Here is a 72,089-nt window from a genome sequence, read left to right as displayed (position 1 = left end):
ATACAGCTCCATCTGTGGTTTTAATTGAACAATTGGAGCTTCAACGCAATCATTTTCTGTTGTGCCGTGTCTTAGGTAACCCATAGCTTTCTGGGAGTTCTTTGTGGTACATTAAATGTTTATTTGTAAAAAAAAAACAAACAAAAAAAAAACTGTTTAAAAATCATATAAAAAGAGCTAAAATAAAATAACCCCAAACCATTAAAATTTGCCTTTAAAGGGATTAGCTTGTCCATTCCAATAAATTATTTTCTTTAATTAAAAAAATAACATTAACAAAATATGTTGAATGAGTTCAAGGGGCATACATTCAAGGTCCAAAATTATTTGTTGATTAGTTTAAGATTGTCCTTGGTAAATAGTCCTTCAACTCTCTAGTATACTATTTTTACATTGCCTTGTACAATGATAAGTTATCAAAAGTTGAGGGCAGTTCAAGCTGAAGTATTTTATTTTTTGGGTATAAATACTGGCTGCTACCACCGTCAACTCATCTGGCGTGGATTGCACCATGAAGTTCCTCCTGATCTGTATGCTCCTCGGAGCTGTTGGTGAGTTCTCCAATTTACTACTCTCTGAACATTAGTTCTTCCTCATGTCCAACATCTCAAAGTATTTTTTTTAAAGTTGCACTGCTCCCAGACATTATATAAGTGTGTCCTTTTTTTCTCACATGTTTTAAACTGTCTTGAGTAATATGTCAAGTCACTTTGTTTTTTTGTTAAAAGTCAACTCCATCAATTATTTTTTTTACATAGATCAGGGAAAGGTTAAAACTCATTTACATACATTTACATGTTACATTTTTTAATCTAATTTTAGATGATGGCTCCCTCTTTATGTCCAATAAAAACCGTAACTGTATAGGCATTGAGAGGAAATTACTTTAAAAAACACAATTAAAGGCAAAAAATCTTTTTTCATCATTCCAGTGTATCTAAAGCAAAAACTTGTTTTAGTGTTGGATAGAGTTATTTTTCTCTCTATCCCTTTGGGAGATATTCCACCACTTCCTATACCAAGAACGCAGCAGAAAGTGAGGAGGAGTGAAGGACATTCCCCACTTAGCCAGTTGTCCCTGGAAGTTTTTTAATTGCTCTCTGGATCCCATTTGAGGAGATTGCTCTCACTTCTTATTCCAAAGATACCTGTATAGGCATTTAGAGGAAATGACTCCAATAACAGACTGGGGTTCATTCACTAAAACTGGAGAGTGCAACATCTGGTGCAGCTTCCAGGTTTTATTAAAAGCTTAACCTCCCTGGCGGTATCATTATTTCAGATTTTTGATGCTCAAAGCGGTACAGTTATTTTGCATGGAAATTTGGCGTTTCATATTGTTGGCCTGTAATTCTTAGGAATAACACACTTAAATCTGTCCAAACAAGAGTCTAGTAGACATCCCGGGTATGATAAAGTTTGAAACACGAAATCATAAATTATAATATAATAAATAATTATCACAAATAATAATATAATAATAATAAAAATTATTCAATAATGTAATCAAATCAAAAACACTGAAATTTGCTCAGTTGCAGAATTGTCGCTTGTCATTACTTTCAGTGTCTGATAACGAATTTCCCCACAAATCACTATCGCTCAATTCAGCAAGTGATTCTAATTTATTATCGCTGTTTTCAAGCTGGTTTAAAACTGCTTTTGATGTAAAGGGAAGGTTTTGGTTGCTATGGACAATCTCAAGTTTCCAGGCAGAAAGAACAGTATTTATAATATAAAACTGCATGCAGGACACTGGACAGACCACTAGGGACAAAAGGGATGTGAAATTATTTCATACAGTAATGAGTTCTGTAAGATTACAGTGTACTGTATGTATTGTATGTGTTTCACTTTTTGAATTTCGCAACGGGAACGGAGCGTGGCGTTGTGATACTTCGAGCGGAGGACGGCTCGCTCACAGTGCGGGGAGACATCGCAGGATCCTGCGGACAAGGTAAGTAACTGTACCTGGAACCTGCAATGCGATCCCAAGTGTGGCTCGGGGTTATCGCTTTTGGTACTGACCTGGTAATCCACCCTGAGCCACACTTGGGAATACCATCAGGGAGGTTAGTTGAATAAGCTGATGTTAGAAGATGATTGGCTACCATGCACAGCTGCACCAGAGTTTGCACTCTCCAGTTTTAGTAAACCAGAGGTCTTGTGTCCTGTAAGACCCCTTTCACACTGAAGAGCTTTTCAAAGCACCTGAAAAAAGCACCTGAAAAGCTCACGAAAACCTTTAAAATCAATGAATGCTTTCACACTGGGGCAGTGTGCTGGCAGGGCAGTGAAAAAATGCCCCTCTCCATTGAAATGAATGGAAAGCTCTTCAAAAGTGCCTGAAAAGCTCTTCAAAAGCGCTCAGTGTTTTACTGGCGGTTTAGAAGTGCCTCAGTGTGAAAGGGGATTTTTTTAATAATTTCTCAAAAGCTCTAGAATAAAGATACAAAAAAAACAATGAAAACATAAAGAGATTCTAAATGTTTCCACTCTACCCAAATTTTTAATTTCAACTAGATGCCTTAATAAACATAGCCTTAAGCCTCGTACACACGTTCGGATTTTCCGACGGGAATTATGTGATGACAGGCTATCGGTGGAAAATCTGACCATTTGTACGCTCCATCGGACAATTGTTGTTGGATTTTCCGCGGACAAATGTTGGATCGCAGGTTTATAAATTTTCAGCGGACAAATGTCTGTTGTCGGATTTTCTGAGCGTGTGTACACAAGTCCGTCGGACAAAAGTCCAAAGTACAAACACGCATGCTCGGCAGCAAGGACGAGCCAGAAGCGGTCGGTCTTGTAAACTAGCGTTCGTAATGGAGAATTAACATTCGTACAATTCTCTTCTTCTTTAATGGGATAATAATGAAGCTGCTTTGCTGCTGATACCGATGGAGTTATTGCAAACAAATTTTCAAAGGCTTTTTTTTTTTCTAGTGATATCAAGAATAATATTATTATGCTTTTTTTTTTTATTTGGACAAGTTACCACAACACCATTATCCCGTAGTTTTTAAGATCAAAGATACAGCTATGTTGGTGTCCCGTGTCAATTTTACTTTGTATTTTTTTAAATGTAACAGCCTACTCCCAAACTGTCATTTGAAGTAAAACACAGAGCCAAGTATTATTCTCCACAATTTTTTTATTGTGCGTTAAAAAATAAAACAAATACAATTAGACATGCTATCTGCCAATATAACTTAACCAAAAAGTGTATTCTAAGCATCCAAAAATATAGCTCAACATACTAATCAACAATGCCAAGAGTTGGTGAAAGCAGGGGTCCGTCATCCGGAGATAATTCCGAAAAACATCCGGAATATTCTCCTGGAGCTCCCGCAGCAAAGGCATATGACATAATTGGTCACAATTAACAAAGCAACCAATTTTTGGTCCTAGAAATCCTCCTCCTCCTGTTCCTGCACTGGACTTGGTTCAAAAGCCAATAATAAATAACACGTTATATCCTCCGATTCTGCCACATGGCTGGTTGACAAACGGCCGTTCAGAAACGAACTGGAAAGCATGAAATGAAAAGTGCGAAATGAAAAGCGCGAAATGAAAAGTGTGAATTGAAAATCGCGAAATGAAAAGCGTGAAATGAAAAGAGCGAATAAATACCCACCAAGCTTCTACTAACACGAAATTAGTAGAAGGAGCCTAAACCAGGTAGTACGTCACTACATTCGTATTTGTTGGGCAACAATTCCTTGGCGTTTGTATGCAAGACAAGTTTGGGCCAACGCCCTTCGGACAATAGTCCACAGTTTTGTTGCCAACAATCGGATCATGTGTAGGATGCTTTAGAGTTATTTAAAGTGTACTTGAAGCAAAAACTTTTTTATGTATTAAATAATTTTTTTTAGTTTTGGGTAGCATATGAATGACATTTTATTTTTCTCTGTGTCTAATTTGGGAAATTTTTCCACCACTTCCTGTACCACAAATGCAACAGGAGATTAGGGTAAATGACTTCCCAGTGTTGGTTACTGTTGTCACAGAACAAATAGAGAATCTCCCCATCTGAAGCACAGACAGCAATAAAACATAACCACTTCAGTTCCGGAATGTTTACCCCCCTTCATGACCAGGCCATTTTTTGTGATACGGCACTGCGTTACTTTAACTGACAATTGCACGTTGTGCGACGCTGTGCTATAAACAAAAAAAGGCTGACAATTTTGAACAAAAAAACAATATTTTTTACTTTCTGCTATAAAACATACCCAATAAAAAAATGTAAAAAATCTAATTTCTTTATCAATGAAGGCCAATATGTATTCTGCTACATGTTTTTGGTAAAAAAAATCCCAATAAGCGTATATTGATTGGTTTGCGCAAAAGTTATAGCGTCTAGAAACTATGGGATATATCTTTGGAATTTGTATTTATTTATTTGTTTTACCAGTAATGGTGGCGATCAGCCACTTATAGCGGGACTACAATATTGCGGTGGACAAATTGCACACTCACTGACACTTTTTGGGGTCCAGTGACACGAATACAGTGATCAGTGCCAGTGGCGTCACTAGGGTTGGTGTCACCTGGTGCCGAAAAAATTGGTGTCACCCCCCCTCCACCAACTACCTCAGTACAGACCCCCCTCCACTAACTACAGACCCCACTCCATCAATATAGCCCCCCTCCCTCAGTACAGACCCCCTTCCATCAATATAGACCCCCCACTAAGTACAGACTCCCCGCCCTCAGTACAGACCCCCTCCATCAGTACAGACTCCCGCTCAGTGCAGACCCCCTTTCCTCAGTATAGACCCCACACTAAGTACTGACCCCCTCCCTCAGTACAGAAACCCTCCCTCAGTGCAGAGTCTGCAGACCCCCCTCCATCAGTATCAACCTCCCACCTCAGTGCAGACCGCCCCATCAGTACATACACCCCCCTCAGTGCTGACCCCCATCAGTATAGAATCCCCACTCAGTGCAGAGCCCCCATTAGTATAGAATCCCCCCAGTGCAGAGCCCCCATTAGTATAGAATCCCCCCAGTACAGAGCCCCCATTAGTATAGAATCCCCCTCAGTGCAGAGCGCCCCATTAGTATAGAATCCCCACTCAGTGCAGAGCCCCCATTAGTATAGAATCCCCCCAGTGCAGAGCCCCCATTAGTATAGAATCCCCCCAGTACAGAGCCCCCATTAGTATAGAATCCCCCTCAGTGCAGAGCGCCCCATTAGTATAGAATCCCCCTCAGTGCAGAGCCCCCATTAGTATAGAATCCCCCCAGTGCAGAGCCCCCATTAGTATAGAATCCCCCCAGTGCAGAGCCCCCATTAGTATAGAATCCCCCCAGTGCAGAGCCCCCATTAATATAGAATCCCCCTCAGTGCAGAGCCCCCATTAGTATAGAATCCCCCCAGTGCAGAGCCCCCATTAGTATAGAATCCCCCTCAGTGCAAAGCCCCCCATTAGTATAGAATCCCCCTCAGTGCAGAGCCCCCCATTAGTATAGAATCCCCCCAGTGCAGAGCCCCCATTAGTATAGAATCCCCCCAGTGCAGAGCCCCCATTAGTATAGAATCCCCCCAGTGCAGAGCCCCCATTAGTATAGAATCCCCCTCAGTGCAGAGCCCCCCATTAGTATAGAATCCCCCTCAGTGCAGAGCCCCCCATTAATATAGAATCCCCCTCAGTGCAGAGTCCCCCATTAGTATAGAATCCCCCCAGTGCAGAGCCCCCATTAGTATAGAATCCCCCCAGTGCAGAGTCCCCATTAGTATAGAATCCCCCCAGTGCAGAGCCCCCATTAGTATAGAATCCCCCTCAGTGCAGAGCCCCCATTAGTATAGAATCCCCCTCAGTGCAGAGCCCCCCATTAGTATAGAATACCCCTCAGTGCAGAGCCCCCCATTAGTATAGAATCCCCCCAGTGCAGAGCCCCCATTAGTATAGAATCCCCCTCAGTGCAGATCCCCCATTAGTATAGAATCCCCCCAGTGCAGAGCCCCCATTAGTATAGAATCCCCCCAGTGCAGAGCCCCCATTAGTATAGAATCTCCCTCAGTGCAGAGCCCCCCATTAGTATAGAATCCCCCTCAGTGCAGAGTCCCCCATTAGTATAGAATCCCCCCAGTGCAGAGCCCCCATTAGTATAGAATCCCCCCAGTGCAGAGTCCCCATTAGTATAGAATCCCCCCAGTGCAGAGCCCCCATTAGTATAGAATCCCCCTCAGTGCAGAGCCCCCATTAGTATAGAATCCCCCTCAGTGCAGAGCCCCCCATTAGTATAGAATACCCCTCAGTGCAGAGCCCCCCATTAGTATAGAATCCCCCCAGTGCAGAGCCCCCATTAGTATAGAATCCCCCTCAGTGCAGATCCCCCATTAGTATAGAATCCCCCCAGTGCAGAGCCCCCATTAGTATAGAATCCCCCCAGTGCAGAGCCCCCATTAGTATAGAATCTCCCTCAGTGCAGAGCCCCCCATTAGTATAGAATCCCTCTCAGTGCAGAGCCCCCCATTAGTATAGAATCCCCCCAGTGCAGAGCCCCCATTAGTATAGAATCCCCCCGGTGCAGAGCCCCCATTAATATAGAATCCCCCTCAGTGCAGAGCCCCCCATTAGTATAGAATCCCCCCTCAGTGCAGAGCCCCCCATTAGTATAGAATCCCCCTCAGTGCAGAGCCCCCCATTAGTATAGAATCCCCCTCAGTGCAGAGCCCCCATTAGTATAGAATCCCCCCTCAGTGCAGAGCCCCCATTAGTATAGAATCCCCCCAGTGCAGTGCCCCCATTAGTATAGAATCCCCGCAGTGCAGAGCCCCCCATTAGTATAGAATCCCCCCTCAGTGCAGAGCCCCCCATTAGTATAGAATCCCCCTCAGTGCAGAGCCCCCCATTAGTATAGAATCCCCCTCAGTGCAGAGCCCCCCATTAGTATAGAATCCCCCCTCAGTGCAGAGCCCCCCATTAGTATAGAATCCCCCCAGTGCAGAGCCCCCATTAGTATAGAATCCCCCCAGTGCAGTGCCCCCATTAGTATAGAATCCCCGCAGTGCAGACCCCCCATTAGTATAGACACCCCCTGCACATGTCCACCCACATACTGTATACATGAAGTTTACAGACCTCAGAACAGCGCGGATGATACACACAGTCGTGTGTGTCCCTCGGGCTCCTCCTCCTCCTGTGTGACTGTAAACAGAGAGGAGGGGGAGGCGGCTTCAGACCGCTGTGCTGAGGGACACAGCACAAGTCCCATGGTGCAGATCAGGGCAGCGGGCAGTGTTAGCGGTGCGTGCCGCTACCTACGGGTGTCACCCCTCTGGCGGGTGTCACCCGGGTGCGGCCCGCACCCCCTGCACCCACCTAACAACACCACTGATCAGTGCTAAAAAAATATGCACTGACAGTGTACTAATGACACTGGTATGGAAGGGGTTAACATCAGGGGCTATCAAATGGTTAACTTTGTTCCTAGGGAGTGCTTTCTAACTGTGTGGGGAGGTGCTTGTACAGTGGGAAGGCAGAGATCCAGCAGAAACACAGGATCTCTACCTTCCCTTATCACAGAATGGTGATCTGCCTTGTTTACATCACTCTTCTGCCTTTGTCTCGAATAATCAGCGTTTCCTGGCTGATTGGCTCCCACTGTGTACAATCACAATGGGAGTGGGTTGCCAGCAGTGCGTATGCGTGCCCCAGACCAAGAAGTGCAGAATCACGTACAGGTACGTGATTCTGCGCAGAGGAGCTGCTGCCCCATAGTAAATGTATGTGGGTCAGTCGGCAAGAGGTAAACAGAGGTTCAAACCCTTCCCACTCCATTCAAAACTTAAGAAATACACTAATGACAAACACTGCAAGGAGAAAAGTGCAGTACACAAATCAACCAATAAGAATCCATCTTTTGCCAGTTTGGCTCTAGCAAAGTGGATTCCATTAGTTGCTATATGTTGCTGCACTTTGTATTTAGCACTTACATGCTTGCTTTGCTTATTGAAAAAAGACAATTGGAATATGAAGTAAATTTCATAATGTACTCAATATGTTTGACCTCTCCTCTTTTCTACAGCTGCCCTTGATGATGATGATAAGATTGTTGGGGGATACACCTGTGGTTCACATTCTCAACCCTGGCAGGTATCTCTGAACTCTGGATATCACTTCTGTGGTGGCTCCCTGCTTAACAGCCTGTGGGTGGTCTCTGCCGCTCATTGCTACAAGGCGTAAGTTACCTCTCCTAAATATATAATGGCAATCTATAGTGTGTTTTTAGTGAGAACATAGCTAATGTATAGAACAGGTGTACTTCATTGGCTTCATATGCACGTTATTACAAGATGTAAGTTACTCAAATTAGGTATTTATAACACTCTTGGCAAAAAAAAAAAAAAAAAATAGTTTTCTTTTGGCAATTAAGCTTGAGGAACACACTGTTATCTGTCTTTTCATAACTCCCCAGAACTTGGCTGATAATACACTATATTAGTCAAAAATTGTCTGATACCTGACCACAGCACCTGCCTATATGTCAGTGATTGTATCATTCAGACATGACACCAAATGTATGTGAATACCCCTCCAATTAATTGAGTTCAGGTGAATGAAGGATATAGTTAATAGTACAGCATAGAAAAACATTTTAGACAATTGTGCATTTCCAACTTGTGGTAACAATTTGGTGAAGACCTTTTCCCGTTCCAGCATCACTGTGCCCCTGTGTACAAAGCCAGCTCCAGAATATGGTTTAATGAGTTTGGCGTGGAGGAATTGGAGTGGCCTCAGCTCTACTGAACAACTCAAATTCAGTTTAATTCAAATTCGGATAATAAGCCAGGGATTGTCCAACATCAGGACCTGATCTCACAAATGCTCTGGCAAATTGGGAGAGGGGTGGGGGCATAATTCCATATTACTGTTCAGGACGACAAATGGGTGATGCAATGACATCATCTTGAGTTTTGCCATTTTTCTTAGGTACACATTATCGTTTACATTTCAAACTGGGCACAATCCACTTTAATGCCCTTACAGCATTAAAAACATTGGTTCACTTAAGCGGTTTATTCTCAGTACTAAAACTTAACACATGTGTCTAGCCTGCAGGGCCGGTGGAAGAATTTTTGTCTACTTAGGTGAAGGTTCATTTTGGAGCCCCCACAAACCGTCCTCTTACCACCCCCTCCCCCCACAATGCAAACCCCCACCCCACATGGCACAAGAGGTGGGCAGAGACTGCGGGCCTAGCACAAGAGGTGGGCAGAGAGTGTGGGCATGGCACAAGAGGTGGGCAGAGACTGTGGGCATTGCATAAGAGAGAGACGGTCAGAGACTGCATACAAGGCACAAGAGATGGGCAGAGGCTGCGGGCATGGCACAAGAGCTGGGCAGAGACTGTGGGCATGGCACAAGAGAGAGAAAGTCAGAGACTGCAGACATGGCACAAGAGATGGACAGAGACTGTGGGCATGGCACCTAGGGGGCGCTTTGAGAGGAGAGAGGGCTTGTGCTGGGGTGGTGGTGTTCAGACTTAACATCCTTCTTCCCCCAGCACAAGTCCTCTCTCCTCTCAAAATGCCCCCAATCCTCTTAGCCCCCCCCCCCAAATCACTGCCAGTATTTATTTCCAGCTTGTCTCCCTCACCTTCCTACTGTGTTCCCTCTCCCTCCCCCCCTCATCTGTATTTTGTGTAATAATCACAGACCTCAGATCAGCACAGAGCATGCTCGGCAATGTCTCTCCTCCTCCTGTCTGTGTACAGGAATACATCACAGCCGAGGAGACTCTGTGAAAGGCAAGCGGTGGGCAGAGAGAGAGGCCGGGTGCCATGCAGAGCAGAGATCACGGTGTGTGGGACACTAAACACCCTGCATAAGCAGCGGGACTGGTGACACTGGTGCCCACACGAGCGCTCCTGCTGGGCAAGTGACTGGAGACAAGTGCCAGAACTTGTTCTGACACTTGCCTCTGCTCCAGGAATCGCCGGGAATTCAGGACCAATCCAGGATTAGGTATGAATTTACCGCCCCCGCCACCCTGGCGCCCTCAGGCGGCTGCCTGAACTGCCTTATGGTGGCGCCGGCCTTGCGAGCCTGTCTAGTTCTGGCTGCACAACAGAATTCCTTTTTCGCAGGGAAATAGATCATGTGTTAAGATTCCCTTGCAGTAAACATAGTTTTAACTTGCCATCACACAAAATCTCACTATAAAGCAACATGGCTTTACTAAGATTTTCGAGATATGAGTGAGACCATCATGAAGGTAGCTCTCTCCTACTGTATATGGAGAACAATTACAGCATTGTCATAACAGCTCTTGAGCTTTCTAATTTCTCAGGTACACACAGTTACCCTTTCCTAGCCAGATTGGCTTTGTGATTTCATCTCTCATGGTGGAAACAAACTTGAGTGTCTGTTTAACTATAATATACAATGTTAAAAGTTATCCCTTAATATGCTTCAAAGAATAGCATACGATTGATTTTCTAACTTTTTACATATCACTGAAATAGGAGCATGTACCAACCACTAGTAGTACATGTTCCATACTAAGCAAACCTACACTGCTGCTTAATTGAAAAAAAAATTACTGGCTTCTAGCCAGAATTCCTTTGTTTGAGATACAAATGTAAACTGATTATATTGAATTTGTCTCTATACAGGAGCATGCAGGTCAGACTCGGAGAGCACAACATCGCTGTCTCTGAGGGTACTGAGCAGTTCATCAACTCTGCCAAGGTCATCAGACATGCCAGCTACAACTCCAGAACCACTGACAATGACATCATGTTGGTCAAGCTGGCCTCTCCTGCCACCCTCAACTCCTACGTCAAGACCGTGCCTCTGCCCAGTGGCTGCGCTGGCGCTGGAACCAGTTGCGTGATCTCCGGATGGGGCAACACTCTGAGCAGTGGAAGTAAGTAGAAAGAAAACAACTTTGAAATATACAGTGCCTTCAAAAAGTATTAATACTGCTTGAAATTTTCCACATTTTGTCATGTTACAACCAAAAACGTATATGTATTTTATTGGGATTTTATGTGATAGACCAACACAAAGTGGCACATAATTGTGAAGTGGAAGGAAAATGATAAATGGTTCCAATCCACAGTTCAGGTGGGAGAATCTGTCCACAGGACAGCTATTAGTCAAGCACTCCACAAATCTGGTCTTTATGGAAGAGTGGCAAGAAGAAAGTCATTGTTGAAAGAAAGCCATAAGAAGTCCTGCTTGCAGTTCGCGAGAAGCCATGTGGGGGACACAGCAAACATGTGGAAGAAGGTGCTCTGGTCAGATGAGACCAAAACTGAACTTTTTGGCCTAAAAGCAAAACGCTATGTGTGGCAGAAAACTAACACTGCACATAACCCTGAACACACCATCCCCACCGTGAAACATCGTGGTGGCAGCATCATGTTGTGGAGATGCTTTTCTTCAGCAGGGGCAGAGAAGCTGGTCAGAGTTGATGGGAAGATGGATGGAGCCAAATACAGAGCAATGTTAGAAGAAAACCTGTTAGAGTCTGAAAAAGACTTGAGACTGGGGTGGAGGTTCACCTTCCAGCAGGACAACAACCCTAAACATACAACCAGAGCTACAATGGAATGGTTTAGATCTAAGCATATTCATGTGTTAAAACGGCCCAGTCAAAGTCCAGACATAAATCCAAATGAGAATCTGTGCAAGACTTGAAAATTGCTGTTCACAGACAATCTCCATTCAATCTGACAGAGCTTGAGCTATTTTGCAAAGAAGAATGGGCAAAAATGTCACTCTCTAGATGTGCAAAGCTGGTAGAGACATCCCCAAAAAGACTTACAGCTGTAATTGTAGTGAAAGGTGGTTTTTCAAAGTATTGACTCAGGGGGCTGAATACAAATGCATGCCAGACTTTTCACATATTTATTTTTAAAGCATTTTTGTGTTAGTCTATCACATAAAATCCCAATAAAATACATTTATGTTTTAGGTTGTAACATGACAAAATGTGGAAAGTTTCAAGGGGTATGAATACTTTTTCAAGGCACTGCAGTATCATCTTGCAGGCAATCTTGAAATGCATGTCAATAATAAGATTAGAGTTTTGTTTGAAGACTCTTTAAATCATCCTCCTATGTTCTCGAAAAGCTGCCATGGGCTTTGCTGTTGGGGTATAAAGTGATAGTTGGTGTTGGTCCTCCTACTATAGTTATTATAGTTAATATAGTAATGGTAAAATTGGTTTTAAGTAGTCTAATATTTTGCCAGATATAATCATTGTTTTGTATATGTCTGATGCCAATAAATCAAGGCAAAGATTTTTTTTTGCATTGTTCATTTAATGATATTCTGTGTCTTCATCTCTTGTACGTTTTTTTTTTTTAAGACGCCTGGTCTAGATTTGAAGCAGAACTTTACCCATGACAACGCAATGATAAACAATGTTCTTTAACAAGGACACATTAATATTAATGCCATCAAAATTAGTGTATACCATAAACTGCCTCCAGCTTCTTCCCCTGTTTCTTCTTTTTGGAGGCTGCCATTTTGCGGAAGCCCAGGGCCCTAGGATAGCACTAAATATTTAGGCTGTCAGTAGATTGGCATCTAGTGGCTCTGATTTTTGGCACAAATGCCAAAAATGGAGAGCAACTGAGCATGTGTAGAGCAGGGTAAGACCGTGTTTTACTGGATTTTAAACAGTATAGCACTTATTTTTAATGTTTTACATAGCTATACCTGCAATGGGGGCCAGACTGAAGTGATCTAGCAAGACTTCATTTTCTGACTAACGTTCCACTTTAATACAATTAATTCCAGATTAGTAATACTAATATATTTCTCAGCATTAACATAACATAAACAATACACTTTCAAAATGTATATATAATTTTCAGCATGTGAGCCAATGTAAGAACACATTTTTTCTCAGTAGAAAAAAATAAGGGGGTTTATAAAGATTTGCGTTCTGCAGGTTTTTTTTTTTTTTTAACTTTATGAACATGTCTTTTTTTCAGCCTAAGGCCCCTTTCACACTGAGGGGTTTGCAGGCGGTATTGCGCTAAAAATACCGCCTGCAAACCGCCCCTAAACAGCCTCCGCTGTTTGTTCAGTGTGAAAGCCCGAGGGCTTTCACACTGAAGCGGTGCGCTGGCAGGACGGTGAAAAAAGTCCTGCAAACCGCTTCTTTGGAGCGGTGAAGGAGCGGTGTATTCACCGCTCCTAAACCGCTCCTGCCCATTGAAATCAATGGGACAGCGCGGCTATACCGCGCCAATACCGCGGCTATAGCCATGCTGTACGAGGGATTTTAACCCTTTTTCGGCCGCCAGCGGGGGTTAAAACCGCACCGCTAGCGGCCGAATACCGCTGCAAGAACGACGGTACAGCAGCGCTAAAAATAGCGCTGTTGTACCGCCGACGCCCCCACCGTCCCAGTGTGAAAGGGGCCTAAGTATGGAACTATACTTAGTTTCTAAATCACTGCATCTCCAATAGATTGTACACACAATTGCTTAAAAGTTTTAAGATTACCTGAAAGTGTTTATCACCTCCTTGTTATTTCATAGCGTTCAATTTACTTATTTTACTCCATTTGGTAGTGCTGATTGTTATTCCGCAGCACATTACAGAAGTTGGAACCATTCATATTAGAAATCATTTAGTAAATGTTGTTTTATTTTATTTGTAGCCAGCATGCCTAACCTCCTTCAGTGTGTGAACGCTCCCATCCTGACCACCGCCCAGTGCAGCAATGCCTACCCCGGTCAGATCACCTCCAACATGATCTGTGTTGGCTACCTGGAAGGTGGCAGAGATTCATGCCAGGTAATATACCCTTTCTTTTATTTTACCATTAGGACAAAACATTATTACTGGATATATTTATTGATGAAAATAAACCTTTGTGTGCTAAGAGTGAAATGCATACAAACAGACTAAACTGTTAAAGTGGAACCAAACTCTCTCAATCAACAGTAATTATTTTTATTCCCTATGCTGCTAGTATTAGTAAATCAATAGGAAGTTGTAATAAATGTACTTGCTTTGCACACCCTCCTGCCTGCCTAAGCTAAGGGAAGTGGAAGTAAATCAACCGCCCTTACTCAAGATGGCCACAACTAGAAATGCTGGAGGGGTGTTCTAACTAAACTAAATAAAGCATGGAGACATGGATGAATGGGTGAGCTTGCTGTGAATATTAAAAATAAATTTTAATAGCGTTTTGAGTTTGTGATGATCAGATACAGTTTAGTTCCATTTTAAAAATGGCGTTTTTTTTAATGTATTGGTGCTTTAGCCATATATCAAACTGCTCTGTGCCATGGCTATGTGTCTGAGCACTAGTCCAGATCTCCAGCATAATTCTGGTCTGACACACCCCCAGCAGGGTCACAACTAATGTGCTCCAATCAACAATGTTCATGCTCCCTGAGCTTCATTGTTGATTGGAACACCATGTACGGTGTGTGTTGGTCCACTGGAGACCACTACGCTATGTGCAAGAGAAGCATTGTTGATTGGAGCACCATGTATGAGGTGTGTTGGTGCTCTGGAGACCACTACGCTATGTATGAGAGCAGCAGTCTGTATCTCCAACATACTGCTGGCACTGGGTAGTTTGAAATATGGCTAACATATGGTTAACATATTTCTCATTTGTCATTTTCTTTTTGTGTCAGAGCTCTAGTCCAGATCTCCAGCATACAGTAGTATGCTGGAGTATGACACACCCCCAGCAGGGTCACAACTAGTGTGCTCCAATCAACAATGTTCATGCTCCCTGAGCAGCATTGCTGATTGGAGCACCATGTATCGGGAGTGTCCACTGGAGACCACTACGCCATGTGTAAGAGAAGCATTGTTGATTGGAACACCATGTATGGGTGTGTTGGTCCACTGGAGACCATTACACTATGTGTTTGAATTATGGCTAACATAAGTTTGATCAAGTGTCCCATAGGGCTATATTCCCACAATTATTATAATTTATCTTCTACCTGTGTATATTTTCTCATTATTTTTCAACTCTTTGTTTTCTTCAGTTTTTTTAAGTAATTCTTAACCATAATATTCCTTTGCTTTCCATATGTTTCTATCAAACAGCCACATTTCAGTCATGTCCTCAGGTTCTAATAATTCTTTCTTCTTCTCAGGGTGACTCTGGTGGCCCCGTGGTGTGTAACGGACAGCTTCAGGGTATTGTCTCCTGGGGATATGGCTGTGCCCTGGCTAACTACCCCGGTGTCTACACCAGGGTCTGTAACTACAACTCCTGGATTGCCAGCACCCAGGCCGCCAACTAAATATTCTTATTTAGTCTATTTGTCTTACACTTTCTATTACTTTTTACAACTTTGTATTAAAAGGTTTGTGAATAAAGAAAGAGTACCCTAAAAGTATTGATTATTGTGTGGATTCAACAAAACCTAAAAAAAAAAAAAAAAATAGAAAAGCCATATATGTGAATGAAAAACACAAAATGCTATTAATTTCAAAAAATATTTATTCTTAAAATGGTTCCCAGCCAAAATGATTTATTGATACGGGATAAAAAAAAAAAAAAAACGTGAATACAATACGCAGCATTGCATAAAGATATTACACATAGGGATTTAGCTGATTTTAACAGATATTATAAGGCTGTGTTGGTGTTACGGATAGCAGATTGGACACTTGTGCCGCGTACACACGACCGCACATTGATCGGACATTCCGACAACAAAATCCATGGATTTTTTCCGACAGATGTTGGCTCAAACTTGTCTTGCATACACACGGTCACACAAAATGCTATTAATTTAAAAAAATATTTATTCTTAAAAAGGTTCCCAGCCAAAATGATTTATTGATCATATTGATCGTAGCAATGAGTAAAGATATAACACATAGGGATTTAACTGCACCTGATTTTAACAGATATTATAATGCAGCGTACACACGATCAGACATTCCGACAACAAAACCGTGGATTTTTTTCTGACGGATGTTGGCTCAAGCTTGTCTTGCATACACACGGTCGCACAAATGTTGTCGGAAATTCCGAACATCAAGAACGTGATGACGTACAACACGTACGACGAGCCGAGAAAAATGAAGTTCATTAGCCAGTGCGGCTCTTCTGCTTGATTCCGAGCATGCGTTGAACTTTGTGTGTCAGAATTGTGTACTCACGATCGGAATTTCCGACAACGGATTTTGTTGTTGGAAAATTTGAGATCCAGATCTCAAATTTTGTGTGACGGAAATTCCGATGGAAAATGTCCGATGGAGCCTACACACGGTCGTAATTTCCAACAAAGAGCTCCCATCGAACATTTTCCATGGGAAAATCCGACCATGAGTACGGGGCATTAGGTCAAGTGAAAAGATTGGGTAAAGATTTAAAACACATTAAGCAAAGTGCCACTAAGTAAAGTAATATGGGTTCCACAACAATATCACATGTTTTCTAAGGACACAAGTGTTTTAACGTTCAGGCCCCTTTCACACTGGGGCAGGGGCGGCGTCGGCAGTAAAACGGCACTATTTTTAGTGTCGCTTTACCTTCGTTTTAGCGGCGGTATTCGGCTTGCTAGCGGCCGAGAAAGGGTTAAATCCACCGCAAAGCGCTGCTGCAGCAGCGCTTTGCCGGCGGTATAGCCACGCTGATTTTAATGGGCAGGAGCGGTCCTTCACTGCTCCAAAGATGCTGCTAGCAGGACTTTTTTTCCCATCCTGTCAGCGCACCACTCCAGTGTGAAAGCCCTCGGGGCTTTCACATTGGAGACACAGGAGCGGCTCTTTCAGGGAGCTTTGCAGGCGCCCCAGTGTGAAAGGGGTCTTAATGTATTTAAGATTTGGGATTTGGGGGGCGTGGCCAAGACCGGCATGTGAGAAGAAGTGTGTCTCACAGCTCCTCTCCAGCACAGCTCACCGATCCTCTCCCAGCAGCGATCCAGAGCTAAAAAACGGCTATCCAGCTGGCTACCGACCCACTTACCCTCCTGGATCAACCACCGGCTTTGTGCACCCGGGGGAAAGCAAAAAAAAAGGAGGAAGAAATGACCTCCGAAATCCAAGATGGCGCCGCCGCGGCCCTGGCACAGCGCACACCGCGAGGCACTGAGAAGTCCAGAGAGGCAGCTAATAAGAAGACCCAGAAGTTACAGGGTAAGGAGTACCCAAGGGACATGCTATACTATACTCAAAAGCTGGGGGGGCCCCAGGATCATAGCGCAGGGGGTTCGGCTGAACTGCCTCATGCTGAGGATCGCAGGCCAGGAGAGCTGAGTTCACTGCACACTGACATGCAGGGAGAAACAGACGCTGCTGCTGAGAGGCCCTCCTCACTCCACATAGACACTGATACAGAAGAGTCTGAACAACCAACTCTAGCTGATATACTCAGAGCTGTGCATGTCTGCACAGCGTCTGTGAACACTCTCAAAGAGCAATTTGGTGGGTTGAGAGAGGATGTGTCCCTGTTGAGACAGGATTTGCAAAAGATCCGAGAGCGTACAACTGCAGTGGAAAGCAGAGTGAGTGACATAGAAGACCAACTTCCGCCAGTAGCTCGGGAGGCACATGCGGCCTATCAACTTGCTAAAGACACTAACAATAGAGCAGATGATATCGAAAATCGCTTGAGACGCAATAACATACGCATTATAGGTCTGCCAGAGAAAACGGAAGGAAGAGATGTTACAACATTTGTAGAAAACTGGTTAGTCGAAATATTTGGAAGAGAAATCTTTTCCCCATTCTTTACGGTGGAGAGGGCGCACCGCACGCCAGGCCGCCCGCTACAACCGGGAGCCCCCCCCAGACCCATCCTTGCCCGGCTTATGCATCACCGAGACAGAGAAGCAGTTCTAAGGCATGCACGGGAGAAAGCTAATGTCCAGGTAAATGGGGTCAGAGTGTCGTTTTACCCCGACTTCTCAGCTGAGGTCCAAAAACGCAGAGCTAAATTCTCGGATGTGAAAAGGCGCCTAAGAGCTCTGCAGCTTCCCTATGCCATGCTGTACCCGGCCAAGCTCAGAGTGACCGCCGACAGACAGGCCCATTTCTTTGAATCAGCACAAGATGCAGCCATGTGGTTGGACCGCAACGAACAGGCCCTAAGACGCCGAGCCAGAGAAGAAGGAGAAGATCCCGCCTGAGGTATACCGAGGTAGATGACTTCTGGAGAACTATACTGCTGAATCACAGTAAGATTGTTTGCAGCTCACTTATTGCCCTTTGAAGAATGTGGACATTCCCCTCTCGATCCTGCAGTGTACACTACCCATATTCCTTTGCCTGGGGGAATGTTTCTGCCTTATGCTGCTGGGAGCCTTGATATTGCTACGCGTTCAGTGAGCTATCTTGTGAAGTAGGCAAGAGAAAATGCGTTCTTTCCAAGTGAGAGATGAATCGAGAAGGCCACGTTGGCCTAGGTTTCATTACCATTTACATGGGCTTGTCCGGTTGACAGCCTGGCTTTTGGTTTTTGTTGCTTTTTTTTTACCACAGTTTTGTTACTCATACCGAGATATTTGCTACCGAGGAGATCCTTACTGGAAGTACCGCACCTTACTAACTCTCATCACCGTGGTCATTGAAGTTACAATCAAGCTTGAATTTCCTGGCTGGACACAACGGGAAAAGACAAAGACCCCAGCATTTTTTTTTTGGGGGGAAGCTCCCCCAACCACTTTTGCCCCTGATGATTCAAGTATATCGGGGGGAAATCTGAACGAGACTCTTAAGTGGTCCCAACCCCTGAAGTCATGCTTAGGTTTGCCCAATGGTTGAACTGCCAATAATTTCCTGGAATGTAAGAGGTTTGAGCTCCCCCCTTAAACGTATGATGATTTCCACATGTTTGAAAAAATACCACCCTATGATCTTATGCATGCAGGAGACCCATTTAACGGCCGAAACCAGGTGCTGTCTCAGGTATGCATGGGTGGGGAAAGCTTATCATTCCACTCACACCTCGTACTCAAGGGGGGTGAGTGTGGTGATCCATAACTCTGTAGATTTTCAGGAATTTGATGTATGCGTAGATGATGAGGGACGATATGTATTTTTACATTGCAGAATTGGAAAGCTGAACTGTATATTGGCTTGTGTATACGTGCCCCCGCCGTTCACGGCGGCTGTTCTCCGGCTATTACTCACTTATTTAGAGGGCCGACCGGATTTGCCGTTGCTGATAGTGGGGGACTTCAATTGCTGGTTGAGTCCCTCCGTGGACAGGCACCCCTGTTTGGGGGCCCCTGTGACGCGGGGAGACTCTCCATTGCTTAGATTGCTTAATGAGGTTGGGTGGGTAGATATATGGAGACTGAGGAATCCGAATGAAAGGCAGTTCTCTTGCTTCTCCAAGACCCACGGGACGTTGTCTAGAATTGATTTGGCTGTGGGTAACCTCGCCATGCTCCCGTCTGTCTCAGAAGTGCAGTATAAACCCCGTAGTGTCTCAGACCACTCACACTTAGTGATTAGCCTGATTATATCCCCGAAATTTGGGCTCCCTAGAGTCCCATGGAAATTCAACGCCTTCTGGCTGAAACTATTTCTAACTCACGGGGAGACGGAGCGGAGCATGGGGGAATTTTTGAACGCCCGGGAATTTTTACAGTCCCCGATGGAACAGTGGGACGCTTTTAAGGCCTATATGAGAGGGTTGCTCATTTTAGAAATAGGCAAGGTAAAGAAGAACTCATCAGAGCATAAGGAGGAACTTGAAAGACAGGTAGGGGTCCTGGAGGAGTCCTATGTGCGTACCCCGACCGACTCCGCCAGAGAGGCATGGCAGTCAGCTCAATCTGCTTATGAGAGACTGCTGTCCTCAACGGCGGAGAAAAAGCTATTCTTCTCCAGGCTGGCGTTCTATGAGGAAGGTGAGAGTACTGGACGTCTCCTGGCGAGGATAGCCAACTCCCAACAGCGTTCACCGACAATAGGAGCCATTAAAACATCTGAGGGTAGATTGGTGAGCTCCCCTGACCTTATACTGGTAGAATTGGCTAAATTCTATGAGGGTCTATACCTTCCAACGGGGCAATATACCCCGGAGGAACTTGTGGACTATCTACAGGACATTGACTTCCCACACCTCACCAATAGCCAAAGGGAGGCTCTAGATGCCCCCCTCACTATAGAAGAACTACAGACGGCTTTGGCGGCATTCCCAAATTGTAAGGCCCCCGGAGCGGACGGGATACCTATAGAGATCTATAAACAATACGCGGAAATACTTTTGCCTAAATTGCTAATGGTTTTCAATGCGGCTCGGGAGAAACGGAGGCTGCCCCCCTCTATGACCACGGCGAATATAGTACTCATACTGAAACCGGGAAAGGACCCGACAGACCCTGGCTCCTATAGGCCCATATCCTTATTACAGAGTGATATTAAACTTCTAGCCAAGGTCCTTGCGCTGAGATTAAACGGCGCCATCACAAGTATTATTCACCCAGATCAGGCAGGGTTCATGCCTAATAAGTCTACAGCGGTTAACCTGAGAAGGCTCTATCTTAATATGCAATCTACGGCCGACAATGTGGGGCAAAGGGCTTTGCTATCACTGGACGCTATGAAGGCCTTTGATAGCGTTGAGTGGGAGTACTTGTGGGGAGTCCTTGAGCGTTTCGGGTTCGGAGAAGTATTTATATCATGGGTGCGCTTGTTGTACCACAACCCGCAAGCGGCTATTCGGGCGTCGGGAGCTATGTCATACACCTTTAAGTTAGGGAGAGGCACGAGGCAGGGGTGTCCTTTGTCACCCCTGCTTTTTGCATTAGCCATAGAACCCCTCGCGATTAAAGTAAGGGCTAACCCTGACATTGTCGGATTTCGATACGGAGACAAGCAGGAAAAACTGATGTTATATGCGGACGATACCATGATCCTGCTTGGAGACGTAGACAAATCTCTCACAGAAGCCATGACCACCATAGTGGAGTTCGGTAGATACTCGGGACTCCAGATTAACTGGACCAAATCCTCTCTAATGCTTATTGATGAAGGGGGGGTCCCTCCGGACAATAACATGGTACCCCTGACTACTTCGTTCAGATACCTGGGGATCCAGGTGACACCTAGGATCAGAGATTACGCTAGATTAAATATTTCCCCACTGCTACAAAAATTTAGAGGACGGATTAAAACATGGAATTCGCTCTGTCTGTCGGTTGCAGGCAGGGTGAATCTGATAAAAATGATTTTAATGCCCCAACTTTTATACGTACTTCATAACACACCCATGGTAGTGACCTTAAAGACGTTCAGAATTATCAATTCCCTCTTTAGATTACTTATATGGAAAGGCCGGGCACCCAGGATTAAACTTGAACATCTCCAGCGTCCTAAGGATGAGGGTGGGCTTGCCCTTCCCAATCCCTGGCTCTACTATGTAGCTGCGCAGCTGCAGCAATTAATAGGTTTAATGCACACAAACACAGAGAAAGAGAGAAGTACGTGTAGCTCCTCTGAAATGGTGATGCTACACACAGTAAAAAGAGACTCTGTTCCGATGGCTTTGGAGGCGCTGGATTTTGCTAAGTCAAATAAGCAATACCCGACCTATGATCTAATTCATAAAATCTGGTCCAAGACCAAATATATACAGGGAGTGACAGGGTATACAGATTACAGCCCAATATGGTTTAATGCTACGTACCCAGAAGTAGCCAAGATTCAACATGGGGCGCAGTGGAGGAAATATGGAGTGCTATATATCAGACAGATTTTTCAAAATGGGAAAATGCACACATTTGAGGCTCTGCGGGAGATCTTTGGGTTACCACAGTCCATGCAGTTTTACTACATGCAATTGAAACATGCTGTGGTGGCTCAGAGTAGGTCCTCAGAGTGGATCACCTCACCCACACCTCTGTTTAATTTGATTGCAGGGGCTACCAACACTAAGGGATTTATTTCTCAATGTTACAGTATGCTACTACAGAGCTTTCTAAGTAAACATCCTTTGGGTATGCGGACAAAATGGGAGAAAGATGTTGGTCCTCTGGACGGAGATCAATGGGAGGAGGTGTTGCAGGCGGTACCTATTTGCTCTCTAAACGTCACGCAGAGACTGACACAACTTTATATCATTCTTAGAGTTTACTATACCCCCCATAGATTGCATGTTATGGGCCTTCGGCCCACTCCACTCTGTACCAGATGTAAAAGGGAACATGGGGACCTGATCCACCTACTGTGGAGGTGCCCAAAGCTCCATCTCTATTGGAGGGGGGTGGTGGACACCGTTAACAGGGTATTTCGGGTTACGATGCCCACTGATCCAAAACACTGCTTGCTTAATGTAATAGACGAGCTGGGATGGGAGGAAAGTACTAGAGTGGCAATTACTAGAGTTATGTTTATGGCACGGAAACTAATAATGACACATTGGATATCAGAAGAGCCTCCTGCTCATAAAGAGTGGATTAATGCTATAGGGGAACTCTTGCGAAAGGAAAAAATAATTTACCAACACAGAGGTTGCCCACAGAAATTTGAGAAAATTTGGGGATCCTGGCTAAATGTCCCTGGGCTTGCCCCGGTGGATTTGGTTGTGGGCAGACTGTTGGGTATGGGTATGTGAGATACCATATGTCATACTGTCGAAATCATTTTTTTCCAGATGTATATACCAGTGTATAATTTGCCTTCTTATCATATCCACTGTGAGATACTGGGGGATGTTAACTAATGATTTAATAAAAGTAATAATAAACAATTAAAAAAAAAAAAAAAAAAAAAAAAAAAAAAAACGTATAATAAAAGGGGGTATTAAGATGTCTACAAGCCAAGTAGATAAATTGTTCAATGTCTCAGGAAATGCTAGATTATATATACAAATCGCGGTACAGCCATTTATGATGTCATTCAAGGTAAATTGTTATATTGAATACAAATGTAATGTCGGTATGTTTTTCTATATGTTTTCTTCTCAATAAAAACGTGCTTTTGGATAAAAAAAAAAAAAAAGATTTGGGATTTGAGTCATAAACAGGCTATGTGGGAATATAATTCACTGTTAACACCACTCAAAGGAACAAATTATTTCCCACCAGGAAATTAAATATCATTTAAGGCTTGGGCAAAAGATAAAATTACACAATTAAAAGATACTATAATGGGAGGAGGAATATGCACAATTCAAGAATAAAGACACAAATGGGGATCCTATTTGCTAGATGAGTGGCGGTATTTTCAGTTGGGACACTTTGTAGCATCACTACCACAACCAATATGGTTAGAGGAAATTAATTTTTTCATTTGAACGTTGCACCAAGGCATTGTATATCACAGATTTATAAGTTATTAACTACTATCGCTGAACCGAAAATGCTGCCGTATGTGGAAAAATGAGAGAAAGAACTTGGTGCACCATTGAACGAACAACAGAAAGAGAAAATACTGAGATTGGTGTGTAGCACATCAATGGATGAGAGAGAGATGCACTTTAAATGTTTGGCAGGATGGTACATAACATCCGATAAAACACATAGGTGTCAACCTGAAAAATCACCACTTTGCTGGCGATTATGAAATACCCGGTGTTAATATTCCTAATGACCCATAGTGTCACCTATTTCATAATACCAGATTTATACTCAAGCAATATACTGTAAGAATACGTTGATTTCCTATCTACTAAACGCAGCAAAATCTCATCCTGAAATTTTGACAGGTACAGGAAAGTCCAACAATAAAAGATTGGATCAAGAGAGTAGAATATGTGTACAACATGGAAAAATTGTACTCTTGTGTAGTATTGTGTTGATAAAATGGCGTTGTCATGGGTATAGTTCTGCTTTAAATCTAGAACAGGCGTCTTAAAAAAAAAAAACTTACAAAAGAAAAAGACACAGAATATCATTAAATGAACAATGCAAAAAAAAAATCATTGCCTTGATTTATTGGCATCAGACATATACAAAACATGAGAATATTTGTAGAAAAATGGAGAGGATGGCTTAAACTTAAGCACTCAAGGGTGTATACTGAAATTGTAGGAATATAGAGAGAGGAGAGCAGGACCGAAGTGAGAAGAAAGGGAAAAGGAGATAGCTGAAAGAAAGTGGTTGGAAGGGGAGAAACATATTAGGTATAAACAGTACTGTGAAAAAGTATTTGCTCCCTTTCTGATTTCTTTTTTTGCATATTTGTCACACTTAAATGACTCAGGTCATCAAACAAATTGTATTATTACACAAAGATAACCAGAATAAATACAAAATGCAGTTTTTAAATTATAGTTTCATTTATTAAGGCAAAAAAGGTGTCCAAAACTGCCTGACTTTATTTGAAAAAGTAATTGCCCCCTAAACCTAATAACTGGTTGTGCCACCCTTGGCGGTAACAACTGCAATCAAGCGTTTGCGATAACTGGCAGCGAGTCTTTCACATCGCTGTGGAGCAATTTTGGCCCACTCTTCTTTGCAGAATTGTTTTAATTCAGCCACATTGGAGGGCTTTCCAGCATGAACGGCCTGTGTAAGGTCATGATACAGATCTCAATCGGATTTAAGACTGGGTTTTGACTAGGCCACTCCAAAGCCTAAATTTTGCTTTATTTGAACCATTTGGAAGTGGACTTGCTGTTGTGTTTCGGATCATTGCCCTGCTGCATAACCCAAGTTCACTTGAGCTTGAGGTCACAAACTGATGGCCGGACATTCTCCAGAATTTTCTGTTAAGCTCAGAATTCATGGTTTCATCAAGGGTGGCACAATGGTGTAGTGGGTAGCACTCTCGCTTAGCAGTAAGAAGGGTCGCTGGTTCGAATCCTGACTACGACACTACCTGCCTGGAGTTTGCATGTTCTTCCTGTGTCTGCGTGGGTTTCCTCCGGGTACTCCGGTTTCCTTCCACACTCTAAAGACATGCTGGTAGGTTAATTGGATCCTGTCTAAATTGTCCCTAGTATGTATGAATGTGAGTTAGGGACCTTAGATTGTAAGCTCCTTGAGGGTGTTAGGGACTGATGTGAATGTATAATGTATATGTAAAGCGCTGGGTAAATTGACGGCACTATATAAGTACCTGAAATAAATAAATAAATTATGGTAAGGACCCCTTTGTCAGGCCTGACAAAGGGGTCCTGCGTGACTCCGAAACGTTGCACCTTACTTTTGTTGTGATCATGAAATAAACTACCCATTTTGACTCCACACCCTTGGTGTGCTGGCAAATATCTACTTTATATTTACTATATGGAGACAGCTGAATTTCTAAGTAAATGGCGCCATTTTTAAAAATCAAAAGCATTTGATCACGTTTATCTTGGTGTGATGAAATGCTTTTAAGGGCAGAGGAGGGATGTTTGGTCTTATAGAGCCCAGATCTCTTCATAAAGAGTACCAGTCACATGCTTATTGCTGTCACAAGGGATGTTTACATCCCTTGTGACAGCAATAAAAGTGAATAAAAAAAAGAAAAAATGAAAGTGACAGTGTAAAAAAAATAAATAAATAAATATAAATAAATAAATAAAAAATGAAGCGTGCCCCTGTCCCCCCGTGCTTGTGCACAAATGCGAGCACACGTGTCAGTCCCGCACGCAAACAGTGATCGTCCCACACATGTGAGGTATCACCACGAACATCAGATTATGGGCAGTAATTCTAGCATCAGACCTGTTGTGTAAATATAAAGTGCTAACCTGTAAAGGCTTTTAAAGAGTCGCTTATGGATAGTAAAATTTACGATGTTTGTCGCGGTTACATGGGTGTGCCCAATTTTAAATCATGACATGTTTGGTATCTATTTACTTGGAATAACATCATCTTTTATATTTTACCAAAAAAATAATGAATTATGTATTGTGTTTTTTTTGCATTCAAATTTTTTTTAAATTGCTTTTGAAAATCCGATGTGTGACATAAAAACTTGCAAAACCCACCAATTAATTCTCAGTTTAAAACAAAATATATATAATGTTTGGGGGTTCTAAGATATTTTCTATCAAACAATACTGATTGTTATATGTAAACAAAAAGTGCCAGAAAAGGCCCATCTTCAAGTGGATACTTACTGTATCAGCATTGTAGCATCCACTTACCTAAAAAATCTTTCAATGTCATAAGGTTTTAATTGAATGATACGTATTGTAATAAAGTATCTTTTAACCACTTGCCGACCTGCTAATGCCTACATACGTCGGCAAAGTGGCACGGGTGCGCAAAATTACTTATGGGTACGTCGGCCCTTTAAGAGCCACCAGAGGCCAGAGGGCGTGTGTGCACCGCTGGAGGCACGCGCGCCCGCTGCCCGGCGGGGGACCTGAGCCACGCGCGATTGCATGCACAAGCGCCAGCACGGGGATTTGTGTGTGTAATCCCCATACAGTTAGAACACACACTGAGGGAACACATTTAACCCCTTGATCGCCCCCTAGTGTTAACCCCTTTCCTAACAGTGACATTTACACAGTAATCAGTGCATTTTTATAGCACTGATCTCAGTATAAATGTCAATGGTCCCAAAAATGTGTTAAAAGTGTCCGATCTGTCTGCCGCAATGTCGCAATCCAATAAAAATAGCAGATCGCTGACATTACTAGTAAAAAAAAAAATTATAAAAATGCCATAAAAATGCGTTAAATCTTTCCCATAGTTTGCAGACGCTATAACTTTAGAAGAATATATATTGGCCTAAACTGATGAAGAAATTTGTTTTTTAAAACATTTTTGGGGATATTTATTATAGCAAAAAGTAAAAAATATTGGGTTTTTTTTCAAAGTTGTTGCTGTTTTTTTGTTTATAGCGCAAAAAATAAAAAACGCAGAGATGATCAAATAACACCAAAAAAAGCTCTATTTGTGGAGAAAAAAAAGACGCAAATTTCGTTTGGGTACAGCATCTCATGACCGCGCAATTACCAGTTAAAGCAACGCAGTGCCAAATTGTAAAAAGTGCTCTGGTCAGGAAGAGGGTAAAATCTTCCGGGGCTGAAGTGGTAAAGCAATGTATGCATTTTGATTGGCTGGCACCCTTAAAGTCTTATTGTTTAAAATATTTGTTTCTATATTCACTCTATCTATGTTTCGCATGATTGATTGATTGATGGGTGATTTCCCATCAATTCTCATATGTATAAAGTACATTATGAAAATTATAATAAATCTTCAAATAATAATCCAAATGTTATAAACATTCACAATTAAACTTGAGAAGTTAGAGAACTTGTGGGTACCTGAGAATTATTAATGCCAATGAATGTGTGCAAAATTTTTTATTTTTTTTTTGTAAACTGTGCTCCCTTATGGTATAGTTCTCACACAGCACTGCAAAAATACATTATGGAAAAAGATTGCAAACAAGGTCAATAATAACTCTCCTTGAGCCTCAGTCCTTGGTATACATTAGCTAATAAAGGCTTATCTCTGCTGTCTTCTTTCAGTCTCTACCCTAAAACTGTTCTTGTGGTTTCCTTAGTGCAGTGGGTATTCAAATGGATACTTAACCACTTGAAGACCAGGCTTTTTTTGGCACTTTTTTTTTGTTCAATACATTTTTATTGAAAGGAATAGTCATACTACACAATCAGAGGCATAGCTTTAGGCCTGTGGGCCCCAATGCAAAAGTTGACCTGGGCCCCCGCCCACTACCACCCACCGCTTCCACCGTGTGTGCAGATACACCCACCACACACCAAGATACTCAAAGTGGCTTAAGAGTTTTGAGTCCCCAGAGTTCCTCCTTACATCCGAGGACAGGGATCACCACTGGAGAATCACAGGGATCACATTTGGCAGGTCACTTGGCAGAGCTCCTTTCCCATCCCAGCAATGTATACAGCTCCCCCCCCCACACTACACAGGGCTGAAATCACATTCCTTTACACACAGTCTGTCAACCACGATCTTCACAGGGTGTATCTGGTTTTTATGTTGCCGTTCTAAACTGTGAAATTCTCTGGTCAGAACAGCAGTGTAGTTGCAGAAGGCAGATACACCCTGTGCAGATCGTGGCTGACTGGTTGTGTTGTAAAGGAATGTGTTTTCAGCCCTGCGGAGGAGGAACAGTATAGAGTGCTGTAATGGGAAAGGAGCTCAGCAGCCGGGCATAGCATCCAGGGCAGAGGGGGTGGTCAGGGGGCTTTGGGGGGGCGCAACTTAGATCAGGGGGGGCAAAGCCATGTGGCACAAAATCTGGAGCCTGCAGTCCCTCAGGAGGTGTTAGGGAAATTGTTTTAGCAATTTCTGAAGGTTTCTCTGTAGGTGTTGGGGGAAGGTCATGGAAGTGGTGTAAGCAGACATCCCCCAGTGGGGGGGTACAGAGAATCCCAGCTGGTGACTAGAAGACACTGAGCTGTGTCTTACCTCACCAGTGACAGTGGTCCAGTCGTGGCTACAGGATGGCACTCTCCTCTTGCCTCGCTGAGCTTGGTTACCATTCCATGTTGCCAGCACGCAGCACAGACACTTCCCCATCCTGGGCTATTCTCACCCCATACTCCTCTCCATTCAGGAAATGGCTCACAGCTTCTCCCCAGCCAGTGAGAAGGAAGGGGTGTGGACTGTGGAAGGCAAAGTGGAAGCCCAGTACTGGAGCGTGGCTGTGGGGCCCTAGGGCAGATCAGAGCTGGACTTTGTGGAGTATATGATAATATGACAGGAAGCCTGCACGGGCCCCATGGAGCGGGGGTTGCGCTTGTGACCCCTGAGACCCCTTATGCTACACCCATGTACACAATAATAATGTGAACATCAAAGTGAAAAATACAATGTCTGAATATCAGGTGTACATATCACATACTGCATAACCAAACCCAATTAACTCTGACATAAACCTTTATCCAATCAGTAGTCAAAAAAAAGTGTATTCGTAAAGAGGTGTATACGTAGAAAAGTGAAAAATAAGAGGGGCGAGGAAGAAGGGATAGGGTGGAAAGTAAAGATTTTAGGGGACCTGCCTCATACATATATTAACATAAATAGCTATGTTGTGTTAGAAATGGTCACTCAGATTGGTACATGATATCTGCATACGCAGAGGTGAACGTAAAGGCGAACCAGCAGGCCCATATCTTATGTGAGGCATAAGCCTGGTCTCGGAATTCATATGTAAGATCTTCCATGTGATAGATATGATCCACAACTTGTAGCCATTGTCATAGTGTAGGAATGAAAGTCTGTTCCCAGTATCTAGGTATAGGTAATTTTGCAGAACTTAAAGTGGAGTTCCACCCAAAAGTGGAACTTCCACTCATTAGATTCCTCCCCCCCTCCGGTGACACAGTTGGCACCTTTCAGGGGGGAGGGGGGTACAGATACCTGTATATTACAGGTATCTGTACCCACTTCCGGCATAGATAGCCGCAGAATCTGCGGGTATTTACGCCACTTCCTGCTCCCTCCCCGCTGCCTGCTGGGTAACACACGGGTCCCAGAGGCAGCAGGGACCATCCGCATTGCGCTGCGCGACTCGCGCATGCGCAGTAGGGAACCGGGAAGTGAAGCCGCACGGCTTCACTTCCTGATTCCCTTACCGAAGATGGAGGCGGCAGCACCTGAGGACGGAGAGACGCTTCGGCCTCGGGTGCCGACATCGCAGGAGCCCTGGACAGGTAAGTGTCCATGTTTTAAAAGTCAGCAGCTGCAGTATTTGTAGCTGCTGACTTTTAAAAAAAATTTTTTCGGTGGCGCTCCGATTTAAGAGATGTGGGGTAATGGACTTTTTATAACAGCTTACTTGTTCTCCCGTACAATGGAATAACACATAACACGGATCATTGGAATCAGAGGAACCTTGTATTACATGAATCCAATGTAAAATAAATGACCAATATGGGCGAATGAGTGGACGCTGCCACCAGGTATGAACATGTGTGGCTACCGCCCTGCAGCCTCTCCAGCAGAGCACAGAAGTGTCTGGGAAAACCTTATAAAGAGACGCAGGCGTATAGTGCCATATGGTCAGGAGCTTGCTAAAAAGGTAGGTCAGGAGTTGGGATCCAATGGCATTAAAGCTTTGTAGAGTAGGGAAATTTTCTGTGGAGGTTGCCTGCATGCCATTATGCTTTGCACTGCAGTTAGGTCAATTGATTCCACTAGAATTTAGTTAGGGGTATCAGAGTAAAGGGGGCTGAATATAAATGCACGCCACACTTTTCACATATTTTATTTATAAAAAAGTTTGAAAACCATTTATCATTTTCCTTCCACTTCACAATTATGTGCCACTTTGTGTTGGTCTATCACATAAAATCCCTATAAAATACATTTACGTTTTTGGTTGTAACATGACAAAATGTGGAAAATTTCAAGGGGTATGAATACTTTTTCAAGGCACTTTATCTCCATTGGTCCATAACTGTAACTTTGGTGGTTTGAAGTAGAGAGGTTAGTGGGATGAGTCCTCTAGGAGAGATAACATGATGAAGAAGAGCAGGTGTGTGGGGGATCCAAGTGCAAAATTGTGAATCTATATTACCTGGTGGGAAGAATGAGTGACCTGTTAGGCGCATCAAGGGGGAGTTGTAGTGCCATCCTTAAACCTTTGAAGGAAGTCCCAGATTGTGAAGTTAGACCTGGTCAGAGGAGATGTATTTTCAGACAGGGTGTGAAAACCTCGGGGATCCATAGCTGTGGGGACATCTCCACGCTACTGAGGTCATGTTCCAGTTGCACCCATAGCTTGGACTCCCTATGATGTTTCCAGTCCGAAATTCTATTCAGGACTATCGATAAGAAATATTTTTTAAAATCAGGGAAAGCTACCCCCCCAGATTTCAATTTAGTAAGTAGAGCTCGGGAGATGCGGAAATGTTTGCAGTGCCAAATATATTTGCATACCAATGAGATTAGCACCTTAAAGAAACCTGGTGGAACCTCGTAAGAAATCATTTGGAATAAGAACAGCAGTCTGCGTAAGATGTTCATTTTTACAACGCTAATCCTTCCCGACCATGAGTGAGCTAACTGGTTCCATTTACGGTATGTAGGTCTTGGTGGAGAGAATTTAATAAGGGGATGTAATTCTCACGGAATAATGACCCTGGGTTAGGTGTGAGAAAGAGTCCTAAATATTTCAGTTTATGAGGTTGCCAAGAGAAGGGGAAGGAGAGTTTCAGGAGGGAGACCGTTTTGTAATATTAAATATTAAGAATTTCGGATTTAGATAAATTGATTTTGAAGTTGGACAGACATCTGAAGGTTTCAAAAGCTGACGTGAGATTAGGTAGAGTAACATTAGGCTGTTGGACATAGAACAATATGTCATCAGCATAAGCAGTGTACTTATGTTCATAGGTCCCACCTTTGATCCCATGGATATTAGTGTTATGTCGTACTGTCACGAGAAAGGGTTCTAAGAAAAGGGCAAAAAGAATTGGTGAAAGGGGGCAGCCCTGTCTAGTGCCATTTTATAAGGTAAAGGCATCACTTAGAGTACTGTTGATGAGTAGTTGGGCCATGGGGGAATTATAATGCACAGAGATCCTGCTTAACATGCTAGGGCTTATACCCAGAAAAGATAAGGTTGTCATCAGATATTCCCAGTCCATCCTATCAAAAGCTTTTTTAGCATCAGTGGAGAGTAAAAGGGTGGACAGGGAAGATCTACATACAGCACATGTGATATTAGGGATAGGGTACGTGAAGAGTTATCATGAGCTTCTCTACCAGGCATGAAACCTGTTTGGAATCAGAGGGTGTCCTAATTTTAGCTCTAAATGTTGCAGATTTTTTTCTGCTGTAGTGATTGTGCTAAATAACGGCTGGGTTTGTCACCCCATTCATAAATGTGTTGCGATATTTAGCTGAATTGTTTCTTCTGTTCTGAATGATAAAGGTATTTTAACTCTTCTCATTTTTGAGTTAGGGAATGCAATAGGGTCTGGGATTGTAGGCTTTTATAATTATTTTCTAGGGCAGTGATCTCTTGAAGGAGCACCGACTTGAGATGGATGTGTTCCCTCTTCTTCCATGCACCTAACACGATAAGCTTCCCTCGAATGTGAGCCTTATATGCCCCCCCCCAAAGCACGGCAGGTGTAACCTCTGGAATTTTATTTTATTTTAAGTAAAGGGAAAGATCAACCACAATTTGTGCTTTATCCACAGAATCTGATAGAAGGGAATCATTCAATCTCCAATTACTAGCTTTAAGAGGGGGTGAGGGAACTTTAGAGCAGAGACAAATCGGGGCATGGTCTGAAATCGTTAAAACCTCAATTTTGGACTGAAGAATACGTTCTAAGTGATGGTGGTCAATAAATATGTAGTCAATCCTGGAGTAGGATTGGCGAAGATGTGAGTAATATGAATAATCCCTTTCTTTTGGGTGCATAATAAGCCATGTATCCGTAAGTTGTGTGTCATGTAGGCGTTTGCGGATAAATGTTAGGTGTTTATGAGAGAAGGAAGATGTGCCTTGGGATGTGTCAATTTTAGGTTCCAGAGGGGTATTGAAGTCCCCTGCGAGGATAATATATCCATGCGCAAAGTCTTTCACTTTGGATGAAATGCCTGATCATGGTTGGGAGCATATACTGTATGTTTGCTAGCGTACACAGTAAATTACCCAGAGTGCCTTTTAGGAGTATATATCTTCCACAATCATCTACCAAAGAGGTCTCGCATGTAAAAGAAGTTCCCTTGTGAAAGCCAATGGCAACACCTTTCACTTTACTCACATCCAAAAGACCATAGTTCCAAGTCGGGAAAGTAGGCGAAAAAAGCTTTACTGGGGTGGTGTGGGTGATGTGGGTTTCTTGTAAAAAGACTATGTCTCCTTGAAGACGCTTAAGTTCTCTAAATAAATTGTGTCTCTTTCCGGAGGCATGTAAACCCCTAACATTAAGGGAGATCAGATTAACTGTCACCATTGAGTTCACAGAGGGATATCTTAAACAGCAAAAAACACAAACATTCAATTGTGAGGCAGGAGAAGGGCAGAGAAGGGAGGGTCAGTAAAGGGGAGGCAAGGGGAGGAAGACAGGGAAGAGAGAAAACAAGAAGAAAATGAGCTAAGGAATGTATGTATCTTGCAAAAATAACCAAAATATGCACGCAAAGCCTTACAGTGTGAGTACAGGAGGCCAGCGCGTCTCAAGACACTGAAGTGTAACACCCGAAAATGGGGCAAGATGAAGAGACAAATACTATTTAAAGGAACAAAAACATAATCAAAGATTTACAACCCATTATAACAGAGGATGAAACTCTGAAAGGAATATTCCAACAACCCCCATTATTGGCTTTCAGACAACCACCCAACCTCAGACACAAACTAATCAGCAGGAAACTTCACTCTGATTATGAAGTCACAAATAATGGTAGCAAACCCTGCAATAAAAAATGCTGCAAACTATGCAACCAGATAAATCTATCCAAAAGTGTTACACACACAAATGGGACCTTCAATATCATGGGATCTTACAGCTGTACCTCAAGTAATGTTGTGTACCTCATCCAATGCAAAAGGTGCAGCAAAGGATCTTATGTTGGTGAAACAGGACAGAAGTTGCAAGCGAGGATGAATTTGCACAGACATACCATCAAAGAACATAAAGAAGACAGTTTATGCACACCTGTGGGACATAATTTCTCACAATCGGACCACACTATAGAAGACCTCAATGTCTTAGTTCTTAAAGGGAATTTCAGAACTATCCAGGAAAGGAAAATGTTTGAACTAAGAATGATACTTCTTTTTGACACGAAGAATAATGGCCTGAATTTAGATATTGGTTTCCTTACACATTATGCTAAAGTTTTACGACCGCTCTGTGACTAGTATCCCCCCCCCATGCATTCCCCCCTAGCTCTCCCTCTGTCTTATCTCACTAACTCTGCTGCTATCTTTATTACCATTGATTTGTATGTGTTTGGTTTTCTCTTTTTTTTTTTTTTTTCTTCTTCTTTAACATTCTGCTTAAAAATTTGTGAATCAGTACTGCTTGGACCTTGAAGAAGGGGACATACCCCGAAAGCTTGTCCTGAAAAATTGTATGTTAGTGAAAATAAAAAAAGTATCACGGACAGTACTCAATTTTCTCTGTCATTTAAAGGAACAGAAAGCCAGACATGGATATGGAGACAAAAGAAGGAGGAAAGAAGAGACAGTCAATCGGAGCTCTTCAGGTGACAGAGGGAAATGTTGTCCAGACTCATTTGTAAAAATTACTCACATCCCACTCAAAATTGAGTCCCTGGGGAATACGAGTCTGGAGATGGAAAATCAAAACACTTCCCTCTGACACAGCAACCAGAAGGCATCACACCCTCTTTTAGGAGCCCTAATCTTGTCGATAACTTGGACCCTCAAGGCCGCCTCCCCACCATGTCATGTTTTAAAATGTTTTGCCACATTTGTGGATAGATTCTTTTCCATACTACGTAGATGTCCCTGGAAGTGCTCACGGAGACGCCTCATTGTCCTACCAATCTATTGGGCTTGACATATACTACAAGTAATCAGATATATTATATGACTTGTATTGAAATTAAGGAAAGAACAGGTTTCAAATTCCTTCTGGTTTGTGGTTGAACAGAACTTATTTTCACATAAGGTGGGGATCCTAGGCTTTTGTTCCTGCTGGGGTTGAGCGATGGTGAATACAGCTGACAATTCCTGGATGGTCACCTTCTCCGTGGCACTTCAGGCCCATGGGGTATTCTGGTATGAATGGAAGAAACGGGTACTCATAGTGAAGTTTCGTAAAAAGTATCCAAATTTATTGTATAAGATAAAACGTCCTATGACGAAACGCATAAGTCAGAGCCTAGTACACAGCCACGTCACTTTCAGTTTGCGGCGTTTGGACCGGTGGAACGCACACTGAACAGGAACTTTCTGTACTGTGTTATGGGAAACATTTTTCCAGCAACTGGCTTTGCTGCACTGGTTGTATTTTATTTTTATCTTATACAATAAATTTGGATACTTTTTATGGAACTTGAATGGAACTATGAGTACCTGTCTCTTCCATTCATACGAGGATACCTCGTGGGCCTGAAGTTCCACGGAGAAGGCGACCATCCAGGAATTGTCTGGGACATTCTATGGTTGGATCCAGTAAGGAGGAAAACAGCTTCAGCTAAATCCCAACCTTATGCGGTTCACCCCTGCAGGGGTATGAGAATCTGGTGAGTGGGGAACCGAAGGGGGAGGACGAACCTCACCTCATGCTGTTTACAAAGGAATTTGCACAAGTCACGTTGGACTAGCACAATAGATCGAATTTATATTATTTATGATTGGTCTGTACAAAAGACTTTATTTAACTAACTTATTCATGAACTCACAAGATATTTAAGTTTATTTTCAGTTTATTTTCTAATACTTAATGAACTTTTGAATGTTACATGCACCTTTATATATGTGTGGAGGTTAAAGTTATCATATAAATGAGCACTTTAACACAGGTTTTTTTAAGAGTAATTTGCACAAACAATTCCGATTTTTTCCCTCCCTTGGTATCAAAGGGGATAGACAGTGTCACGTAATATCACATATAATTTAGTCTCAGTTTGCACCACATAGTGGTCCAACTAGCACTTGCACTTTTAACTGTAAGTCATCACTGGAGGTCACTGGAGGACAGTTCACCCGCAATAGAGACAGAAATTGTTATGCTGGTGGTATAGACGTACTTCAGGAGACAGAGGGGGGCATACTATGCCAAGCTGCATGGCCTCCAGTGCTTCGGCTGCAGTATTGACTGAAACAGGTTGGCAAGGAGCAGGGCTGGTAGGAGTGGGACAGGTGGGAGCTGGGACTCGAGGCAATACCCAAACTGGATGCTGCTGCTGGACAGATCTTTCTGATCATCACTCACCTAGCCGGTGGTCATTCTGGATGGCCAGTGTAATAAGGGCCTCCAGGGTGCTTGGAACACCCATGCGTGCCAGTTCATCCTTCAGGCTCCCTGAAAGTCCAAGACGGAACTGGTATCGCAGTGCTGTCTCGTTCCACTGTGTATCTGCACTCCAGTGCCTGAAGTCCATGACATAGTCCTTGGCTGTCCTACGGCCTTGCTGGAGTGCATGAAGGGCAGCCTCTGCAGTGGAAGTCCACTGCGGATCATCATAGATTCTCGCCATGGCGTCAAGGAAGGCGGACATAGACTGTAGCACTGCGTCATTCCTCTCCAGCAACTGGTGGGCCCAGGACTGGGGCTCTCCCTGTAGTAAGGAGATGATAAATGCCACTTTAGTGGACTCCAATGAAAATGTTTGTGGATGCAAGGCAAAGTATAACATGCATTTTAGAACACACAAAATTTCCCCTGGTCCCCCGAAAACCTCTCTGGTGCTGAAACTCTGGGTTCAGGGGGTGGCTTCATGACTGATGGCACTGGAGGGCACAGTAGTAGTCGCTGTGGTGCGTGTAGGTGCCGATAGGGCCTGTACTTGCTGGTCCAGCTGCTTGTAGCCATCTTGCAGGGATTGAACAGCTTGGGTCAGGGCAGTGAGATGCTGGCAGATGTCATCACCATGGCTGTCTGATACTGTCAGTTACCTGATGGGTGAGCCTGCATGTAGCAGGAAGGCCTTGCATACAACCCCAGCTCAAGGACCACCAATGTTATGAACAGTGGCCACAAGAGCCGAGTGGTGTAAGAGTGCCTGGATCGTCTCTTGTGCAGCTGATGAATTCCCAGTGTAGATCATCAGGTAACAGCAGGTGTAGTCAGCTCAGCAGACAGGAAGCAGGAAACAGGAAGCTGGAAGATGCAGAGTTGTGGAGACACTGGATGAGTGGTTAGACAAGCTGGGTTCAGTATCAGATAATCAATCAGACACAAGTGGCATTCAGAGAATGGTTAGTATACAGGCAAAGGTTCGGCAACAGGATATCAGTCAATGTACAGATAAGCGTATTCACAAGGCAAGCCAGGGTCAGGATAACAAGCCTGGTCAAAACAGGAAACAGATCAGATCTAGGGAACAGGTAGACAAAGGAAAATGTATGAGCTTCAGATCACACAGCAAAGTCTCTGTGCAGCTGAGGTGTTTAAATAAGGCAGTTCACCAATCACTGCAATTACTCTGCACCATTGTTAACCCTTAGGTGACCCTGCGCCGGGTGGCAGATCCATGACATCACCACTACTTTTACGTCTAGCTGTGGACAGAGCCCTGTCCAACATCCATCTGGGATATCCCTGATCCAAGAACCTCCTATATAGGGACATAGCTTCCTGCTTAAAACATTGATCGTCACTGCAAATGCGTTTACCCACAGGAACTGACCCACTGGGATATCTTTAATCATGTGCCTCAGACAGGGGCTTTCTATATTATGTGGAAGATACCCTCCCATCGATTCCAGTCAGGCGAACATCCAGATAGCACACCTCTTTGCTGTCTGCATGTCCAGTAAAGGAAAGACCATGAATAAGCACTTTTGAAAGTGTGAAACGCATCAGCTCCTGTGATCCGTTGTTTGCTGTGGATTGTGCTTTTTGGATTATTACCTCCTTTTTTTAAATAAATGCATTTAATTTTGAGTGTGGCTGTCCAGAATCTTCCCTTCATCCAATTACCTATGCTTAGCCAGCACCTGCTGTTCCTGTTCTGAGGAGAGCTACATTTCCAGACACCCTTCCTAGAGCGGCATCTCTCTTCCCCCAGCAGCCAAATTGTACCCAAGTCAATCCATCGATTGACTTGGGTACAATTAGCATGTCCGATTGTTAGCATGAAATTATTGCCAGTGCATATAGCCACTAGCAATAATCACTGTATTCTCTTGGCAGGGACAGCTCCCCCCCCCTCCTGCCATAAAAACACAATAGTTCCAAGGGAGGGATTCCCCCATCAACACAGTGTTTTTTCATCTATGGCTTGCCTAACTAAAACTGTCCCCTCCCAGCTCATGAAGGATCCAGTGCTAGTTTTCCTTTTGACTTGGTTAAATTGATGATAGGCAACTCCTATCCTCATATTGATTAGTGGTTCCAAATTAATAATAACTACTACAGTAGGGAACAGACACAAAAGATACGCTCAGCATCTTTCCAAATAACTGTTCTGCTTTATTATGACGCAATTGAAGGATTTTATACACATGATTACGTAGGTATCACATTAATACTACAATTGTACGTTTATGGTAACAAGGGGCGTAACATAGGCAGGATAATAGTAATCAGGACTCGAAAGAATGTAAACATGTACTGAAAACATTATTAATGCTGTGTGCACAGTGAGGGCAGTGTGCAATACATACAAAATAGAATACAATTGTATACAGAACTTACAAATTTCCATTACAGTCTCTCTTTTGATCAATATTTTGATCACAAACCATACCTGCTATCACCTTTAACCTGGAACCTCCACACGCTTAGATGGAGGTAGTCCTGGCCAAAGAGGAAAAAAAACTCCATTGTGGAGAAAATAATAGCTGAACAACTTTTTCATTACAAAATGACTTTTCATTGTGAAAAACAAATGATTGATAAGACATATTTACAGAGTACTGGCTGTACACTCCTGAGGCCAGAATGGCCTTCTAGCTGAATTGTGGGCATGCTGACTTATCAGCATATGTAAACACAGACAATTCTACATAAAATGGAAGACGTACAAAAGACAAAATATGGATTCAACATGGCTAAACTACTTTTCAAATATATATATCCCTTACAATTAAAGTAATTGAATCAAAAAGTACCCTAGACTGTGATCACAAAAGGGAATCAAATCAAACACAGAGATTTCTTTAATTTAGTCATTTTTGCAGTGTCTGGCGTGGATCCAGGTGACTTTTCCTTCAAGTTTTGCAAAAACTGTACATGAAATAAATGCTGTATTGAGTCTCCAAACATTTCCTTATATATAAATGTCTCTTAACAATCCACAAGTAACCTGGCTTTAGTTTTAGATCCTTCCAAACTTTTAGGATCTGGAATTGGGGAGAAAACACATAAATGAGTTTGTCAAAAACCTTAAAAGATCAGCAACATTCTTTGTAAGATCCGAATGGAGGAGTTCAGTTGCTGGGAGAAAATATAAGCAAGTGAGTCACACACTCCCAAACAAAATCCCATAGGGAGAGAGTCCAACATTCCCCTTAGGGGCTTGATAAAATATAAGAAAACATTCAGGCAAAAGTTTTCTAGTTTCTTACTCTACTGTGTCTGGTACATTGTAGACAGTAGGGGGTGTAAAAATAAAACCTCAAAACTTCTAGTAAGGACGTAAGGACTCCCCTATAAAAATGATTTCCTCTGTTGCTCTCTGTACTTTCTGCACTCTATATTTACAAACTACTTCTGATAACACTTTTTACCGTGGCCTTTGCAGTAGCATTTGCCACTGGACATCCAGAAAACATGTCCATACAGACAAAATGCATACTCGTAAGATCCTGACTTGGGCATCTGGATATATGTTTTTGTAATCTCTGGAAGGGATGTTTAGCTTTTGGTAACACCTTTGGTAACAGGTAAAACAAGAAGTGGTATGTTATAAAAACAACTGTGGAGAACCCTGGCTCAATCCCATGCTCATTTACTAAATCAGCCATAACTGCTTGTGACTGATGACACGGTCCACGTGTCAAGCTGGAGGGAAAAGAGTGGCTGGCAGACATAAATGATCACCTTTTCCAAAGTCCTGTTTCATAAGAAGTGTGGACCACTTGTTCTCGTTCTGGGGTCCTTAAAGTTGAATTATTAATCCCAGCTATACTGGGCCAGAACTAGGGTGGAATCTATGAGTTGCACAGACCCATCAAGTGTCCGGGGCTGTAAATGCAGCATCCTTAGTCACCAGGTCTGCTTCCATGTGTGAAAGTTAATATGGCTACCTCATCAAGAACCTGGAAGGTTGAAAACAGCCAATCAAATTAACTCGGCATGCTTGATTGGTTTACCTGCCAAAGTAAAAACAAACTTCTGGACCTTCAAATGGAACCAAAAGCTCTCTATATCTCGACTATCTATATAAATATACACTCTTTTTATAGCTCACAGGCTTTGCTAAAACATGGAGCTCTGCTTCTTGAGCTGGGGAAAAAAGGATCCAATGACTTTGAATACAGAGTATCCTTCTGGGTGATAAACTGCATACTCAAATCTACAAAAGTTTAATATCTGGGTCTTCAGGGAGTGTGTCCTGCACTGGGCTCACAGCAGCTGATTCCTTTTGAATAAATGTACGCGTTTTTCATTGTTAGATTTGTACATAAACAAACTCATATTTTAAAACTTTCATTAGACAAACATTTAGTTAGCTGTATATTTGCTGCGCAGAATGTCGGACCATTAAAAATAAAATGTTTGACCAAAACAATATCTAACTTTGTCTAATAGCACCCTTGCATAAAGCTACAGCTCTGATATATCGGGATGAACCCTTTATTACTGGGTTCAGCTTGCATAAATATATTACAATGGCTTGTTTTCTATCACGCTGTTTGTATAAGAACTCCAGGTTCATGTTTCAAAAGACAACTTTTTCCTGGCAATATTATAATAAATGATAACAATACCCTGCGATCATGGAGAGATGCCCATAAATCCAAAATATTCTTCTGCTTATACCACTGTACTTACAAGGAAAAGGGGCACATCATTTCACAATCCACACATTCTGCTTTGGATTTCAAAAATAAAAATAAATAAAACAAAAGGACCAACAATCTGTATGATGGACCAGAAAGCATCAAAAACTAAAAAACAACTGGCTGCAGGTGGCATCTATCCTAACAGGGTGTGTGGACTTGTTGTGATGGGTCTGTTATATTTAAATTTTATTTATTATAACTTTCACATCATGGACCGCACATCAAGTTATTATCATGAACCTTAAAATTTCATTTTTGTAGAAAAACTTCTTATGTATCCCATCCATCTTGGCTTTGTTAAATATTATGGCACCTGTATTCCAAATAAGAACCTCATCTTAATCTTTTTTTCTCTCAATAAGGGCTTATTGTATAAATGTAAAATTACAAAATTGTTATCATAATCTAAACTAATCCCATTTTTACAAATTTCCCCAATAACCTGGACTTCATCTCCAACCAAAGGTTGTCTAAACCAGTTTCAATATATCTATATTATTAATAAAATTGTTAAACTCATATTAGAAATTAATACTCATTATTACTTAATTTTACTTAATTTCCCTTTTTTAAATGCACTGTTTCCACTATCAAAGGATATTCAATTTGTGTAATACACAGTTAAATGTAACCTTCATTTTACCATGTTTGGAAATCAGATTAAAAACAATTGTGATCACATTGTTTATCATTAGATTTGTTAAACCCGGCACATTTTGTAATTAATGTTTTAGCCAGCTTATTACTGACCTCTCATCCCAGCCACATTCTTTCTTGAGAGCACAAAGGAGGGGGTCACATCTGCGTATATGACACACACAAGCGATAGAACTAAAACTCCCAGCATTCACACATACACGAATATATCTCTCTTAAATCGCTTACTTTTTCCCATTTGTACACTACACATGCATATCATTCTCTCACTTTCTTTTATTTTGTTCAGATATCCTTTATATCTAGCTTCTATGATCAGACGGGCAGCCAGAGTGCTCATCCCATCTTCCCTCTCTGACAACATATAAAGTATTCTGTTTTAATTCTTATTTCTCTGTTTCTGACTTTACTAGTTGTAGTATCTGACCCCAAATTCATCCCACAACTTAACATGAAAATGTCCTTTTCTGTCTAGTGTTAATTGTCACCCTTGATCCATCCTGCTCACATAGATAGCTGTTTCTCTATCTGTTTACTCTGCATGATTCTTAGTCCCTGTGGACCTTGGTAACCCAGTTACCCATTGTGGATCCCTGTCCACTTTAACCATTAATCTAGGGGCTCAGTATAGGCGGAACCGCACCTTCGGTTCATATATATAGCGCTCCACTTGCGCTGGGCATTTTTGAGGGTCTTTTACCCTTCATTCCCTTACTTAATTCAATGTCCATAATGACTGGCCAGTCTTCTCTACGTGTGCCTATACCCTCTTGCCTCTAAACTACTTTATCTAGCAGATGTACGACATATACCTGTGAACTATTCTTCCCTTTCTTATCTATAACACTCCGATGGACAATAGACAGGGACAACATAACATATAACCACCAATTAAACCAGTTTGATTAAGGGGAGTAAAATAGGTACCCTTTGTCCCAAAAATGCCTTACCGATCAAGGAAGTCTGATAACTCAAATGTAAGCAAAAGGCTTACCACAGCTGGCTGATTATCAGAAATTCCCGGATCGTCTCAAGCTCCTCGTTTCGGATACTCAGGGTCACCTGGAAACCCCTCGTAGGCAAAGCTCGCCATCCTGACTTGGTTAAATTGATGATAGGCAACTCCTATCCTCATAATGATTAGTGGTTCCAAATTAATAATAACTACTGCAGTAGGGAACAGACACAAAAGATACGCTCAGCATCTTTCCAAATAACTTTTCTGCTTTATTATGACGCAATTGAAGGATTTTATACACATGATTACGTAGGTATCACATTAATATTACAATTGTATGTTTATGGTAACAAGGGGAGTTACATAGGCAGGCTAATTCTAATCAGGACTCAAAAGAATGTAAACATGTACTGAAAACATTATTAGTGCTGTGTGCACAGTGAGGGCAGTGTGCAATACATACAAAATAGAATACAATTATATATGGAACTTACAAATTTCCATTACACTTTCTAGGGAATGGGATAATCCAGAGTAATATCTATATTACCCAAGATCAGCCTCCCATTTGGTCCTATTCCCTCTGTTGCCAAAATGGGATTGGGCACTCCCTCTAGCAGCCTCCCTAATGACATAGCCACTGGTCATTAGGTTGGACCTGCAGTGTACATGATGACCTCAGTAGGAGGGGCAGTGACAAGGCTGGTCAGAGAACTGGCAAGAAGAGAGGTTTTGGACAACTGGTCACCACACCCATAACCTCATGGAAGAAGATTTCAGGACTCTGGATTAAGTCAAACATTATTTTGTGTTATCCCAACCCTTTGAAAAAAAAAAAAAAAAACTAGCTCCTTAATTGCTGACGGATAGAGACATGCTTAATTAATTCTTAACTGCCCAGAGTTAGGATTTATGGTATTTGTTCCTCAAACAAATCATTTTGCCTACATTTTCTAATCTTGGCAAATTTACCTGAGATGCTTAGCCTCATTTATTATCAGTAATAGATAATTTTACAGTGATTTTGACTTACTTCCACTGATAAGGGTATTGCCCCATCCGGAGATCACACAGCTTGTGCCGGCAGCAGCGAAGCCACTGAGCTGAGGCACGGTTTTGATGTAGGAGTTGAGGGTGGCGGGAGAGGCCAGCTTGACCAACATGATGTCATTTTCCAGGGTTCTGGAGTTGTATGCGGCATTTTTGATGACCTTGGCAGAGTTGACTGCTCTGTGCCCTCAGAGACAGCGATGTTATGCTCTCCAAGTCTGACCTGCATGCTCCTGTATAGAGACAAATTTAATGAAATCAGTATACAGTATATCTTAATCAAAGGAATTCTGGAGAGAAGCCAGTTAATTTGTTTCAAACTGAGCAGCAGTGTAGGTTCGCTTAGTATGGAACGTTTACCAATAGTGGTTGGTACACTCACCTTCAGTTCCAGGAGATAAGTATAGTCATTTTGGGTACTGAGAACATTGAATTTTGGTTGGTATAGAGCAGGGAAGTGTCAGGGCTGGCTCAGCCCTTCCTTCTCTGAGCTGGCCGCTTAGCTGTCGGCTAATTGCCAGCTCTCATCTCTCTCCACAGTTAACCAGCTGTTGTGGATCTGCTCGTCAGTCCCGCCTACTTAAAGATCTCCAGCTCACTTTATTCCTGCCTTTGCCTTGTTTACATCACAAGAAACCATCTCCTGCGTTCCTGTTTAAAGACTGGCTTTGCTGACGTCCCTTCTGGCTCCTTATCCTGCTTGCTATTCCTCTACTTGGATCCCTGACTTCTGGCCTGGCTGATTACCCGATCTGATTACTGAACTCTGGCTTGGCTGATTACCCAATCTGGTTACTGAACTCTGGCTTGGCTGACTATCCAATCCGGTTACTGGACTCTGGCTATGCTTTGACTACGCTTTCTCTATTTACCTTTTTATTTTTATTAATAAACAAGTGTGATTTTACTGTACTTCTTTCTCAGTCTGGTTCATGGTTTCTGACACCTCCTCTGCGGCTTCCCCCTTTCTCCTGGCCAATAAGGTCACTTTTCCTCTCGGCTAATCCGGCCAATAGTAAATATGAATTTGCTATTGTCACACAACTGGGTGGGCTCAGTGCGCAGTGATCTGCACCCTGAGCCCACCCTTTTTTAAGCCAATTAGAGCCTCGGGCTCTAATGATGTGCTTCACAAAAACAATTGAAATATATGCGTCTGGCACCCTGCATGTAGATTAGAGGCAGGGAGCATTGGTTAGGGGGGCAGTGCCTCTGCGACCCTAGTGGAGCAGCCGACACTGGGTCCAGGTGCTTTATACCCCTTTATTCTGTCTAAATATTTCTCGACTTTATCACTTTTGAGCCATTGTGAATCATTTGGGGCTGTGTCAATACCATTCCCAATATGGACATGAGCTCCCCCATACTCCTTTGTATACACAGAGCTGAAGAAAGTATTTAATCAATTTGCCTTCTCTTGGTCCCCAGTCACCCACTCCAGATTATTTTGTAAAGGGCCTACATGCTCAGACCTGATCTTTTTACTTTTAATATATATGAAGAATTTTTGGGGGTCTGTCCTGCTATCTCTTGAATTTTTGCATCCTTGACTTCCTTTTTACATATTCTGTTATTCTGTTATATTCTTTGTTACGTTTAAATGATGATAGTGTTCCTTCATTTTTACATTTTTTAAAAGCTAATTGCTTATTATTTATCATTTTTTTAACTTTGCCGGTGAGCCACATTATTTTATTTTCATTGTTTTATTTTTAGACTTTAAAGTATCGCCCATGGAAATATACTTTACAATATGTTCGCATACAGTCTTTTTGAAGAATTCCCATTTCTGTGTCCATCTATGCCAATATTCCCTCCTGGAAGCTACCCCAAAGCACCCTCCCAATGTTGAGGGCATGTGGCCTGGTATGGTTCAGGAGGGGGGGCCGCTCTCTCACCCCCCCTCTTTTCCTGCGGCCTGCCAGGTTGCGTGCTCGGATAAGGGTCTGGTATGGATTTTTGGGGGGACCCCACGCCATTTTTATAAAAAAATTTTGGCGCGGGGTTCCCCTTAAAATCCATACCAGACCTGAGGGGTCTGGTATAGATTTTGAGGGGGACCCCACGCCATTTTTTTAAAAAATTTTGTCCGGGGTTCCCCTTACTATCCATACCAGACCTGAAGGGCCTGGTATGGCATTTAGGGGGACCCCCACATAATTTTTTTTTTTTAATTTTGGTTCGGGGCTCCCCTGTGGGGAATTCCCATGCCGTTTTTTTTTTTTTTTTATAAATTTTTTATTTTTCAATAATTTTTCAACAAATATAAATCATCATAACAAAAAGTATAAGGAAAAGTCATGACAATTTACATATAAACAATCAAAATAAAATTAGTGCAAACATTGTATAGAAGCATAGTGAGGATATCTGTATAGATAGAAATCAGCTTCTTCCCGAATTGGGACATATATTAAGAGAGAAATAATTCCATACAGTATCTATGCTTCTATCTCAATTACATATTCAAAACACAAGGATGCTCAAGAAGACGTGTAAGTTGGAATCAAAAGGGAGCAGAAATGGAAGGTACAGAAGAAAACTTTGAAAATTTCGAATCATCCCAGGATTTCCAAATTTTTTCAAATTGGGGAGTTTTACCTTCAATTTTTGCTGTTAAAAGTTCCATTTTACGCATATCTGTAATAATGGAGAGAACATGGTGTAAAGTGGGAGCGTTGGTAGAGAGCCAAAGTCTAGGGATGGCTCTTTTTGCTGCCAAAAGTTCAAAGGACCCTAATCTCTGTAGTGGTTTAGGAATACCCGGAAAAGGTAGACCTAACAGGAAATGTATGGGTTTTAATGGAATAGATGTGGCGAAAAGTGACTGTAATAGATTTTGTATCTCAATCCAATACGTACCTAAGACATGACAGTCCCAGAAAATGTGAAGGTGCGTACCTACGGACCGTCCACATCTCCAGCACAAACTAGAAAGAGATGCATTTTGGGCATGTAGCAACTCAGGAGTTTTGTACCAAAGAAATATTATCTTAATAGCGGTCTCCTTTTGTGCCACACATCTAGAAACTTTAAAAGCTGACTCCCAGATTTTACCCCAATCAATTAATGAAATTGATCTGTTTAGCATTTTGGACCATTTTGTCATGTATCTATGTATGGAGTCATTTAAAGGGGGTGTTGTCTGGAGTATTTTATATATGGATGAGATTAAGTTTGGTTCGTATGGGCCATTTGTACACAATAATTCAAAAGCAGTGGGATTTTCTAAAGATAAGGAGGGAAAGCAGGATGGGAAAAAATGTTTAATTTGTAAGTAGAAGTATTCTGTAGATTTCGGTAGGGTGTGTTTTTCTTCAAGGACTGAAAAAGGTAAAAGCTTATGTGTTACTGGGTGAACTAAATGTCGCAGCTGAAACATCCCCGCGTGTGTCCATGCAGTTGTTCGCAGATATGATAATCCGTCCGGAATTTCTGGGTTAAAAAGGAAATTCTGGAGAGGGGAGCAGGGTAAGGAGAGGTGAAATTTGTCTCTACATCTTTTCCAGATTGATAGCGTAAAAAGCATCGGGGAGAGACACAGAGACCTTAGTTGGGGTATGAATTTCTTTGAGGAAGGCCATAATAGATAGCATGGATGTACTGGGGCAGTAATCCCCATTTCAATTTCGGCCCATCTATTTGCAGCCTTCCTTGAGGTCCATGTTGTCAATACTCTAAGATGAGAAGCATAGTAATATTTAATAAAATCGGGGGAGGTTAATCCACCTTTAGCTCTAGGAGAGAGGACTACCGATTGAGCAATTCTATGGGATGCATTGTTCCAAACAAAGTTAAGGCACCTTCTCTGGAGATTTCTCAACTGCGACATAGGGACTGGGACCGGAAGTGTTTCAAAAAGGTACAATAATTTGGGCAAAACCGACATTTTAAGAACGTTAATCCTACCTAGGAGGGAGATTGGGATGGAAGACCAATGTTGTAGGAGTTTAGCAATTTCTGCGAACATAGGAGGGAAATTGGCTTGATAAAGAGAGTGGTATGAAGGGGTAAGATGAATTCCTAAATATTTTAGTGAAGTCTGGCACCATCTGTATTTAAATCTGTTTTGTAAGGAGCTGAGTGTATCTGAGGGTATATTGATGGGGAGAGCTTCTGTTTTAGTCTGATTAATACAAAATCCTGATAAGGATCCGAACGTGGAGAGGGTTTCGTGTAAGAAGGGTAATGAAATCTCGGGGTGTGTGATGGTGAGCAGAATGTCGTCTGCGAAAAGAGAGAGTTTGTAGTCCTGATGGTGGGATTCCTCTAATATTAGGATGGGATCTAATAGCTGCTGCTAAAGGTTCTAGACTTAATATAAATAATAGGGGCGACAGAGGGCAGCCTTGTCTCGTACCATTACTGAGAGTAAATCGTTGCGAAATATAGGAGGACAGCTGGACTTGAGACGTAGGGAGGGAGTATAGGGTATGTAGAGCTCTTATAAAGGGGCCTGAGAATCCAAATCGGGATAGGACTGCGAACATGAAGGGCCAACTTAAACGGTCGAAAGCTTTTTGAGCATCTAAGCTCAAGACTAAGGTGGGACGTTTAGTTCTGTTTATTAGGTCTATCAGATCTATGGTTCTTCTTGTATTATCTCCAGCATGTCTCGAGGGTACAAATCCTACCTGGTCTCTGTGAATCAGGAACGTTAAAAGTGGGGATAATCTATTGGCTAATATCTTAGTGAAAATCTTGTAATCTGAGTTTAATAAAGCAATTGGGCGGTAGTTGTCGGGTAGTGCAGGATCCTTCCCTGGTTTAGGGATTACCGTTATATTGGCATGTAAGAATTGTGAATGCGGGATGGATCCCTTAAAAAAGGAGGAGAATAGGGATTGTAGATAGGGGGTTAAAATATGTGTAAAGGTTTTATAATAGATGTAAGGGAGACCGTCAGGGCCCGGAGATTTGTGGGTTGGAAGATTTTTAATCACCTCTCCTATTTCCTCCCCAGTAATCGGAGAGTTAAGGGAGGATAGATGGTCAGCAGAGATCCTTGGTAGTGGGAGGGAATTTATAAATTTATCAAACTCTGATTGTGAGAATTGAGGATGTGAATCAGGACCTAAACAGTTATAAAGCCGCTTATAAAAATCTCCAAAGACCTTTGACATAGCTTTCGGACAGTATGTGGGGGTGCCGTCAGATTGTATCAGGTGGTCGGGTATAGATAGAAAGGGCCGTGGTTTTAATTTGTTTACTAGCATCCTATGTGGTTTGTTTGCATAATCGTAAAATTTTTGCTTAGCCCACAACATGGATTTAGAAATTTGATTCGTATCGAAAGACTTAATCCGGTCTCGGATTGAGATGACATTTCTCAGTTTTTCCACCGTGGGGGAGGTCAACAAAGTTCTTTCCGCTGTCTGCAGTTGGGTGATAAGATCCTTTTTGAGTTGTACAGAATCTTTCTTTAGGCGTGAGCCTATAGCTATGCATTCACCCCTAAAAAAGGCCTTATGGGCCTCCCACAGGGTGGAAATTTCCAGCACAGAACCATGATTAAGCTGGAAAAACTCAGTTAGTTTCTGCTGTAGTTGGGTTTGAGATAAAGGGTTTTTAAGCAAGGATTCATTGAGGCGCCAGTGGCAGGTTTTAGTAAAAGACTTTGTCAATAATACATTGAGTTCAATGGGTGCATGATCCGACCAGGTAATAGGATTTATTTCAGAAGATACTACATAGGGCAATAGAGGGCCTGTAACAAGGAAGTAATCTAGTCTAGAATAAGACTTGTGGGGGTGAGAATAAAATGTATAGTGTTTTTGGGTCGGGTGTTTTATCCTCCAAGAGTCAAATAAATTATGGGATCTAACTAGTTTGCAAAAGGATGTTGATAGTTTCTTAGAGGAAGATTGTGGGGTGGTTTGGAATAGAGTTTTCCTGTCCCTGGTCGGGGACATGCACACATTGAAGTCGCCTCCCATGATCATGAAAGGCTGGGAGAAGGGTTGTAGTTTCTCAAAAACTTTTTCAAGGAAACTGATTTGTCCTACATTTGGTGCATAAATGTTAATTAAGGAAAAAGAGGTAGATAAGTGACTACACTTCAGGAATATGAACCTACCGTGAGGATCTAGGTAGGAGGAGAGTATTTTTATTGGGCTTGTGCGTTTAATAAGAATTGCTACTCCCGCTTTTCCAGAGGGATCAGAGGCAGTATATGCTACGGGGAAGTGTCTAGAGGCAAACTTAAAGGAGCCACTGGGCTTAAAATGGGTTTCTTGAACCATAATCACCTCTGCTTTGGATGATTTAAATTCTTTTAAGGCCTGCCACCTTTTGCCTATAGAATTCAATCCTTTAACATTACAAGAGTAAACTTTGAGGGCCATATTTGGCTAAACAAGAAAGTGCTAATGCAGTATAAAGACTGAGAGAATATAAATGAGCATCCTTAAAAAAAAAAGAACATTTGAAGACAAACATTGCTTACAATTGTTATATTGATGTAAGTACAACACTGAAAAAACATATATAGGTCAAAAAGAGAAAAAAAGAAAAAAGACCTGCATATGTAAACTCCAAAGGGAGTAAAAAAATTAGGAACTATATTGCATAAGAAGATGAAAAATGTTAAAAAAAGAAAAAAGAAAAAATAATTTTTGAAGAGCCTGAGAAAAAATTTCAGGCTGCCCAGGCATAAGCCTTGGGTCATGAGGGGGGGCATGTTAGCCTGCAGGGTTTAATGGAGGAGGGGGGGAGGTGGGGAGATCCTCGTCTCTGTTTTTTGTAAAACAAAAAAAAAAGGGAAAACAAACAGACAGGAGGAGCATAGGTATTTGGCATGTAATTATGAACAGGTAGATAAATCTTAAGACAAGCTGGTGTATGTCAGAGAAGTATAAAAAAAACAAAAAAAAAAAAAAAACGAAAAGTTAAAAAAAGGGGGGGGAGGAACCCCCAAGAAGGCATCTAACAAAGACATCGGTGAGAGGTGTGACCTCTCAACAAAGTGACCCGACCACTGTGAGGTCACTAGGATAACCATGGTAAATATTATCTGGTCATGGAAAAATGGCCAGAAAAATTGAGAAAATAAAAAATAAAAAAATAATAAGTCACATCAGGTTGGATATCCGTGACGATTGGCTCGTTGTGGGGTAGAGAAGTTCTTCTGGGATCTTCGTTGAACTGGGGTCCAAATTTTGGCTGGTGTGGTAAGTGGTTTGGGGTTCGGAGCTTGGGGTATAGAATCTTCCTCAGGCAGGGGGGGAAGACCTAGATTGCGGATAAAGGCTTCACTTTCGTAAAGGTCTCTCAGGGAATGTTGAACACCATCTTTGGAAATGGTTAGGCGGAAGGGGAATCCCCAGCGGTATGGAACTTGATGGTTTTGTAGATGGGTAGTAACAGGACGGAAACTGCGCCTTTTGGCCAAAGTGATTGGGGAGAGATCGTTGAATATCTGGATTTTGTGTTGTTTATAGTCAATACGTGACTTGTTCCGCGTTGCAAGTGTGAGGGCTTCTTTGCTTTCGTAGAAGTGGAAGCGGACAATAATATCTCTGGGGTTGGCAGTAGGAGGAGGCTTTGGGGCCAGAGATCTATGCGCCCTGTCCATACGCCAGTCTATGTCCGGAATGTGTGGGGCTAAAGTGACGAATAGGCCTAAAAGGTAGGGACGTAGTTCCTTGTCGTTCACCGTCTCAGGGATTCCCCTAATCCTCAGATTCTGGCGTCTTTCACGGTTTTCCAGGTCTTCCTGTTGAAGTTGAAGTAGGGAGACTGTATGTTTCAGGTTGGAGTTGTCCTCTTCGAGAACATGTACATATTGGGTCAGTTCATCGAATTTGTTCTCCAATGTGTTGGTGCGTTCACCTAGTTGGTCGATTTCACCCCGTAACTCATGTGCTATTTTGCTCACTTCTTTAGCAATGCTGCGGGTTAATTCGTGTAGTAATGAGTTCAACTTTGTGTCTAGGACAGCTACTGTTACTACATCCACGGGGTGATCGGGTGGAAGAGAGTGTTGGGAGTATTGAGACCTGTTATTATCTTGGGTCATGTCTTCCGGCCGAGTATGTGGGTCAGCAATGTCCGAGGATCTCGGTTGTTCACTGGGGGTCGGGGATCTTTGTTTATATAGGAATCGCTCCATGGTGTCAGGGGTCTGCGACTTTGGCGGTGGGATAAAACCTCTATATATTGCTTTCTGGAAGCCAATCTTCCCCATGCAGTGTTAGGAAGGATCTGATGTCTTGTTATGATATCGCTCCTGCGATTAATAGGGAACTGTTAGCTTTGTAGGAGCATCTCTTAAAGAGACGGGGATCAAAGGACTCCTCTTACATGTCTGCTTCCCTGCACGCCGCTCTGGGGGTGGTCACATTAAGGATCAGGGAGTGCTGAGGTGGCAGCTGTGAGATTAGCAGGTATATGAAAGAATTTGGTGTCTTCAAGCGATCTGTAGTTGGTTAAACTGCAGGGAATAGGTTGTGGGGGTACTTGGAGTACCAAGATGGCCACCGACTTCCAGGACTAGGCCGAAGCCGCGGCCTGTCCTGAAGGCTGAGGCCGGTCGGGGGGGGGTCTTCTCCCGGGCCCGGACCGGGTCTCTTGGGCCTAAGATACGGGGATTCTGAGGTTAGGTACAGCAGAGAAGAAGGCTCGGGCGACAGCCCTTGTACTCACAGAGTCCAGGAATGGGCGGTGGAGAAGCCCAGGAGTGGAGGCAGGCTGCGGGGGGGTCCGGGATGGAAGGAGAGGATCCCGCTCGGCTCTCCCTCACGCTGTGGGTGTCTGCCTCCTCTCGGTGGTAGCTCGGATGTCCCGGTCGGGAGGTTCCCAGGGAAGGATCCCCCCCATGCCGTTTTTATCAATGAACTTTTATTTGTATTGTCAGACCGGCAATTCATTAATAGACGCGAGTAATTTTAAATGACTTTTTTTCCTTTGAAATGTCATTTTGCTGTCAGACTGTTCTAAACACAGGAAACATGCGCCCCTTTACAGGCATACTATAGACACCCCCCAGGTACGAAATTTAAAGGAATATTACACTTTTATTGTTTGACTTTAAGCATTATTAAAATCACTGCTCCCGAAAAAACTGACGTTTTTAAAACTTTTTTTTGCATTGATCCATGTTCCCTGGGGCAGGACCCAGGTCCCCAAACACTTTTTATGACAATAACTTGCATATAAGCCTTTAAAATTAGCACTTTTGATTATTCATGTTCGTGTCCCATAGACTTTAACGGTGTTTGTGTGTTCGAATGAATTTTTTGCCTATTCACAAGTTCTGGTGCGAACCGAACAGGGGGGTGTTCGGCTCATCCCTACCCAGCAGTGATTAAATACCACCAAAAGAAAGCTCTATTTGTGTGAAGAAAATGATAAAAAATGTGTTTGGGTACAGTGAATAAAGTAAATGGTGATTGCGCTGTGATAAGAGGGGAAGGAAGGAGGAGGAAGGGGAAGGGGCTAGCTCAAATGTATAGAGAGGTGAATGAAAAAATTATACAAAATATAAAGGTATAATGAGCATGAGGGCTAGTATCATACTAGCACATAAAAAATATAATGTAAATACTGAAACAGAAGAAAAGAAAAATCTCAGTGCAAAAGGGCTAGTACCATACTAGCACATATGTGGTAACTCAGCAAATACTTATCAAAAGAAAAATCTCAGTGCAAAAGGGCTAGTATCATACTAGCACATATGTAGTAACTCAGCAAATACTTAATGGTGACTCCAAGTAAATAAATAAATGGTGAACAGTCCCACCGCCTTGTAGTACAAAGTGCTCAAACAATGAGTCATCAGTTCCAAAAGGCAAAATGGAAAAATTATACAAAATATAAAAGTGTGATGAAATGTAATAAAGTGCAGTCTAATGAGCACTAAATCCGAATAAACTGAAGAAATGAAATAGCCTAAAACGTATAAAAAGCTATGAAATGAGTGACAAATACAGTGTGGGTACAAAAAAAATTTAACAAAATAAAATATATAAATCAAACAAAGTCCATGTGCATGAGGGCTAGTATCATACTAGCACATAAAAAAATATTGTAAATACTGACACAAAAGAAAAGAAAAAAATCTCAGTGCAAAAGGGCTAGTATCATATTAGCACATATGTGGTAACTCAGCAAATACTTATTGTTGACTCCAAGAAAAATAAATAAATGGTGAACAGTCCCACCACCTTGTAGTACAAAGTGCTCAAACAATGAGTCGTCAGTTCCAAAAAGGCAAGTCCACAAGCCACAGGAAAGGGAAACAAAGTCTTCAGTGGGGACACCTCTGTGCTCGCAAGCAGCTCACCTTACTGCTGCAAGACAACAGCTTGTAATCCAGTAACAAATCACCAGCAAGCAAGGGTCCCATCCAGTAGTTCAGGCGATTCGGGTGGTGGGTGTGCAGGATGGTATATAAAAAACATAAGCAGACAGTATATAGTATAACTCCGTGGCGGCCAAAGTGGAAAAAGGGACAGGACACAGAAGGGGGATGCACTCACTTTTGTAAAATGAGTGTGGGCGTCAATCCAACGAACGCCGAGTTCGTATACCTCAAAAAGGGTGTCTTCAAACCATCCCCATTTCCTCAATGCTCATCACAATGGGATGAATATATGTGGAGTATTGGAAGAGAGTGCACATAGCGTGATCCCGTATATAAATCAGTTTATTAGGTTAAAAACAACATGGTACACTTACATTTAGCAGAAGGCTATAGTAAAAAACATCCACGAGCGCCAAGCTCGTATCCTATCATCAGTCTGTGACAGTTCCCGTGCTCCAAACCTACCTACAGTGTAGCATGACTGCGCAATTGTCATTCAAAGTGCGACAGTGCTAAAAGCTGAAAAGTGGCCTGGGCAGGAGGGGGTGTAGGTGCCCTGTAGGCAAGTGGTTGAAAAAGTGAAATGGAATAAATGGAAAAAATACTGAATCATCAAGATTAAAAAAAATTACTAACATTACCGATGGTGGAGGTTGCTGATAATGTGAAAAAAAACATGCTGATAAAACTGTGTATACATTAACCTGAACATTTCTTATTGGCACAGCTGGCCAGTGTACAGGTGGGGGGGGTCCTGGTAAAACATATAAATACCTACATTATTAGCAACAAATTGTTCACTGGTAATATTAACACCATGAAATTCCTTCTGATCTGTGTGCTCCTCGGGGCAGCTGGTGAGTATACATTGTATATATATATTATTTAAAATGTTATGTTTTTTTTACATTTTTTTTATGAATGAAAACTTAAAATATATCCCTTTGCGTAGGCTCTCTATATGTAATCAGTACATGTTGTGTTTTACAGCTGCCTTGGATGATGACAAGATCGTCGGAGGATATACCTGTGCAGCCTACTCTCAGCCCTGGCAGGTATCTCTGAACTCCGGATATCACTTCTGTGGTGGATCCCTCGTCAACTCCCTGTGGGTGGTCTCTGCTGCTCACTGCTACAAGGCGTAAGTGCACTTTTTATGACAGCACTTTTTATTGGAATAGTTACGAGGCATTGAAAAAAGTAGTATCTATTATTCAGAGCTTTTACCAGCTGGTTGACCAGCAAAGTGGCATATTGATTAATGGATTGTTGGTTGGACATGGGGTAGGTCGGCAGGAGATCCCTTATTAGTAAAGAACTTATTCACAAAGTGCAGTCAAATTAATCAAAAATTGTTTGGTGCTCCCAATCCCTTGCTAACATATAGATCCTGTGTAATATCCAAATCAGATATACATTGATAACCATTATTGCAAAAAATATAGTGCTCCTAACAATAATAAAGCTAGACCAATGAAACTATGTAAAAATTACCATATCAAAGTTTCAGCCGTAATCATTACTTTAATCATTAAACCCTTTCTCCAGGTATTCTGTAATATTTTGAATAGATTGGGGATGAGTTAAAAATGCTACCAAGTGTTATTTATTCCTGTGACCCCATTTGGAAGTTTTTCTTAATTTGATATGGGGTACATTAACAGAAAGCCTTCCCCAATCTACTAGAATGTATTTTTGTTTGTGTGTCCATTGGAAGCAATTTTATACCACTTCCTGTCTTGACCGGAAGTGAGAATAAATCTCTCCAATAAAAAGACAGGCCTCTGACAGGCTCTATTCCTTCCCAGATCTATACCAAACAAATTTTAATATTCTCAAAACGTTTGTACTGTACTCCTGGAACTGAAGGTGAGTGTACCAACCACTAGTGGTACACGTTCCATACTAAGAAAACCTACACTGATACTCAGTTTGAAACAAATTAACTGGCTTCTATCTAGAATTCCTTTGATTAAGATGCAACTGTATACTGATTTCATTGAATTTGTCTCTATACAGGAGCATGCAGGTCAGACTCGGAGAGCACAACATCGCTGTCTCTGAGGGCACTGAGCAGTTCATCAACTCTGCCAAGGTCATCAGAAATGCCGCATACAACTCCAGAACCCTGGACAACGACATCATGTTGGTCAAGCTGGCCTCTCCCGCCACCCTCAACTCCTACGTCAAGACTGTGCCTCTGCCCAGTGGCTGCGCTGCTGCCGGCACAAGCTGTGTGATCTCCGGATGGGGCAATACCCTTAGCAGTGGAAGTAAGTCAACATCACTGTAACATCATCTATTACTGATAATAAATGAGACTAAGCTTCTCAGGTAAATTTGCCAAGATTAGAAAATGTGAGCAAAATGAATCCTTTGAGGAACAAATATCATAAATCCTAACTCTGGGCAGTTAAGAATTATTAAGCTTGTCTCCATCCCTTCAACAATTGCTTGTTTTGTCAAGGGGTTGAGATAACACAATATAATGTTTAACCCAGTCCGGAGTCCTGAAATCTTCTTCCATGAGGTTATGGCTGTGGTGACCAGTTGTCCAAAGCCTATCTTCTTGCCAGTTCTCTGACCAGCCTTGTCACTGCCCCTCCTACTGAGGTCATTACGTACAGTGCAGGACCAACCTAATGACCAGTAGCTATGTCATTAGGGAGGCTGCTGGAAGGAGTACCCAATCCCATTTTTGCACAAGAGGGAATGGAACCAAACAGGAGGCTGCCCTATAGATAGTACTCTGGATTATCCAATTCCCTAGAAAGGAAAACTAGCGCTGGATCCCTCATGAGCTGGGAGGGGGCAATTTTAGTTAGGCAGGCCATAGATGAAGCAACACTAGCAGTGTTGATGGGGGAATCCCTCCCTTGGAACTATTGTATTTTTATGGCGGGGGGGGAGGGGCTGTCCCTGCCAACCAAGTGATTATTGCTAGTGGCTATAGACACTGGCAATAATTGCATGCTAACAATTGGACATGCTAGTTGTACCCAAGTAAATCAATGGATCAACTTTGACACATTTTGCCTGCTTTAGACTGCCAGCTTTAGTCTTTATTAAAGAAAATCAAAACACAAATAAAGTAGAAAAAAATAAGAAATATATTCTGAAATGTCTTTGAAACTCAGAACAAGTGTCCCCATTGGAAGACTTCCCTTTTTCCCCTTCTGTCCACAACTCAAAATGTTGGACTTCTCATCATTTTCAGTCCTGCTGACAATGGTCATCAGGACAAATAAAGAGGGGGCTCGTTTTCAGTGAGAACACAGGCAGCAATAAAACCTGAAGAAGGTCTTATCCCCCCACCCACACCCCTCTATCCCAAAATTTTTGACTGCCTCTTTTTAACTGAAAATAAACACAGATCTCAATAACTGGAAGAGGGGTGGGATGATGGGTCAGCTGTCATGCGTAATCTCATCTAATATTTAGAACTATTCAAAACATAAGCTGTATAAGCTATTCACAATATAGTTGCAAGTCACCTTGGTAAAGAACTGCAGAATATCCACAAAAGCACCACCTGCTGGCTGCAAGTGGTTAATATAATAATAAATAATTGAAATTATTTATTATTTTTCTGAGTAAAAATGTATAAAGCAAGCTTTTGTCTTTTTTTAACACGTTTTGTTCTTTCTCCTTCTGTCTTCAGTCAATATTTTATTCACTGCCTTTTTTTAAAATTGCAGCCAACATGCCTAACCTTCTGCAGTGTTTGAACGCCCCCATCCTGACCGCTACCCAGTGTAGCAATGCCTACCCCGGAGAGATTACCGGCAACATGATCTGCGTTGGCTACCTGGAGGGAGGCAAGGATTCCTGCCAGGTAATTGCCACAACTTATTTTATTTTGTATATAAAGATGTACTGTTCAAATAAATGTGTTATCTGAAGCTACTAGTAGTTTTCGTAGACTGAGAATTATATATATTTTTTTTTTTTCATATATAAGTTTAAATGTAAAAAAACAAAAATCAGTTCAATGTATAATTTGTAGTCCAAATATTCGGGTAAAGTTTTGAAACTAGATTAAAGATATTACTTCCCAAGTAAATGCATCGTAAAACAGAACTTCTGTAGTAATATTTCATATTAGTTTAAAAAGCAACTAATAAAGTTAAAGAGGTTGTAAACTTTTGTGTTTTTCACCTTAAAGCATCCTATGCATTAAGGTGAAAAAACTTCTGGCAGTCACCAGCCCCCCCCCCCTGTTCTACTTACCTGAGCCCCGTATTTCCCTCGGCGGAGACGCACTGTCCCTCTCTGCACGGGATTCTGGCTCTTGATTGGATAGATTGATCGCAGCCATTGGCTCCCACTGCTGTCAATTAAATCCAATGACGCGGGCGCCGGGGGGCTGGGGCCGAGTCCGGCATTCGTGTCTATGGACACGAAATGCTGGACTCGGGAGCGCGCCCGCAAGGTAACCCCCCTGGGCAAGTGCTTCTCATAGGGGGTTATCTGATGTGAGGAGGAGCTGCGAGAGCCGCTGAGGGACCCCAGAAGGGGATGGTTGGGGCCACTCTGTGCAAAACAAGCTGCACAGTGGAGGTAAGTATGATATGTTTGTTATTTTAAATAAAGAAAAAAAAAAAAAAAACAAGGCTTACAATCACTTTAAGGCAATATGGAAAAAATATCATCTTAAAGTATAACTGATCCTAAGAAATAATATGTAATGATTTACTAAAACTGGAGAGTGCAAAATCTGGTGCAGCTCTGCAAAAAAGAAAAAAAACAAAAACAAACAATCAGCTTCAAACTGCAGTTAGAAGCTGATTGGCTACCATGCACAGCTGCACCAGATTTTGCACTCTCCAGTTTTAGTAAATCAACCCCGATATCTTTTAGTTTACCAGTCCTTAGATATGGTGGCTGCATTATTTTTCTCGGTTAAGAAAGTTTTTTTTAACAAATATAGGAATTAACTTTTTATCCTAGTGCGCTAAACCTCACATATATAATTAATAATAAACTCCAGTGAATAAGTGAATACAATAGTGACCAAATTTCATAAATGTAAATATTAATATGCAAAAAGTCCACATGCATGAAAATGTTCTTGAAAGCTGACAAAACGTGAATATCAAATTATTCCATTTTCCGTGACACTCTCTGCAGGGTATATGTGCTGAAAATAATCACCACCACCTCAGTGTGCAATGCCTGCTCACCTCAAAGAAAGACCCCCTTGGGTCTATTGACGATTTCAGTGATAATCAAAAAAGGTCAGCCAGATCAGGAAAGGATTTCACCTATTCGTTCCAGGATTAACAAAACTTCTCCTCATAAAATCAATTTCTCCCAGTTCAATTTCTCAAAGCAAATAAAAAATCAACATCGCGCAAGATTTAATACATGTCTTTCTTTAATTATAAAATCTTATACAGATGCACTCACATTTGAATAGTGATAAAAAATGCCTCAGTTAAACAATGGGACAGCTCTCCTCCTCATTACACTTCCTCATTTCTGAGACACCAGAAGTGTCGTCACCGGCTCCTCCCAACGTGTTGCGTCACAGGTCCTGTGACTTTCCTTCTCAAAGGAAAATGTTCCCTTTGTTTATTTGTTTCTTTTTATTATTATGTATTATGTTTATTTGCTTTGAGAAATTGAACCTGGGGAAATTGATTTTATGAGGAGAAGTTTTGTTAATCCTGGAACGAATAGCTGAAATCCTTTCCTAACCTTGCTGACCTTTTTGGATTATAACTGAAAGCATCATTAGACCTAAGGGGGTCTTTCTTTGAGGTGAGCAGGCATTGCACACTGAGGTGGTGGTAATTATTTTCAGCACATATACCCTGCAGAGAGTGTCACGGAAAATGGAATAATTTAATATGCACGTTTTGTCAGCTGTCAAGAACATTTTCATGCATGTGGACTTTTTGCATATGCATATTGATATTTATGAAATTTGGTCACTATTGTATTCACTTATTCACTGAAGTTTATTATTAATTATATATGTGAGTTTTATCGCAGTTATTTCTTATATATTTATCTCATGTGGCGTCAGAACACATTCTTAATAGTCGCAGCTGTTCCCCATTTATATAGATATTGATTCACTTTTTTTGGTTTATCCGTATCAGCGCTTTAGTATCTTTATTGTTTTAACTGTTGATCCTGCCAGACATCCAATGTTATTGTCACTTCCTGTGAAATAAACTGGAAGCAAACACAGTCTTGTCCCATCGCCCCGCTTGTAATTGCAAAGGTTGACATGCTTGAAATCCAGCCTTGATGGCTACTATGGCTCCTTCCATACAGTGGAGGTAATGAGTTTAGCCACCCAGGGACAGGAAGGGTGTCCTCTCCTGGATTACCAGGTGGAAAAAAAAGAAAAGCCTGAAAAAATTAAAACCAACACAACCACTGCATCTAAATACTTATAATTTACAGTCATATACCCAAAGTTCTAAAAATTGCATTTTCTATTTTCAGGGTGACTCTGGTGGCCCCGTGGTGTGTAACGGACAGCTCCAGGGTATTGTCTCCTGGGGATACGGCTGTGCCCTGAGGAACTACCCCGGTGTCTACACCAAGGTCTGCAACTACAACTCCTGGATCGCCAGCACTCAGGCTGCCAACTGAACTTTCAACTGAAATACTTATACAGATTATTCTATTCTCTGCTTCTAGAATACATCAAATGATGTGCTAGACTCAGACTTTACACCCACATTCTGTAATGACTAAATAAACATATTTCTTTATATAAAATAGTTTTGTTTGTTTTATATATTTCTACAACTATTGGTTATCCATTTGCTCCTCGTCTTGGCTACAGAATATGGGCTGCAAAAAAAAAAAAAACATACGCGATGCAGTCTGTCACTAGCACCCCCCTATACATCAGAATGATTTTCAATAAAAATCATGAAAACAAAATGCAATGCATGTTGGGGGTGGAATTACAGCTATTTGGTGGAGGGCAGATAACAGTAGCTCCACTTTCATGGGGGAAAAAAGCAAATAAAAAAAAATAATAATAATATAGCATATACAATTGTTACACAAGCCAAATTGTAATTGAATGTTTTTATGCACTTCACCTCTGGAAGGTTTACCCCCCTCCTCTTATGACCAGGCCGAAACGGCACTACATTATTTTAACTGACAATTGCGCGGTAATGCTACGTTGTACCCAAATAAAATTGACGTCCTTTTTTCCCCACTAATAGAGCTATCTTTTGCTGGTATTTATTTTTTGTGCTAGAAACAAAGAACGACTGACAATTTTGAAAAAAAAATATATATTTTTTACTTTTTGCTATAAAATACATCCAATAAAAAATGTAAAAAAAAACAATTTATTCATATATTTAGGCCAATATGTATTCTGCTATAAATTTTTGGTAAAAAAAATCCCAAGAAGCGTATATTGATTGGTTTGTGCAAAAGTTATAGCGTCTACAAACCATGGGATATTTTTTTTTTTTTTTTTTTACTAGTAATGGCGGTGGGAAAAATAAAAAAAATAAAAACATTTATTAGGGCTCATCCCTAATAGGCAGATTGTCATTCTGTCATTGTACCGACCGATCAGTGGGTGCCAGCGGACATTGTGTCCACGGGACCTGCTGATCAGCTCCTGCTGTGTAAAATCATGGTGGGAGCAAGCCAGCGGCGGCGCACACTCGCGCCCAAAGCGCAGAAGTGCATAATCAGGTATATATACGTGATTCTGCACAGCGTGGCTGCCCTGTAGCAGTAAATCTACTATAGGGTGGTTGGCAAGTGGTTAAAAATAGATTTCCTGTTCAGTCTGCAGCTTCTCTAATTTTCTGTAAAATTCAATACAATATGACAACCTGGAGGCCTTTTGTACACAGTTGGTGTACAGAACTTTCCTTGAAATATCATTTTCTGCATATGATTGGCTCACTAATTTTCACGGAAGTTTACAGTAAGATACAAGTCAGATTTTTAGCATCCTCTGCAACCAAAATGTAAATTTGGTGAGATACCTAATGGTTAAAATGTTACTAAACCCACATCAGTAAAGTCTGTATATACAGTAAAGCATGCTTTTTATACTCACTGTGGAACCTAAGGGGTTAATCCTCCACATTGTGTAAAAAGGCTGTTTAATCCTGGCTTCCCTGATTCTCCCCTTCTTCCACTGTTCCCAATGCATCTCCTGATAAGACAGAGCCTTTGGAGTCACTCTGCACATGGTCAGTTTGGTGTGTATTGCTAGAGAGTTTTTTTTTCTTGGGAGGGTGCATGTGATCAGCACAGGGCCAATCAGCACTGTTGATCCAGAGGGTCAGGGGTCCTGCAGCCCCATAGGAGAGTCAGAGGAAAATGAAAACTCCTCCTACAAGCTTTAACCAGACTCTGAAAGAAGTCACAATACCACTATATGCTGCTGATGAGAAAAGGTATTTACATAGTTACATAGTTAGTCAGGTTGAAAAAAGACACAAGTCCAACTAGTTCAATCAATCAAAAGGAAATTAAAATCATAAAATCCCATACACACAATCCTATACCCACAGTTGAGCCAGAAGACAGGAAAAACCCCAGCAAAGTATGAACCAATTTGATACAGCAGGGGAAAAAATGCCTTCCTGATCCCCTGAGAGGCAATCGGATATTCCCTGGATCAACTTTACCTATAAATGTTAGTATCCAGTTATATCATGTGCATTTAGAAAAGAATCCAGTGCTTTTGTAAAGCAATCTACTGAGCTGGCCAGAACTAGCACTTGAAGGAGTCCATTACACAATTTCACAGCTCTTACTGTGAAGAAACCTTTCCTGTATTTGAAGATTAAATCTCTTTTCCTCTAGATGTAAAGAGTGCCCCTTTGTCCTCTGTGATGACTTTAATGTGAATAACTTAACACCAAGTATATGGAACACTTATTTATTCAGAGCTGAGCTCCTCCATGCCTCTGATTAGTTTGGTTGCCCTTCTCTGCACTTTCTCCAGTTCCCCGATATCCTTTTTAAAAACTGGTGCCCAAAACTGAACTGCATATTCCAGATTTGGTCTTACTAATGATTTGTACAGGGGCAAAATTATATCTCGCTCTCTGGATTCCATACCTCTCTTAACCACTTCATGGCCGCCTACCTTAGATATACTGCGGCAAGGCAGCCGCTCCAAGCCACGTAATCTGATACGTTCGGGTCTGGGGCCCTAAAAAGTATCAAAAGTGTCAGTTCAGTGTCCTATTCTATTTGTCTGCTGCAATAGCACTAGTAGAAAAAAAAAATCTCATAGTTTGTACCAGAACAACCAGATCCTTCTCCACCATTGATTCCCCCAGTTGTACTCCCCCTAGTATGTATGATACATGTATATTCTTAGCCCCCAAGTGCATAACTTTACATTTATCAGCATTAAACCTCATTTGCCATACAGTTGCCCAATTAAACAAAAAAATTAAAAAAATGCATTGAGGTCGGCTTGTAAATTGGAGACATCCTGTAAGCACATTATTCCACTGCATAGCTTGGTGTCATCTGCAAAGACTAAAATGGTACTTTTAATCCAAAACCCTATATCATTTATAAAGATAATAAAAAGTAAGGGTCCCAACACTGAACTTTGGGGTACACCACTGATAACCTTAGACCATTCAGAGTAAGAATGATTAAAGCGTAACTCCACTTTTGTTGAGAAAAAAACATTCCCCCTGGGTAATCTATGTACATTGCAATAATTATAACAACCTTTGTGGCAGATTCCTACCTTTTCTTATTCTGAAGAAATCCATGTGTGATGGTCTGTGCCTCTGTACTGAGTGGGTCTAATGGGAGTGGTTTCATAATTAACTGTCAGGTGTGCAGCTGCAGAGCACTAATGGGGAAAGCTGCTGGGCCTGCATCCCTTTAGATGTGCTCCTTTTGAAAGTATCTCTCCAAAGATGATGTTTTTGTTGCAGGGGATTCCTGAAATCTGACTTGTATCTTAGGCAGACTTCTGGGAAAATTGGTGAGCCAATCACACATGCAGGAAATTATGTTTTTGAGGAGTGGTCTGTACACACTCTGTGTACAGAACAACTCCAGGTAGCCATATTGCAACAATTCTCAAACAATTACAGGAGCTGCAGATTGAAAAGGAAAGGTCATTTTTAATGGTCATTTTAACATTCAATTACAATATGATTAGTGTTGCAACGATATGCGCTATATTATTTTTTCTTTATTTGCTATTTTTTTTCTCCACGAAAGTGGAGTTACCCTTTAACCACTAGTCTCTGAATTTGTTTTTTTAGCCAGTTTTCTATCCATTTACAAACTGATCTTTCCAAGCCTGTAGACTTTACCTTATACATGAGCTGTGTGTACGGAACTGTGTCAACTGCTTTTGCAAAATCCAAGTATACCACGTCCACAGCCACAAAAAAAGAAAACAGGTTTGTTTGACAACTTCTGTCTTTCATGAATCCATGCTGTCTGTTGATTAAAATATTTTTTTCCAGCAAAAACTCCTCTATGTGGTCTTTTATTAACCTCTCCAATATCTTCCAGACTATAGAAGTTAAACTAAAAGGTCTATAGTTACTTGGTAAAGACTTTAATCCCTGTTTAAATATATTCAAATATAATGGCCTTATGTCAGTCTAGTGGTACCATTCCAGCCATAAACGAGTCCTTAAAAATTAGAAACAATGGCTTTTAAATGACAGAGCTCATTTATTTAAGGATCTGTCGACCGACTGAAGGGGGGGAGGGGTTGTTAGATGGCATATCTGACAAACCTCCTTTCCCCCCTTTAAGTCGGTTGATCAAATCCCCCACCCCGTCGCTTGGTCAATCGGCGAACGAACCCCCCCTGTCGCTCACCTGTCCGCCCACCAGCCCCGGACTTACCCCATCCAGGTCACGGGCAGCTTTGGCGCCTTCTGCCTGCATCTCCCCCTTGGCAACTTCCCCTCGCTTCTCCTCTGGGCCAATCGGGTTCTAAGACCCGCTTCCACAGGAAGACAATAGCGAATATGAATTTGCTATTGTCACACAATTGGGTGGGCTCTGGGCGCTGAGCTCTGTGCCCTGAGCCCACCCTTTTTGAAGCCAATTAGAGCTTCAGGCACTAATCATGTGCTTAAAAAAAAAACATTGAAATACATGCGTCTGACGCTCTGCACATAGATTAGGGGCCAGATGCATGGATTGCGGGGGGCGGCACCCCTAATGGAGCAGCCGCCCCTGGGTCCAGGTGCTTTATTCACCTTTATTCTGTCTAAATATTTTTGGACCATATCACTTTTGAGCCATCGTGGATCATTTGGGGCTGTGTCAATACCATTCCCATTAAATGTGGACATGAGCTCCCCCATGTCAGTAAATCTTGTAAATAAGTAATTTAAATTAAAAAAATGTCTCCTTCACTGATGTGTGCTGATGAGGCGGCACTGATAAGCTTCACTGATGGGCACTGATGAGGTGGCACTTATGGGCACTGATGAGGGGGCACTGATGAAGAGGCACTAATATGCTGCACTGATGGGCACTGATAGGTGTCACTGATATGTGGCACTGATGGACATTGATATGCAGCACTGATGAGCACTGATAGGTGGCACTGATGGGCACTGAAAGGTGGCACTGATAGGCAGCACTGGTGGGCACTGATAGGCGGCATGGATAGGCAGCACTGATGGGCACTGATGGACGGCACTGATGAGCAGCACTGATGGGCATTGATGGGCAGCACTGATGAGCAGGCACCGATGGGCACTGAAAGGCAGCACTAATGGGCACTGATTGGTGTCACTGATGGGCACTGATTGATGGCACTGATGGGCACTGAAATTCAATTATTTTAGTAAATATAAACTGCTAAATACTATTACAAGACAATGTAATGGTCCAGTTCATTGAGGCCCTGACTAGGAATGATGCTCTGCTGGACTTGATAATCTCAAACCATGCAGAGCCAATATTCATTTAGAAGAACATCTGGGTAGCAGTTACCAGAACATGATTTTATTTAATGTTATTTGTAAGCAACAAACACATACGGGAAAGATTAAAAAAACTGTTAACTTTAAAAGCGCAAATTTTCCAAGGATGAGTGCTTCTCTCCAAGATTTAGACTTGGAGGGAATATTGGCATAGATGGACAGAGAACAGAAACGGGAATTCTGCAAAAAGACTGTATATAAACACATTGTAAAGTATATTCCCATGGGCAATACATTTAAAGTCTAAAAATAAAACCTATGTGGCTCACGGCCAAAGTTAAAAAGAATGATAAATAATAAGAAATTAGCTTTTAAAAAATATAAAAATTAAGGAACTCTATTATCATTTAAATGCTGCAAAGAATACAACAAAATATGTAAAAAGGAAGTCAAGGGCACAAAATTCAAAAGGAACGACAGATTGCAAAAGATACCAGGACAAACCCCAAAAAACTATTCATATATATTAATAGTAAAAAGGTCTGAGCATGTAGGCCCTTAAAAAAATAATCTGGAGTGGGTGACTGGGGACTAGGGATGAGCTTCGAGTTCGAGTCGAACTCATGTTCTACTCGAACATTGGCTGTTCGCAAGTTCGCCGAACAGCGAACAATTTGGGGTGTTCGCGGCAAATTCGAATGCCGCGGAACACCCTTTAAAAGTCTATGGGAGAAATCAAAAGTGCTAATTTTAAAGGCTTATATGCAAGTTATTGTCATAAAAAGTGTTTGGGGACCCGGGTCCTGCCCCAGGGGACATGGATCAATGCAAAAAAAAGTTTTAAAAACGGACGTTTTTTCAGGAGCAGTGATTTTATTAATGCTTAAAGTCAAACAATAAAAGTGTAATATCCCTTTAAATTTCGTACCTGGGGGGTGTCTATAGTATGCCTGTAAAGGGGCGCATGTTTCCTGTGTTTAGAACAGTCTGACAGCAAAATGACATTTGGAAGGAAAAAACTCATTTAAAACTACCCGCGGCTATTGCATTGCCGACAATACACATAGAAGTTCATTGATAAAAATGGCATGGGAATTCCCCACAGGGCAACCCCGAACCAAAATAAAAAAAAAAAAATGATGTGGGGGTCCCCCTAAATTCCATACAAGGCCCTTCGGGTCTGGTATGGATATTAAGGGGAACCCCAGCCAAAATTAAAAAAAAAAATTGACGTGGGGTTCCCCCTAAATTCCATACCAGACCCTTCAGGTCTGGTATGGATTTTAAGGGGAACCCCGCGCCAAAAAAAAAAAAAAAAAACGGCGTGGGGTCCCCCTAAAAATCCATACCAGACCCTTATCCGAGCACGCAACCTGGCAGGCCGCAGGAAAAGAGGGGGGACGAGAGTACGCCCCCCCCCCCTCCTGAACCGTACCAGGCCACATGCCCTCAACATTGGGAGGGTGCTTTGGGGTAGCCCCCCAAAGCACCTTGTCCCCATGTTGATGAAGACAAGGGCCTCATCCCCACAACCGTGGCCGGTGGTTGTGGGGGTCTGCGGGCGGGGGGCTTATCGGAATCTGGAAGCCCCCTTTACCAAGGGGACCCCCAGATCCCGGCCCCCCCCCTGTGTGAAATGGTAAGGGGTTACTTACCCCTACCATTTCACTAAAAAACTGTCAAAAATGTTAAAAATGACAAGAGACAGTTTTTGACAATTCCTTTATTTAAATGCTTCTTCTTTCTTCCTTCATCTTCTTCTTCTTCTGGTTCTTCTGGCTCTTCTGGTTCTTCCTCCGGCGTTCTCGTCCAGCATCTCCTCCGCGGCGTCTTCTATCTTCTTCTCCTCGGGCCGCTCCGCACCCATGGCATGAGGGGGGAGGCTCCCGCTCTTCTCTTCATCTTCTTCTTCATCTTCATCTTCTTCTTCATCTTCTTCTTCTTCTTCTTCTTCTTCTTCTCTTCTTCATCTCTTCTTCCTTCTTCATTTCTTCTGCGGGCCGCTCCGCATCCATGCATGGAGGGAGGCTCCCGCTGTGTGACGGCGTCTCTTCGTCTGACGGTTCTTAAATAACGGGGGGCGGGGCCATCCGGTGACCCCGCCCCCCTCTGACGCACGGTGAATTGACGGGACTTCCCTGTGACGTCACGGGGAATGCCACAGGGAAGTCCCGTCATGTCCCGTGCGTCAGAGGGGGGCGGGGTCACCGGGTGGCCCCGCCCCCCGTTATTTAAGAACCGTCAGACGAAGAGACGCCGTCACACAGCGGGAGCCTCCCTCCATGCATGGATGCGGAGCGGCCCGCAGAAGAAATGAAGAAGGAAGAAGAGATGAAGAAGAGAAGAAGAAGAAGAAGATGAAGAAGAAGATGAAGATGAAGAAGAAGATGAAGAGAAGAGCGGGAGCCTCCCCCCTCATGCCATGGGTGCGGAGCGGCCCGAGGAGAAGAAGATAGAAGACGCCGCGGAGGAGATGCTGGACGAGAACGCCGGAGGAAGAACCAGAAGAGCCAGAAGAACCAGAAGAAGAAGAAGATGAAGGAAGAAAGAAGAAGCATTTAAATAAAGGAATTGTCAAAAACTGTCTCTTGTCATTTTTAACATTTTTGACAGTTTTTTAGTGAAATGGTAGGGGTAAGTAACCCCTTACCATTTCACACAGGGGGGGGGCCGGGATCTGGGGGTCCCCTTGGTAAAGGGGGCTTCCAGATTCCGATAAGCCCCCCGCCCGCAGACCCCCACAACCACCGGCCACGGTTGTGGGGATGAGGCCCTTGTCTTCATCAACATGGGGACAAGGTGCTTTGGGGGGCTACCCCAAAGCACCCTCCCAATGTTGAGGGCATGTGGCCTGGTACGGTTCAGGAGGGGGGGGGCCGCACTCTCGTCCCCCCCTCTTTTCCTGCGGCCTGCCAGGTTGCGTGCTCGGATAAGGGTCTGGTATGGATTTTTAGGGGGACCCCACGCCGTTTTTTTTTTTTTTTTTTGGCGCGGGGTTCCCCTTAAAATCCATACCAGACCTGAAGGGTCTGGTATGGAATTTAGGGGGAACCCCACGTCAATTTTTTTTTTAAATTTTGGCTGGGGTTCCCCTTAATATCCATACCAGACCTGAAGGGCCTTGTATGGAATTTAGGGGGACTCCCACATCATTTTTTTTTTTTAATTTTGGTTCGGGGTTGCCCTGTGGGGAATTCCCATGCCGTTTTTATCAATGAACTTCTATGTGTATTGTCGGCAATGCAATAGCCGCGGTAGTTTTAAATGAGTTTTTTCCTTCAAAATGTCATTTTGCTGTCAGACTGTTCTAAACACGGGAAACATGCGCCCCTTTACAGGCATACCATAGACACCCCCCAGGTATGAAATTTAAAGGGATATTACACTTTTATTGTTTGACTTTAAGCATTATTAAAATCACTGCTCCTGAAAAAACGGCCGTTTTTAAAACTTTTTTTTGCATTGATCCATGTCCCCTGGGGCAGGACCCAGGTCCCCAAACACTTTTATTGACAATAACTTGCATATTAGCCTTTAAAATTAGCACTTTTGATTATTCATGTTCGTGTCCCATAGACTTTAACGGTGTTCGCGTGTTCGAACGAATTTTTTTCCTGTTCGCATGTTCTGGTGCGAACCGAACAGGGGGGTGTTCGGCTCATCCCTACTGGGGACCAAGAGAAGGCAAATTGATGAAATACTTTCTTCAGCTCTGTATATACAAAGGAGTATGGGGGAGCTCATGTCCATATTGGGAATGGTATTGACACAGCCCCAAATGATCCACAATGGCTCAAAAGTGATATACTCCAGAAATATTTACACAGAATAGAGATGAATAAAGCACCTGGACCCAGTGGCAGCCACTTCACTAGGGGTGCAGGGGTGCCGCCCCCCTAATCCATGTGCCTGGCCCCTAATCTACATGCAGGGCGCCAGACGCATCTATTTCAATGAATTTTGTCTTTTTTTGAAGCACATGATTAGAGCCTGAGGCTCTAATTGGCTTCAAAAAGGGTGGGCTCGGGTTCACCCTGAGCCCACCCAGTTATGTGACAATAGCGAATTCATATTCGCTATTGTCTTCCTGCTTCTCCTCCTTGCCAATCAGGAAGCGGGTCTTAATACCCTATTGGCCAAGAGGAGAAGCGACCGTATTGGATGGGAGTAGAAGCATGGGGGAAGCCGCAGAGGAGGAGACGCAGGGGGAAGCTGCCGAAGCTGCCCGCAACCTGGATGGGGTAGGTGCGGGCTGGTGAGCGGACAGGCAAGCAACGGGGGGGAGGGGTTTGTTCTGCAATCGATCGAGAGGCGGGGTGGGGGGTTTGAGCAATCTATCGATGAACCGACCGAAAGGGGGGGGTCGGTTGTTTTGTTTGCCGTCCCCCCCCAAAAAAAGTGGAGCACCAGCCACCACTGCCTGGACCAGATGGCATCCACCCCCATATCCTTAAAGAATTGAGCTCTGTCATTTCAAAGCCATTGTTTCTAATTTTTAGCGACTCGTTAATGACTGGAATGGTATCACTGGATTGACGTAAGGCCAATATATTTAAATGTAAAAAGAGATCAAGGTCTTTACCAAGTAATTATAGCATGTTAGTTTAAATTCTATAGTCGGGAAGACATTAGAGAGTTTAATAAAAGACCACATAGAGGAGTTTTTGCTGGAAAAAAAATATTTTAAGCAACAGACAGCATGGATTCATGAAAGACAGAAGTTGTCAGACAGACCTGATTTCTGTTTTTGAGGAGGTAAGTAAAACCTTGGACAGAGGGGTGGCGGTGTATGTGGTATACTCAAATTTTGCCAAAGCATTTGACACAGTTCCCTACACATGGCTAATGTGTAAGGTAAAGTCTACAGGCTTATGCCCTGTACACACGGTCGGATTTTCTGACGGAAAATGTGTGATAGGACCTTGTTGTCGGAAATTACGACCGTGTGTGGGCTCCATCACACATTTTCCATCGGAATTTCCAACACACAAAGTTTGAGAGCTTGCTATAAAATTTTCCGACAACAAAATCCGTTGTCGGAAATTCCGATCGTGTTTACACAAATCCGACGCACAAAGTGCCACGCATGCTCAGAATAAATTAAGAGACGAAAGCTATTGGCCACTGCCCCGTTTATAGTCCCGACGTACGTGTTTTATGTCACCGCGTTTAGAATGATCGGATTTTCCGACAACTTTGTGTGATCGTGTGCAAGACAAGTTTGAGCCAACATCCGTTGGAAAAAATCCTAGGATTTTGTTGTCGGAATGTCCGAACAAAGTCCGACCGTGTGTATAGGGCATAAGAAAGATCAGTTTGTAAATGGATAGAAAACTGTCTAAAAAAACAATTCAGAGAGTAGTGGTTAATGACTCGTACTCTGAATGGTCTAAGGTTATCAATGGTGTACCCCAAGGTTCAGTGTTTTGATCCTTACTTTTTAATACCTTTATAAATTATATTGGGTCTGGGAATAAAAGTAACATTTCTGTCTTTGCAGATGACACCAAGCTATGCAGTGGAATAACGTCCTTACAGGATGTCTCCAATTTACAAGCCGACCTCAATGCACTGTCTAGTTGGGCAACTGTGTGGCAAATAAGGTTTAATGTAGATAAATGTAAAGTTATGCACTTGAGGGCTAAGAATATGCATGCATTATATATACTAGGGGGAGTACAACTGGGGGAATCAATGGTGGAGAAGGATCTGGGTGTTCTGATAGTTTATGCATGCAATGCCAAGCAGTTTCCAAAGCAAGCAAAGTCCTTTCTTATATTAACCACTTGACCTCCAGAAGATTTACCCCCCCCCCCATGACCAGGCCATTTTTTGCGATATGGCACTGTGTTACTTTAACGGACAATTACACGGTCGTGCGACACTGTATCCAAATAATATTGTTCTCTTTTTTTCCCCATTATGGTATTTGATCACCCCTACAGTTTTTTTTGCGCTATAAACAAAAAGAAAAGACTGACAATTTTGAAAAAAAAAATGTTTTTACTTTCTGCTATAAAATACATCCAATAAAAAATGTAAAAAATCAAATCTCTTCATCAGTTTAGGCTAATATGTATTCTACAACATATTTTTGGTAAAACAAAGAATCCCAATAAGCGTTTATTGATTAGTCTGCACAAAAGTTATAGCGTCTACAAACTATGAGATATACATATTTTTTTACTAGTGTTATTGTGGCGGACAAATTGGACACCTCTCTGACACTTTTGACACTTATTGGGGACCAGTGACACTAATATAGTGATTAGTGCTAAAAATATGCACTGTCACTGTACTAATAACACTGATTGGGGAGAATTTAACATTGGGGCAATCAAAGAGTTAACTATGTGCCTAGCCTGTGCTTACTCACTGTGTGGGGGAGGCGCTTTTACTAGGGGAAGGCAAAGATCCCTGTTCCTACTTTGCAAAAACACAGAATCAGTACCTTCCCTTCTGACAGTGTATATAGGCAGATTGTTGTTCCGCCTGTGTCCTGTGTAATCAGCGGGTGCCAAAGGACATTGAGTCCGTAGTACCCGCCACTGGGCTCTCACTGTGTGTGATCACAGCGGGAGCGGGTCTCCGAAAAATGATATTGAGCATTGAAAGAAGAAGCCACACATTGTTGATTAGAAAACTTTTTACTCTGTGCACATACACATGTGCGTTAGAAAATGTTTTTTTAACAAACTAACATATTTTAGTAATAACATTTATTGTTTTTGACAGTACAAATAGCCTTTTTGTGTTAAAACAGGCACGTTTAAAAC

The 72,089-nt window shown here is 42.3% G+C and overlaps 2 protein-coding genes across 2 annotated transcripts; both read left to right on the top strand.

Moving 5' to 3' along the window:
• Nucleotides 1-505: 505 nt before the first annotated feature.
• Nucleotides 506-15,352, top strand: LOC141105827 (trypsin-like). Its single transcript, XM_073595959.1, has 5 exons — nt 506-551; nt 8,047-8,200; nt 10,637-10,890; nt 13,645-13,781; nt 15,110-15,352. Exons 1-5 carry the CDS (start codon nt 512-514, stop codon nt 15,257-15,259), a joined length of 735 nt encoding a protein of 244 aa, XP_073452060.1. The 5' UTR covers nt 506-511; the 3' UTR covers nt 15,260-15,352.
• A 38,893-nt stretch (nt 15,353-54,245) lies between these two features.
• On the top strand, nt 54,246-60,563 carry LOC141105832 (trypsin-like). The gene is made up of 5 exons (XM_073595965.1): nt 54,246-54,288; nt 54,422-54,572; nt 55,451-55,704; nt 57,130-57,266; nt 59,891-60,563. Exons 1-5 carry the CDS (start codon nt 54,249-54,251, stop codon nt 60,038-60,040), a joined length of 732 nt encoding a protein of 243 aa, XP_073452066.1. The 5' UTR covers nt 54,246-54,248; the 3' UTR covers nt 60,041-60,563.
• The last annotated feature ends 11,526 nt before the right edge of the window (nt 60,564-72,089 follow it).

The sequence above is a fragment of the Aquarana catesbeiana genome, linkage group LG08 (assembly GCF_042186555.1).
Source record: "Aquarana catesbeiana isolate 2022-GZ linkage group LG08, ASM4218655v1, whole genome shotgun sequence".
In the NCBI taxonomy this organism is placed as follows: Eukaryota; Metazoa; Chordata; class Amphibia; order Anura; family Ranidae; genus Aquarana; species Aquarana catesbeiana.
Note: the sequence above shows the minus strand (reverse complement) of the source record. Positions and strands in the feature narration are given on the sequence as shown.

Excerpts from the sequence above, each read along its gene's own strand:
- LOC141105827 (XM_073595959.1), top strand. The coding sequence starts at position 512 with ATGAAGTTCCTCCTGATCTGTATGCTCCTCGGAGCTGTTG. Across the intron at positions 8,201-10,636 it reads GCCGCTCATTGCTACAAGGC|GAGCATGCAGGTCAGACTCG; the intron begins GTAAGTTACCTC and ends GTCTCTATACAG. Across the intron at positions 10,891-13,644 it reads CAACACTCTGAGCAGTGGAA|CCAGCATGCCTAACCTCCTT; the intron begins GTAAGTAGAAAG and ends TTTTATTTGTAG.
- LOC141105832 (XM_073595965.1), top strand. The coding sequence starts at position 54,249 with ATGAAATTCCTTCTGATCTGTGTGCTCCTCGGGGCAGCTG. Across the intron at positions 54,289-54,421 it reads TGTGCTCCTCGGGGCAGCTG|CTGCCTTGGATGATGACAAG; the intron begins GTGAGTATACAT and ends TGTGTTTTACAG. Across the intron at positions 57,267-59,890 it reads GAGGCAAGGATTCCTGCCAG|GGTGACTCTGGTGGCCCCGT; the intron begins GTAATTGCCACA and ends TTCTATTTTCAG.